General features: G+C 39.3%; 1 non-coding gene across 1 annotated transcript; it reads left to right on the forward strand.

Moving 5' to 3' along the window:
• Window positions 1-23551: 23551 nt before the first annotated feature.
• LOC113883049 lies at window positions 23552-23715 on the forward strand. Its single transcript, XR_003508539.1, has one exon. It is a non-coding gene; the product is annotated as a U1 spliceosomal RNA (small nuclear RNA).
• Window positions 23716-72089: the final 48374 nt, after the last annotated feature.

Below are 72089 nucleotides of genomic sequence, written 5' to 3' on the forward strand. Positions count from 1 at the left end.
TTGTTACACTTCTGACCCAGACATTAAGCTGGGGGCTGACTTTGAGGGATCTGGGATGGCTTTCAGAAGCTTTATGTGTTTATCCACCTCTCCCCATGGAGCTTCACTCAGAAAGAACAGCTGCATCGAATTCCAAAAAATAAACTTCTAAACCATGAAATCACTAGACGCTAGGTGAGTTGGGCCAACATTCTTATTTGAAAGAATTATAAATTCAAGCAGCATCACTTTGGCACTACTCAAATGTGATGTGTATTTTATGGTTCATAATTAAGAGTATGAATGCATTGATGTCACCAGAGACCACACGTTCAATTTTTACTAAATTGGATTCATAGAACTTGGATATTTGAGGGTTGTATTAAAGCTGGGCAATAAAACAAAGAAAATCTTACTTCTTTAAAGTGTAATTTGCTTGAAGAGAGAGCCTCAGAGGACATTGGTTCCTTTTCTGTTTTTGTTTAAAATTTACTAGACCTTGGTGATAGTTTGCAAAAAAAACTGACACAATTCTTCACCCTTCCATGTACCTCCTATGACCTGCACTGTAAAAAAATTTTTTTAGATTTTTTTTATATGGACCATTTTAAAAGTCTTTATTATTTATTGTTACAATACTGCTTCTGTTTTAATGCTTTATACTTCTGGATCTTTTTTTTTTTTTTTTTGCCACAAGGCATGTGGGATCTTAGCTCCCTAACCAGGGATCGAACCCTCACCATCCGCATTGGAAGGTAAAGTTTTAACCACTGGACCACTGGGAAAGTTTCATCACTGTGAACTTTGTAGGGTTCTCCTACTCTGATGCTGCATCTGGCCATGTGATTCCGTTTGGCCAATGGATCTTAGCAAACATAACACAAACAGAAGCTTGAAAAGTGCTTGCATGACTGGGCTTCTCTACTCCTTGCTGCTGTAAGATTTCCTGGAGAATATTCCAAGGTTAGAATAATGAGAGTAACTGTAGTCATTCCAGACTATCTAGGTCTGCCAGCAGCCAGCCAATCTCCAGACACATGAACTAGCCACATCAGGATGAGCACAGTTTGACCCACAGCTGACTGCAGACAAGGAAGCCAACCCAGCCCAGATCAGCTAAGCCCCTCCAACACATAAGCTAAATGAACAGTTGTTGCCTGGGTATAACTGAAGCTTCATAACTGGGTGTTATACAGCATTATTGTGGCATTAGATATATGACACACCCTTCTCATCTTTTAAACAGATTTCAAAGTACCTTAATAGGTTCCACAAGGTTAATATATGATGTAATAAAGACAGAAATATCACAGAAGAATCCAAAGTATCTTAAGTCAGAGGATTCACTTCGAGTGCCTGCTCTGCTACTTACTAGTTTTGTGACACATGGAAAAGTATTTAAATTCTCTGCACCAGCCAACTGGGTAATTGTGAGGATTAAAAGCTATGTTATGCCAAACTTGTATGACCCTGGGCAAATTACTTAATCGCTTAATCTTACTTTTCATTAGTAAAATGAGGTTTAGAATGGTTGTTTTCCCTCTAGAGTAATTGTAAAGGCTTTAAAAAAAAGGGGGGGTGGGGATATAAAGCACTTAACAGAGCTTAGCATTTAGAAAGTGCTCAATATATATTAAAATTTATCATTTTATTATTATTGTTTTACTATTTATTTAACCAGTGAAAATGCTGACTTTGCATTAAAAAAACTAAAATACTTTAACTTTGCACTGTAAGATTTGAGTTTTATGCTGCCAAAATTAATGCTAAGCTGATCAGCCCTGAAAAATATTTTATTTACACAATCCTGTTAAATAATATAACTTTTATATAAATTCTTTTTCATCTCTCTTGTAGCTGTGTAAATCTTTTTAAAATGCAATTTTTTAAAGTTTTTCTGACAAAATTCTCCCCCAAAACAGCATTTCCAATGGTGAAAAATTGTGTATTCATATATTCCCTATATCTGAACACTTTTTGCTATCTCATAGGAAAATAGATCTTTCATGTTAAAAATAAAGTCTGTTATTTTATTGTATCTATCAACTATACTTTTCATTTTGACAACAAAAGCAGGGCATGGTGACTGAAAGATTTCCACTAGAATGCATTTGTTACTCAAGGAGGTCTTCAGGGCCCCAAGTGTAAGAATCTGTCTCCCATGGCCTCCCATTATTAGCACGATGAATTGTTTGACAACAAATTAGCTAACTGTCGCTTTGGAAGCTGAAAAAGTCTCCATAGCATGAATGAACTTTAAAACCTGGTGGTTTAACCCAAGAAAGCAGAGAGGTACACTGTCTTTGTCAGCCAGAGGACCCATATGAAATACCTTGCAGGAAACCTGAGGTGCTGAGACCCCTGTGGGTGAGACCTAGGACAGAAAAGGCCACCCTGAGTATTAGGATGCTGAAGAGGGAAATGGGAGGTGAAATTAAATAATCCTGGTGAATCATTTGAATGAAGGTTTTTCATATTTATTTATCTATTATTTATCTGGCTGCACTGGGTCCCAGTTGCATCATGTGGGATCTTTGTTGCAGGCTCAGTGGTGCCCAGGCTTAGCTGCTCTGAGGTATGTGGGATCTTGGGGCTCCCCAGGTGGTGCGAGAAGTAAAGGAGACATAGAAGACAGGGATTCTTTCCCGGGTCAGGAAGATCCCCTGGAGGAGGGCACAGCAACCCACTGCAGTATTCTTGCCTGGAAAATCCTACAGACAGAGGATCCTGATGGTCTATGGTCCACAGAGTCGCAAAGAGTCAGACACAACTGAATCAACTTAACACACACACACACACACACACACACACGTGGGATCTTAGGTCCCCAACCAGGGATGGAACCCACATCCCCTGCATTAGAAGGCAGATTCCAAAACACTGGACTGCCAGGGAAGTTCCTAATGAAAGTTTTAAAGTCAATATTTCCGAAATTTTTGTGACTTTCTTTTACCCTGTGTAAAACAAAGCAAGTTGTGTGAGGGTTCCTATGAGATGGCAGATTGCTGCTTCAAGTGATAGAATTTGGGCCTCTAGAAAGTCTATGCTGGTAGTGATGTAGGGTGGCAAAGATGAGTGTCCCAAATCAAATGTAACAGAGAAGGAAGAATGAAAAAGTCTACAGAGCTCAGTAGAACCAGAAACAGACAGGAATCCTTTTCAGCCTAGAGGCAGATAAGTGTTATAATAGTCAACAGCTCTAGTATCTGAAGCCGGGCAAAATAAAAACAGTTGGCAATCAAATGCCTGGGGCTAACTGAGCCCTGAAAGACCTATAGAAAGGATTTCTCCATTTTTGTATTCTGGAGATAATGATTAGAAATATTTTAGGATTTTATTTTTTACTAATGTGTGGCAATATGAGGAATAATGTCATTGGGGAGAAATAAATACCCAAGAGAACAACTTTTCTACCTCTGAAAGTGAACTGGAGCTAGGGAGATCCCTCCAGCAAACTGTGCCCCAAGCTCCAAGACCTTCCAAGATGAAAAGCAGGAGAGATAGTTCTAGAGGGCAAGAAGCTGCCTCTGATTTAATGCACACAAACACAAGTGGTCCAGAAGTGAGGACGAGGACAACAGGGCTAATGAGAAAAATTCTGTAAACAACAGAAGAGCAAATTATAAGGAAAGCATCACAACAAGACATATGATTTAAGAAATAAACAGTCACTCTTATAAGTTCTGTTTGGCTTGTGTAATTAAAAGCCTTTATCTGCTACTGCTGATCAGCGACTCCGTAGATCAGAATCACGTTATTCCCACTCCATACCTAAATAGGGATGAGCCATCATCACCTACTCACTTCCTCTAAGACTTGATTTTTTGGTCTGCCTTTAGAGTTCCAAGATGAATGGGTCTAACTTTTCTTAAATGTGATGGGGGGAATCAATTACAATCAAAACATCTAAAAAGAAACAGTAAGAGGTTTTGAATACTAGTCCCAGAGCTGTGAGCAGCCTGAACATGGGCATTTAATTTCTCCTGGGTGAAAGCAAGGAGGCTCAATTAAAGAGATGTTATTTGTTAGTAAGTTTATGACCAGAAACATAGCTCTATAAAAATGCTGCAAGGCAAGAATCAAAAGCAGCACAGAAATTATCACAGGAGTTTCTTTTTATAAAAGTACAGAAAATCCAGAAGTTTTTTCCGTGCCTTCAACAACAAGGTGGCCCTAAAATTTTAACATGGATTTCCATCCATCCATCTGGTTGCCATAGAGCTAAATTAACACTGTCAAACTTATTTTTTTCCAAAAGGGCTATAATGTTTAAAATACCATTTTCCCCACAATCATATATACACTAACATTAGAACTGAACTTATTGATTAGTTAATTAGTTCAATAAACATTTTGGAGCACCTGTTATATGTATTATTTTAGGTGTTGGGGATAGATCACTGAAACCAGACAAATACACAAAAAAGAAAAATCCTAATTCTCATAGAACTGAACAAATACAAATAAGTAATTATTACTTAATAAACAGACGTAAACAAACATATTGGAAGATATAAGTGTTTTGGAGAAAAATAGAGGGTCAAGGGGTCATGAGATATGTGAGGAGAATCCAAACTGCTCAAGGTGAGTTTCACTGACCTTCAAAGAGCCACCTACAACAGGATGAGGGAACAAACCTTCCATGCAAAAGGAACAAGAGGCTGTAATGATGCTGAGTCCATAGAATCACAGAGTCAAACACGACTGAGGCGACTTACCATGCACACATGACAAGCCCACAGCTAACACCATACTCAATGGTGAAAAGCCAAAAGTCTTCCTTTTAAGATCAGTAACAAGATAAGTCAAGTGAAGAGAGGGCTTCAAGGAGAAGGGATTTAGCTGGATCACCTGAGAAATGGCCATCAGATTTAGGGACACGAAGGAGGTAGAGTGTTGAAGGAGTGCTGTTCTCTCATTGCAGAGAGAAAAGCTATCAGCTGAGAGACAGGGAAGGGAAGAGGGGCTGGGGGTTTGTGGAGACAGGAAAATATACAGCTGTTTCCCAGGAAAGACGAAGAGGGAATGGGCAAGTGGTATACAGTGTGGCTCCTGGTTTCAGGATTCCACCTGTGCCAGCAACCAAGAATTTCAAGCAGGGACTTCCCTCATGGTCCAGTGGCTAAGAGTCTGCCTGCCAATTCAGAGGACATGGGTTCAATCCCTGGTCCAGGAAGATTCTACATGCCCTGGGGGCAAGTAAGTCCGTGTGCGCCACAACTGCTGAGACTGAGTGCCATAACTATTGAAGCCCGCACACACCTAGAGCCCATGCTCTGCAAAAAGAGAAGCCATCACAATGAGAAGGCCGCACACAACTAGAGAAAAACCATGTGCAGCAACAAAGACCCAGCACAGCCAAAATAATAAATTAATTAAATTTTTTTAAAGTATTTCAAGTGGGATGAGTCAGCCAAACTATATCTTTTCCTCCAAACACACTGAGCCATGGAAAGTACCCTGGGAGTAAGCAGACAGTGGGATTTAACCAGCATTGAGATGAAAGTGAGGAAACAAGAGAAGAAAGAGGAAATGAGAGAAGGCCAAGGATGTCAAACATCTGCACAAGGGCATGATGACCAGTGCGCACAGAATGGAAGGCGGAAAAGAGAAATGAAGATGAGAAGGGAAGGAAGTCAAGTGAAAATCAATGTGTTTTTAAGCCCCAATGAGATAAAAGGAAAGACTGCTGACATAAGGGCAACAGAAGTGAAAACGAAAACCAGGTGGTAGTTTGAATGTTAGAAGTATGGAGTCATATTTATGGGAAATGCCAAGACCAAGGGTATAAGCATGAGTGTGAGGGGTGGAAGGAAGTTGTTGGGCAAGATCTTAGGAGGAGAGAAAGTCAAAGAAGTCCAGGGGATTGGAGAAACAATTTACATGGATATGGAAATCATGACAGATTGTGCCAAGAGCAAGTGCCATGTTAGGGGGAAGAAAAACACACGAAGTTCTTGAAATTTATTTTTTTTAATGGGTGTCCAACAATTTGTAAAATGACTTAAGGGACTAGATTAATAAGGAGCACACGTCATACTTTTCTTTGAATTGATTTAGGGGAGAAGCTTTGTGTTCATATCCCTCATATTGTTAAGCACTTGACTCTCTCTGTTGCTTTTCTCCATGTGCTCTGGGCAACGTGTTTTATTTTATTGACAAAAATCTCATTTACAGTTCAATTAATGCAGTGGAGAAAACATGGTACATGCCAAGCCAGTCCATTCTTTATAGTCTGCACCATGATTCTGGCAAGCCAAAGCCAATTAATTCATAAGAGAGGGCAAAGGAGAGAAGAGATTTAGTTCATTCTTATTAAGAGCCAGTAATTCCTCCTCCTCATAAGAAAATCCATGGAAATATTGACACCAAAGTTATTGTATCTTAGAGTTCAGACCCTTTTGAAATTTTAGTATTCTTCTAACTTGAGATTTATTAAAAATACCAGCCACAAAACTTAAACTTGTATACATGCATGCAAACACAGATAGGAAGCACAATGAATAAAATATGTCATATTTTATTCTCATCATTGAATAAGTTTTCATTCATATGCTCGTCACTTGCTAATATTTCTTTTCACAGTGACTAGGACAATTTACTGTGCTGTTCTGTTGCTAACCGGTACATATACCTAAATCAGTTGTGCTAAAAGTATAGATGTAAAATAGGGTCCTTGATATCATTCAGCATACAGCATCCTTTGAATATTATTTGATTTTACCCGTATTTCCTTCATTAGAGATTATATCTACTATACACAGTGTGCTATCAATTCTAGTGCAAAATTTCTTGTCAAGAGACTTCTTACAAATAAGATATAGTAATATAACTGATGTGTTTTCTCTCTACTAACAACTGTATAAAATAATTGATTGTTTTGCTTCCCCTCCGTATGAAGGAAAAAGATGAGGTTTGGGATAAACAACCGTTATTTTTATTAATGCATACCCACTTAAAACCAACATAAGCTGTGGATAAATAAATATGCTAAGCTGTATGTCCTTGAATTGTTAAAAATGGTTTGACATTCTATAATAAAATCTTACTTTCAAATATTTCTTTGTGATATAGACAGGATCACATAAATTTTTTAAAGTGACTTAAAAATAAATGGTAGTGTATCAGATTCAGGGTCAAGTTGTAAGACATTTTCTTAATTTATTTTTATTTGTCAGAAAGAAGGGCTATTTAACATCCAGATAAAGTTGCTGATGTGAAAAGCCTATGAAATTATAAAAAGGATATGAGTTGGTCAATAATACCAAAAGAAAAAAATCAGTATTGAATTTTATTATATAAAGCATAACAGTGAAAATTTGAACAAACTTTGCTGCTGCTAAGTCGCTTCAGTTGTGTCTGACTCTCTGCAACCCCATAGACGGCAGCCCACCAGGCTCCCCTGTCCCTGGGATTCTCCAGGCAAGAATACTGGAGTGGGTTGCCACTTCCTTCTCCAATTCATGAAGGTGAAAAGTGAAAGTGAAGTCGCTCAGTCGTGTCCGACTCTGAGCGACTCCATGGACTGCAGCCTACCGGGCTCCTCCATCCATGGGATTTTCCAGGCAAGAGTACTGGAGTGGGGTGCCATCACCTTCTCCGTGAACAGACTTTAGAGGAAACTAAATTGTATTTAACTGTAAAAGGGATTTATAATATTATATGAGATTTAAAGATAATGAGTAAATTAAATAGTAATTGAAAAATAAGAATTATTTATTTTTGCTTAACCCCTCTAATTAGAACAAAGTTAATGGAGGTGATGGAATTCCAGATGAGTTATTTCAAATCCTAATAGACGATGCTGTTAAAGTGCTGCATTCAATATGTCAGCAAACTTGGAAAACACAGCAGAGGCCACAGGACTGGAAAAGGTCAGTTTTCATTCCAATCCCAAAGAAGGGCAATGCCAAAGACTGTTTAAACTACTGCACAATTGTGCTCATTTCACATGTTAACAAGGTAATACTCAAAATCTTTCAATCTAGGCTTCAACAGTATGTGAACCAAGAACTTCCAGATGTACAAGCTGGATTTAGAAAAGGCAGCAGAATCAGAGATCAAATTTCCAACATCCATTGGATCACAGAGAAAGCAAGGGAATTCCAGAAAAATACCTCCTTCTGCTTCATAGAATACACCAAAGCTTTTAAATGTGTGGATCACAACAAAATATGGAAAATTCTTACAGATATAGGAATACTAGATCACCTTACCTGCCTCATCGCCTTAACCTGTATGCAGGTCAAGAAGCAACAGTTAAAATGGGACATGGAGCAATGGACTGGTTCAAAATTGGGAAAGGCGCATCAAGGCTGTATATTGCCACCCTGCTTATTTAACTTATATGCAGGGTACATCACGTGAAATGTCAGGCTGGATGAAGCGCAAGCTGGAATCAAGATTGCAGGGAGAAACAGCAATAACTTCAAATATGCATATGACACCACCCTTATAGCAGAAAGCTAAGAGGAACTGAAGAGCCTCCTGATGAAGGTGAAAGACGAGAATGAAAAAGCTGGCTTAAAACTCAACATTCAAAAAATGAAGATCATGGCATCTGGGCCTCTCACTTCATGGCAAATAGGTGGAGAAAAAATGGAAACACTGACAGACTTTATTTTCTTGGGCTCCAAAATCACTGCAGGTGATGACTGCAGCTATGAAATTAAAAGACACTTGCTCCTTGGAAGAAAAGCTATGACCAACCTAGACAGCATATTAAAAAGCAGAGACAGCAATTACTTTTCCTACAAAGGTCTGTAATGTCAAAGATATGGTTTTTGAAATGGCAACCCACTCCAGTACTCTTGCCTGGAAAATCCCATGGATGGAGAAGCCTGTTAGGCTACAGTCCATGGGGCTGCAAAGAGTCGGACACAACTGAGCAACTTCACTTTCATGTACAGATGGGAGAGTTGGACCATAAAAAGGCTGAGAACCGAAGAATTTATGCTTTTGAACTGTGGTGCTGGAGAAGACTCTTGAGAGTCCCTTGGATGGCAAGGGGATTAAACCAGTCAATCCCAAATGAAATTAGTCCTGAATATTCATTGGAAGGACTGATGCTGAAGCTGAAGCTCCAATACTTTGGCCACCTGCTGCGAAGAGCTGTCTCATTGGAAAAGACCCTGATGCTGGGAAAGATTGAGCACAGGAGAAGAAGGTATACAGGACAACATGGTTGGATGGCATCACTGAGTTAATGGACAAGAATTTGAGTAAGCTCCAGGAAATGGTGAAAGACAGAGAAGCCTGGTGTACTGCAGTCCATGGGGTCACAAAAAGTTGGACCTACACTTAGCATCAATTTAAATACACCTTTTACTATCTTATGACTTAAATAAGACTATATGATTCAATTCCTAATAGATGTAAATCTTCAGGTTTATTTTTTTTTCTGCTGTCCATCATTATTCTATTGTAAAGTACAAAACAACAGATGGGAAACCTATATTCTCAGTAATCTGAGCCATCACAATTTCCTAATCACCCTGTTGGCCTGACTCAGAACTCCATCAAGCCGTGGGCTACTGGATGTTTAATTCATACATATTTGGCAAGGTTTATCTCATCTGCAACTTGAATAATACATTCTCCTATAATTCAAATTTGTGTTACTACTACCAACATAACAATAATGTAAGTGCAACATCTGGTGTATGAAGAGGAAAGGCTCTAAAAAGGAGCACTTGAAAAACAAAAGTATAAAGCCAAACATCTCAACTGTTTCCTGAAATCTGTGCCAGGTCTAACACTGGGTCAAATGCAGCTGCCAACCTCTCCTGCTTTTGAAGTTCCACATGCTTCATCTCTTCTTTCTTTGGGCTACAAAATCCGTTCCATCTTACATCTCCCATAATGGGAGTGAAGCAAAAATGCAGAATCTCTACCACTCTCCAAATCTCACTAACTCTTTGGAGTTCTACAGCAGGGAGTCCACATGGAATGCAGTTCTGTTCAGGACATTGTCAGTTAAACTCATAGGCAACAAAAAATACTGGCCGATTTTATTCAATTCCGCTATCACGTCCCACCATGAGTTGTGAATTATGTAAAGGTAGGAAGTGACTGCTTTCACTTTTCACTTTCAGGCATTGGAGAAGGAAATGGCAACCCACTCCAGTGTTCTTGCCTGGAGAATCCCAGGGATGGGGGAGCCTGGTGGGCTGCTGTCTATGGGGTTGCACAGAGTCAGACATGACTGAAGCGACTTAGCCACAGCACCAGCAGCAGAAAGTGACTGACCATAAAATCGCACCAAAGCCTATACTGATGCTCATTCACTCTCAAAGTGCTGTTCCAACTCTGAGTAAGAGGCTAGGGAAGTATTCTGGTTCTAACAGTGTATCCCCACTGAGTTGTCCCCTTTCTGATGTGAAATGTGGAGTCTTGGATTCCAGGCTATGATAAGAACTGCTAGAAACCAGAGGAAACCTCAAATCAAAAAAGAGGAACCTTCACACAGGCATGGTGAAGTGTGTAAAATGGACAGTCATGTGCTATTAATTTCCTTTTCTTACTTAGAAGTTGAACCCCCAAAAGGTAATAGAGTGCATGGGCCCCCAGAATCAAGACCACATAGACCAGCCTTCGTTGTGAGTCTCTTAAGTTCTAGTCAATGCAGTACATCCAGAACGGGGGTGAAACTTTTAGGAAGTGCTCTGCCGCCAAAGGCAATGGCACCCCACTCCAGTACTTTTGCCTAGAAAATCCCATGGATGGAGGAGCCTTGTAGGCTACAATCCATGGGGTCGCTAGAGTCTGATATGACTGAGCGACTTCACTTTCACTTTTCACTTTCATGCACTGGAGAAGGAAATGGCAACCCACTCCAGCATTCTTGCCTGGAGAATCCCGGGTATGGGGGAGCCTGGTGGGCTGCCGTCTCTGGGGTCGCACAGAGTTGGACACGACTGAAGCGACTTAGTAGCAGCAACAGCTGCTGCCAAAATAAAGATGAAATGGCTCAAGCTGAAAGAGGCATTTTGGACCACAAAATGGAAATCAAAATGGAAGTTGATGAAGAAACCAGGTAGATGAAGGAGTACAGATACATGTATATGTATGGCTGTATCCCTTTCGCTGTCCATCTGAAACTATCACAGCATTTTTAATCAGCTATACTTCAATACAAGATTCCTAAGTGGCTCAGTGGTAAAGAATCCACCTGCCAATGCAGGAGACATGAGAGATGCAGGTTTGATCCCTGGGTCAGGAAGATTCCCTGGAGGAGGGCATGGCAACCCACTCCAGTATTCTAGCCTGGAGAATTCCATGGACAGAGGAGCCTGGCAGGCTACAGTCCATAGGGTCACAAAGAGTCAGACAGGACTGAAGTGACTTAGCAGACACGCAATACACCAATACAAAATAAAAGTTAAAGAAGAAACTAGGTAGAAGAAATCTCGACCTGAATGATCATGGAAGTCCTGGATCTCTTATCCAGACTTTTACATAAGAGAGAAATGATTGTGTCTTATTTCAGCCACTGCTATATATGTTGCTTGTCACAGGCAGATGAAACTAATCATAACTAATACATTAGAGAAGGCTAATTGTCTCATTTTATTAGACGCATTCAGAAACAATTATGAAAAACTCTTTCACAGGTGTTCCTATGAGATGATTTCAACATTATACACATTTCAAGGAGCATAATAACATTGGAGAATGTAATTAATTCAACCCATTTTGCTCCCTCATCCATCTTCTCTGAATCCTACCGTTCCCTTTTAAGCTTCTAATGCAGTGTGGTAATCACTGCAAATGTTCACAGCATTTCTGCTTCACCTTCCAGCCATCTGTGGGCTTGCCCTTCCCTGACCACTTGAATCAGGTGGCTCTATGGCTAGGTTGGCGAATGAAATATGAGCAGAAGTAACACATTTCTCTTCCATGAGAATGCTTTAAGAACCTGTGTGTCTTTCACAATGCCCACTTTCTCCCACAGTAGCGATTATAAGAGTATTTACCAAGATTGTGCCTGTCACTTTGAATCCCTAAATAAATGTTATGATTGCCTTTGGCAACACACAGAAAAGAATGACGCAAAACAAGAATTAACCTTTATTTCACTGAAACACTAATATGGGGGTGGGGATGTTGTTCTTGCAGCAAAAATTAGCTTATCCTGACTGATATATGCAATTCTTTGAGCAGATATTATGATGCAAAAATCATCCTGTGCATGACTGTATTGGAGGAGCAGGCAGAGAACTTAATTTAACACTTTCTTAAAGATTGAACCAACTGAAATGTCCAATTTCTTTCCTAAGGGTTTTCTGTCTCCACTGGACTCTCCAGTACGACCATGCAAACACTTTCAGGTCTCTCTTCCAATATGTGCCTTTTCAAGACCTTGACTCATGAATCTTCTTAGTTTTGTTTCAAAATACCCATGAAGGTAACTCTCTACTACCTCCTGCCACCTACTCAAAGCTCTCATCATTTATATCCAGATCATTCCCAAATCCCCTGCAAGTCTTATCCCCTCCACTCTGCTGAAAATGCTGTATGTAAAAATATCAATGACTTCATACTCACCAAAACTACACGCTTCCTCCTCCTCAACTACTCTGATCCTTGGGCCCCTGATGACATTTCTCCATAGTTTAATGATAAAGCGCCTCTAGAGAGGCTTTTCCTGGTCCTCTTATCTCTCTAACCACTTTTCTCCACCTCCTTCCTGATTGCTTTTTCTAACCTCAGCCACCACCAAGATTCTCCCATCAATCTCCTTTATATTTACTCCTTTTTTAAAAAACCTCTCCAGATGTGCTCATTAACCCAATCATTTATGAACTGATGTCTCAAAATCTGTATCTATAGCCCCCAAATCACTCAGCAATTATTCACAAATTTCACAGAGCTCTAGGTTCTCATAACTAAAGCAGAAATCATTATCTTCTGCCTCAACTGAGGGCTTCTTCTTCTATTTTCTGGGCTTCCCTTGTGGCTCAGCTGGTAAAGAATCCACCTGCAATGAGGGAGACCTGGGTTTTATCCTTGGGTTGGGAAGATCCCCTGGAGAAAGGAATGACTGCTCACTCCAGTATTCTGGCCTGGAGAATTCCATGGACTGTATAGTCCATGGGGTCGCAAAGGGTTGGACCCGACTGAGCAACTTTCACTTTCACGTTCTTCTATTTTCTATCATATCTTAACCTAATGTGCTAAAAACCCCAGTGATTCTGGACTCCTCTTTCTCCCATCTCCAATCAGGTCCTTCAACCTATTTCTTTCTCTGAATTATAACTGGTAATTCTTTTGTTCATTTTTGTTTCATCTCTACTTGCCCTCTGCATAGCCTCCTTACTTATCTCTCTGCCTCTGTTTACTTATGTGAACTCATTTATGAGATCACCTAATTCTCCCTCAATTTTTGGTTATATATTCCCTATAAAAGGAAATGCATACCATTGCATTACAAAACTCTTTAAAACTGACTTTGTAACATTTTTATTTTATGTCCTACACTACCTAACAAAGAGTTGGACACGACTAACTGAATATCACCACCCATCTAATGCTATAATCCTAAACCTCAGATAACTCTATGCTTCAAATTCCTATATAATTCTTAAGGTTCCTCTTTTTTGTTGCATGTCTTTAGTAGCCTTTATGTTTCCATCTCCCTGTCTCATCAACTAGACCATGAACTACTCTCTGTCTCATTAAACTTGGTATTTGCAATATGTGATCGATCTATCTATCCATCTATCTATTCTAAGCAATAAAAAATTCTAAGCTTCTATCATTTTTGTAACAAAACAAAACAAACAACAACAAAAAAAAGCCTGCCATAATTTCTTCCAACTTTTACCACTATTTTTTTTTCTTTCAGTCATGCTCAATGTAAAAACTAGTTTTCACTCTTTATGAAAGTTCATATAATTAAAAAGTAATTATTTCAAGTAGGCAAAATGTATTTTATGATCTTTTATAAAAGAGGAGAGTCAGTGCTGAATTACTTAGAAATGATTTCAGAATAATGTAAAGTAAGAGCTGTAATGAATTTGTCCATACTTTGTATGCTGAGACATTTTTGAGCAAATCTTAAAAAGCAATGCATAGGAATTTAGTCGTGAGACTTTCAGCAAGATTAATGGAAGCAATGCTTCTTAAATCCCCTGACACAGCTCTGAAAACTCCCCAAGTGCTTCAGGGATGTCTTTGTGACTTAAAATTCTGGCTTTAGTTTCAGGTTGAAAATTTCAGGAAGCAATGATTGTGTTTGATATTGACAACCTTGTGGCCTCAATTATATAATAACAGGATATCAGGTTTTGATGATAACCTAGAGGCTATTCTGTTTGATACTTGAATTCTTTTTAAAACACTAGTCAAGTAATCAGGCTATTTCTATTTGAGCAGGAAAATCATTGCCTCCCAAATGTCCATTTCATTTAGACAAACCAGAGACAAAGATGAAAGTAATTTATGATGATGAAATATATAATTTTTAAGACGCTGAAGAAAGAAAAAAATTTTTTTCTTCCAAATACCCAAGCTTCCCAAATACCCCAGTAAAGCTTCTAGTGATAGTTGCAGAACACATGAAAATGATAGTTGCAGGACACAGATTTATTTAGTGTGGGCTCATTAATGTTAGAACAGTCTTGGAAGAGATCTCTCCACAGTTAACTGGCATGGGATAGCTCTTGTTCACAGATATCCTTGTTGTTATTGTTGTTCAGTCGCTAAGTTGTGTCCGACTCTCTGTGATCCCCTGGACTGAAATGCATCAAGCTTCCCTGTCCTTCACTATCTCCTGGAGTTTGCTCAAACTCATGTCCATTGAGTCGGTGATGCCATCCAACCATCTCATCCTCTGCTGTTCTTTTCTCCTCTTGCTCTCAATCTTTCCCAGCGTCAGGGGCTTTTCTGATGAGTTGGCTCTTTGCATCAGGTGGCCAAAGTATTGGAGCTTCAGCTTCAGCATCAGTCCTTCCAATGAATATTCAGGGTTGATTTACTTAAGGATTGACTAGTTTGATCTCCCTGCTGTCCAAGGGTCTGTCAAGAGTCTTCTCTAACACCACAGTTATCAGATATCCTTAAGATAAGACATTTGTAAAAATTTCTCCCCAGATAGCACATCTTCATCTGTTTCTAGTTGGTAGGAATATTCAGGAAATTTAACATAAAAATTCTTTATTTTGAAGAGCCAACATGCTCTGGAGTTTTTTAAAACTAATATTTTCCTTTCAGGGATCTTCCACATAACCAAAATCATTCTTAGATTCAATAGAAAATTCTGCACACTCTATGTGAGTCCCGTCTTGATTTATATCTGCAGAGAGGTCCAGCGATTGTGTAAAACTTAACAACCAGTATTCCAGAATTCCCCATTCTTTTACCTTGGTAGTCAAGAACTGAAATACATTAATGCTTGAAAAAATGTTTCTTTCTAATCATATTTATGGCACCATTTTTCTCTTGTCAAAATCATCTTAAGAAACTTCTGTAACACTAAACTTCCACTAAATGTGCCACCAATTTAAGCCAAAAGCATGTCAACAGCAAACATATTTTAACTTGAACTATAATCTATATCTCCATAGAGATGGCTGTTTCTAATGCAAGATTCTGCCAGAGTGCCAACCTAAGAAAAAGCAAACCAAATCTATTTTAAGTGGAAGAAAAAAGCTAGAGTTCAAAGAATGGCAGCTACAATCTGAGCATTTTATAGTTTGATTCATAAAGTAACTACAGAGTGTGATTTTGAAGTATTATTGCTTCCCTTAGCAATAAGCAGAATCTTTGTATCTTAAAGGCAATCATAATCATAGTCTAAATTATCTTAACCTGAAGTTGTCCTTTACACAAAGGTCATTATCGCTTAGATATCTAAATTTTCAATAAAACCTTCTTGAGAATGAAACAGGAAACTCTCAGATTGAAAGTCTGGGCCTTTGTAGGGAAAACTCACCATGATAATAATGTAGATTAAGAATGTTCTTTTGTTTTAAGAGAAACAAGTTCCAAGTTCTGTTGACCCAATAGGTCAGGCAGAATAACAAATAATGCCACCAGGAACACACAGGAAAGAAGATGATAGAGGAAGTTCTCTGGATTTCTGGAATATTTAGGGCATGAGAGACAAGGAAGACAGATGAAGGAGAAGATAGAATAACCTCTCTAAGACATTTCTCCTGAGGAGTGAATGAAGAAAGGGAAACACATGTGACTATAAGGTATTAAAATAGACCCACAATTGGACTTCAAATGCCTGTGAGGAGAAGTTTGTGTCTAACATCGAAAGAGTGAACAGTGTGAGACACAGAAGATGCCCCACCTTTAGGAACCAAAGTAACCTAGACCTGGAATGCTTTTAGTCACATTCTCTGGAAACAGATTTGACCCAGACTCATAGCAGCCAAAATACATTACAAAATCTTTAACCAGAATAGCTCGTGATGGGATAGTTAAAGCATAGACAGGCATTGTGGGAGAAACTGACATACAGGTACAAGGATGACAAAGGATGCAGTGAAATTAAAGGTAAAAGTCAATGAGATTAGTTTTGTTAATTTACGCCCACCCTACTTGAATACAAAAGAAATAAAATTTTATTTATTCTTCCTTGACATATATATGTCTATTGTTGTTGTTATATAAGTGTTATCATATGTTTTAGTGTTCAGTTGGATGACACACGTGTTTGTCTTGGTGACAAGCTAAGTGAACGTGGGGAAAGTATTTTAGGCAAACCCTCCAAAGAGGGGAGGTGGAGCAACATCATTTGAATATTGGTGACTTAAATGGAAGCTGAACATTGGTACCCCAGATTATGTGGGAAATTTTTTTTTTCAAACATAACTTATAACCTTTGGGCAAATGATTAATTCACCTTCAATGTTGGAATGCTGTGTCTATGTCATTGTGTGCACTTAGATATGTGTATCTGTTTTACCAAGTGACCACTCTAAAGAAATTTGTAGAACAAAACATGAGCAAGTTATTATTTGTCCATAACCTCAACACACTGTTGTAGCCTTTACGAGCTACCTAGTTTTAGCAAAACCAAAGCACAGAGGTTCAGAGAAACTTCTAACATGTATAATTATCTTTGTCTGAGATTATTATACTTGTAATTATATAATTGAGATCACAGGGCCATGGTGGAGGGGAATTCCATCTAAGTTCAGTTCAGTTCAGTCGCTCAGTCGTGTCCGACTCTTTGCCATCCCATGAATCGCAGCACACCAGGCCTCCCTGTCCATCACCAACTCCTGGAGTTCACTGGGACTCACGTAAATCGAGTCAGTGATGCCATCCAGCCATCTCATCCTCTGTCGTCCCCTTCTCCTCCTGCCCCCAATCCCTCCCAGCATCAGAGTCTTTTCCAATGAGTCAACTCTTCGCATGAGGTGGCCAAAGTACTGGAGTTTCAGCTTCAGCATCATTCCTTCCAAAGAAATCCCAGGGCTGATCTCCTTCAGAATGGACTGGTTGGATCTCCTTGCAGCAAACACCCTCTTCCAACAACACAAGAGAAGACTCTACACATGGACATCACCAGATGGTCAACACTGAAATTAGATTGATATGTTCTTTGCAGCCAAAGATGGAGAAGCTCTGTACAGTCAACAAAAACAAGACCAGGAGCTGACTGTGGCTCAGATCATGAACTCCTTATTACCAAATTCAGATTTAAATTGACGAAAGGAGGGAAAACCAATAGACCATTCAGGTATGACCTAAATCAAATCCCTTATGATTCCATCTAAAACTTATCCCAAATCACTCTTCTGTGTGCAAGCTTTCTCTAGCCACTCTTCACAATCCAGCCGGAAGGTTGTCTAATTTAGTCTAGATTGTAGTGTTCTCAAGTAAAAATAAAGTTCTTTAAACCACAGCAATGGAGGAAAAATTCTTCCTAATTTATACAAGCACCAGAATTTTAAACTTTACAGTTGATCAGGTTAGGTATCAATAATAAATAGTACCTAGAGTGGGTCTCTAGGAGAAGGCAATGGCACCCCACTCCAGTACTCTTACCTGGAAAATCCCATGGACGGAGGAGCCTGCTAGGCTGTAGTCCATAGGGTCGCTAAGAATCGGAAACGACTGAGCGACTTCACTTTCACTTTTCACTTTCATGCATTGGAGAAGGAAATGGCAACCCACCCCAGTGTGCTTGCCTGGAGAATCCCAGGAATGGCGGAGCCTGGTGGGCTGCCGTCTATGGGGTCGCACAGAGTCAGACACGACTGCAGTGACTTAGCAGTAGCAGCAGAGTGGATCTTCAAATTGTGTTCTGAGTATTGCAAAACAAAAGTTTCACTCTCACACTCTTTTGAGAACCATATGCATTTTTATGCCTACTTACACAAAGTGAACTGTATGGTTTTTATAACAACTTCTAGCTCCTCTTGCTAAAAATAGAAAGTAAAATGTTCCATCATGTGGTTACATTCTAAACCACCTGGATGTTCTTCTTTCTTCATTAGTTCTGGTCTTCTTCCTTAGGGTCCAGTCTTCTCTGAAATACAGACTTTGCTTGTCACTAACTGTAGGCTTCATGGGAGTTGATTGTAAATGCAGGAATCAATGCATATGACTTGCACCTCTTAGTTGCTTTCCTGTGTGTTTCTTTGCTCTGTTGGCTACTATTATTTTCCATTGTTTTCAATGAGAAGGGAAATATTTCTGTCCATAGAGTCACTTTAAACTTGATGGGGGAAATGAAAATGAACTCCTTTGTAAGGCTATCATACTCTTTATATAACATATCCCTGGCAGGGGTAGGTATCACTTTTCTTAAAGAGAATACAATGAGGTGACTCATCTTTATCTAAAGAATATTGTGAGATGGAAAGTACAGCAGATGCCAATTCTTTTCCTCCAATTCTTTTCCTTCTTCACATGTGCCTATGGGAATTTCATTCACACAGATACACATGCAGTCTGATTCTTGTGGGAGCTTGCATACCTTCTGTGACTTCATGCTATGGTGACAGTTCATTGATTCAGAGATGAACACCAGATCCCAGATGGTCCTGTATGAGTACTTAACTGGAAATTTCACAACAGGGACTGAAGAACTCAAATTTAGCTTATATGATAAAAAGGAAGGGAGTTGGTCATAGGCTGGTGCCATTGACTAAAGAAGTAGAGTAAAAGAATTTGTGATGAAAAGGAAAGAATGAGTCAAACAAAACACAGTAAGGCAAGGGTATTAGAATAATGTTTGATTGTTTTAAATATCTAGCCGCATTCCTCTCCCCAGGTTTGGCAACACTTGGGTTTTCCTATCCCCCCTATTTTGAACTGGTTGAATGTTACTAGCAAACAAAACAGCCCGAAATGAAACACTAGCATATAGCTCATGTGACCTTAAAAGGTAGGATGGATGTCTTACTTTCAGGAAAATGGTACCCACTAGTGTATTAGATTCTAACTATCTGGACCTCCTTCTCCTTAACTCAGGCGATGCAGCTGACTTTAATGAACAGGATACCATGAGCCTCTGTCACCCCCAGGAGCTTAACTGTACTGTTCACCAAGAGCCAGATGGTTCATGGTCCTATTACATTCAGTGCTTCACTCTCAGGATGATAGTGCTTAACATGGACTAATTTATAGTTCTTAGCAAGGTAGCCTGAGCCAAGCAGCTAAGCGAATTCTCTAAAAGAGCCTCCAGATAAGCCTGATATAAGATAGACTGATATAATAAATTTCAGGTAAAAGGTATACGTGAAAGACACTGAGTAGCAAAAGCAAGTTTTACTAATAAACACAGGATAATATTTTTAACCTCTTAATACCAAATATTATGTAGATAACACTGGCTTGGCCTTTTCTAAATTTTCTCTCCTTACAGTTGCTTCTGGTTGCCTAGCTACTAGTTACAGGGTTCTCTGCAGTGCTACCCTATAAAATTTTCTACTCTGAGAGGTTTAAGGTGGATCTGTGCTTTATAAGGCAGGGCCCACAGCAAAATCCACTCAATCCCAAGACTTAAGTTAATGAAAATCAATTTAGAATACATGCCAAGAGGGGTAGGATTGACTTACACATCAAAGAAAGTGCTTACATGATGTGACTCTAGGCGGCCCTCTTCAACCCCCTTCCTCACCCATTGATTCATAAAGAAATTCCATCATTCTCTTAAAAAGTTAATCCATTATGAATGAAAATCCCCAACAAAAGGCAATGTATCACACTATTTTCTATAATGCACACCTTGATGGAAATGAACAATCTGAACATTTATTGAGGAGTGAAGGGAGGGGAACCATGTATTTCCCAGACCTGTGGGTTGATAAAACAGTACCAAACAGGGAGACTGAATTTGCCAAAAGTAAATTCTTTAAATTGATGACTTTTACTTATTTTCCACCTTACTGGAAGGGCTTAAATGACATTTGTGAATGTTTTATAGACATGAATGGAGATCATCTACAAAATTATATTTGCTTTAAATACTCTGCCAAAAGTTTCAAGAAACTGATATCTAGGTGACAACAGTGACTGAATTACTGGTCACTGTAGACCAAAAACCATTTTTAACGTAGGTACGATTTAATGAACATATATTCTAATAAATGTTACAAAATGATGCTGCTCTTGATCATCTTAATCACATACACATAAAATTATTGCTAAACTATTAAAGTGCAACCTCCTTCAAAGGGGAACCATGTAACAGTTGATTTCTATTTTTCTGACGTGACTAGAACAGAAGCTGGGAAACATGAGAAATACTTAAACACTCCAACTCGTCAAAATTATTTAAAACAAGATAGTAAAAAATCTAAAAACTCTAGGTTCAATGAGGTTATTTTATATTTAGTCTTCTTAATCATAATCTTAGATTTTCTTTTCCCTAATTATGAGACATGGGACATTATGCCACCCACTGGAAATATAACCTTTTTTGAATGTTATAATATTTTGTGAAAGTCAAATAGTTAATATGTATGCTTTCATCTTGACCCTAACACACAGAATACTAGGGAAGATTTTCTTGACCTTAGATACAGCTATAAACCCTTTGAACACAGAACATGCATTAATCACTCACAAAATACATGTTCTCAGAAATATAGTTTTGAAAATACTGGTTTAAATTTCTCCACATTTTTTCACCAAGAAATGCATCCAGCTATCTCAACACTTTCCTGCCTACTGTTCAAGGCTTAATTTTCTTAACTGGAACAAAAATGATCATAACCTCCCTCCTCCCTTCTCACAATGGCTGTGCTTGCAACATGGAGAAAGATTTTCTTCTGGCTTTCTGTTCGGGAGTGATACCTCTCAATAAAGAGCTTACCAAAAACCTAAGTAAATGTTTTAACACTTCAATGTTGAGATAGATGACTTTATTAAGGGTTATAATTTAAAAACCCACTTTTAATTTTTGAAACTGTTATGTTTCAAAACATATTATGATAATTCCTAATCTGAGTCTCTCACAATCTCACAAGGACTCCGCCATCAGGGCTGCCTATATTCAAGCCCCTCACTCTCACTCTTTTAGAATAACCTCACTTCCAAATATTTGTTGGAAGTCTTTTATGAGTCCAGAAATATTTTCTGTACTTGAAGATATACAAGGAGGAAGGCAAGGTAGAAGATAAGAAGGAGGTAGGCACGAAGAGTCAGACACGACTGAGCCACTTCACTTTCACTTCTCACTTTCATGCACTGGAGAAGGAAATGGCAACCCACTCCAGTGTTCTTGCCTGGAGAATCCCAGGGACAGGGGAGCCTGGTGGGCTGCTGTCTAACAGAGTTGGACATGACTGAAGTGACTTAGCAGCAGCAGCAGGCAATTCCCTGCCCCCGTGTTTTTTTTTTTTTTTTTTAATTTTATTTTATTTTTAAACTTTACAATATTGTATTAGTTTTGCCAAATACCGAAATGAATCCGCCACAGGTATACCTGTGTTCCCCATCCTGAACCCTCCTCCCTCCTCCCTCCCCATACCATCCCTCTGGGTCATCCCAGTGCACCAGCCCCAAGCATCCAGTATCGTACATCGAACCTGGACTGGCAACTCGTTTCATACCTGATATTATACATGTTTCAATGCCATTCTCCCAAATCTCCCCACCCTCTCCCTCTCCCACAGAGTCCATAAGACTGATCTATACATCAGTGTCTCTTTTGCCGTCTTGTACACAGGTTATTGTTACCATCTTTCTAAATTCCATATATATGTGTTAGTATTCTGTATTGGTGTTTTTCTTTCCGGCTTACTTCACTCTGTATAATAGGCTCCAGTTTCATCCACCTCATTAGAACTGATTCAAATGTATTCTTTTTAATGGCTAAGTAATACTCCATTGTGTATATGTACCACAGCTTTCTTATCCATTCATCTGCTGATGGGCATCTAGGTTGCTTCCATGTCCTGGCTATTATAAACAGTGCTGTGATGAACATTGGGGCACACGTGTCTCTTTCCCTTCTGGTTTCCTCAGTGTGTATGCCCAGCAGTGGGATTGCTGGATCATAAGGCAGTTCTAATAAGGGCTTCCCTAATGGCTAAGATGGTAAAGAATCTGCCTGCCAATGCAGGAGACACAGGTTCTGTCCCTGATTGGGGATGATCCCCTGGAAAAGGAAAGGGCAACCCATTCCAATATTCTTGCCTGGAAAATCCCATGGACAGAGGAGCCTAGTGGGCTACAGTCCATGGGATAGCAAAAGAGTTGGGCATGACTTAGTGACTAAAGAACAGTAAAAGTATCTTATAATACACTAACGAATAGACAATTAGCAAAGAAATAAACGTTCTAAACTAAATTTTCCATCTCCAAATCTATTACCAGTGAAACCTTGCCTCTGATGGTTACACGCTGTCACTGGGCCTCTGTTATTTTGGGATCTGATGACTTCCTTTGCTGTCGGCGAGCCCAGTTCTGTAAGATTGTCCCCTCCTCTCAGTCCTGGCTTATAGATGACAGCTGCCCCTTCTTGATGATGCAGGTGGCCCTTGGACTAATGCATTCCAGTGATTCTGGCAGACAGTGTCCTCTGCCTTTGAACATGACCATCTGGAGAGATTCCCGGCCTCACTTATGTGAGTTTTTTAAGCCTTCTTCTACCATTTTCGGCAGCAGTTCTGGCATTTTTATTGCATTTAGAAAGGGCCAATGCTCTCTTCAAAATTTCAAGAGTTAGAGCAGCGTCATGTCAGTTCCACGGCCTTTGCAGGTAATTAAATCTTCTAGTATGGGAGAATGCTTTGTATCAACAAACTCTTCTTTATCTGGCCTTCAGTAATGGTTCTCTTGTTTCAGTACTCTCATAATCCAGTCTGAGAGATACCATCAGATCCCTGCCCGGGGGTTTTGGCTAGGACTTTCAGCTGTTTATTTCCTCCCTTTTCAGGCTCAGCACCACTTCTCTCTAGCCAGTTCATTCTATGACTTCACTCTAGTGACCTAAAGGAGAGAGGAAGGGTTATATTCTAAAGGTCGGGGTGGGAATCTGTCCCATTTTGTGAAGCAGAGGCTTTTCATCATCTTCAATCAAGTAGAAATAGGAGGCATGAACCACTACTATAAGCACAGATGGTTCACAAAAAGCTTGAATTATCATGTTTTCCAGTATATACTTACCTGGCAGGGGAGGTACGATGATCAAGAAGGTGGTTCTCCCAGGGAGAGGCTTAGTCATTGCACTGCAGGTGTGTTGACCTCTGGGATTTCCGCAAATGTGGGAAACTTGATGGCATAACTTCTGGTAGTGGGGGACTGCATTCAAGTTCTTTTTATTTTTTTTTTTTTAAGGGCTTCCCTGATAGCTCAGTTGGTAAAGAATCCACCTGCAATATAGGAGACCCCAGTTTGATTCTTTAGTTGGGAAGATCCGCTAAAGAAGGGATAGGCTACCCACTCCAGTATTCTTGGGCTTCCCTGGTGGCTCAGCTTGTAAAGAATCCGCCTGCAGTGCTGGAGACCTGGGTTTGATCCCTGGGTTGGGAAGATCCCCTAGAGAAGGGAAAGGTTACCCACTCCAGTATTCTGGCCTGGAGAATTCCATGGACTGTACAGGCCATGGGGTGCAGAGTCGGACATGATTGAGCAACTTTAACTTTCACTTTCCAGTATATCAGTCCAGACTTTATTGTTGTTCAGCTGCTAAATTGTAACTGACTCTCTGTGACCCCATGGATTGTAGCACGCCAGGCTCCTCTTTCCTCCACTATCTCCCAGAGTTTGCTCAAATTCATGTTCATCATCTTTTCTCTTTGGTGACTGAGACATCAGTTACTGGAGCCATGTCCCCTGCTAAGTCTGTCTGCTGAGGAGAGAATGGACGCCCCAGAGAGAGGAGCAGAGAAGAAAGAGGAAAAGTAGACTTTACACATTTCCCTCTCTGGATTTATTTGTCTCTAACACCAACATGGAACTCTTTTCTAAGTGGGTCATACATTGTACTTTTTCTATTACTCTGATTCAAGTTGGATGTGTGTCCCTTGCAGCAAACATATTCAACCTGGACATATATTTAAAGTAAACCCATTTCAAGCAGTGGGACAGTTCCAGAGCATATTCTTGAATATTTAAGAAGAATGTCCTTGAAAGGTCGGCTAAGTCATTCCTTTGCCTTCAAGCAGAATGACACAAACTATCCAAGAACGCATGTGGATTTTTAATAAATGCCATCTGTTGGTGACATATGCCTGTGGGATTTGTATGTATAAATTATAATATGAGACACTCAAAAAAAAAAAAGACAACTATACATTTCTCTTTCTCTGCAAAGTGATGAGTCATGTTAAACAGTGCCTACTTTGTTTCTCTTTCTGAAAGGGCATCACCAATTACTTTAGTGAATGATGTAAAACAACGCTGAAAGTATCTTAATGAGACAATGTCAAAATTCCTGCTTTTTAAAAATATATTCAACTATCAAAAAATTTTCAGTTTTACAAAGTTTGTCAAATTTACAAACTTTGTCAAAGTTTGTCAAATTTTCAGTTTGACAAAGACTTGTTTTCTGCCATTATCAGTGCCTTATGGAAGAAGAAACAAAAGTTTACGAAAAACACTGTCTTCCCAGAACAGTATGACCTCATTTCTGACATTATCAAAGATGCTTCCAGAAAACACTTCACACGCCAGAGCAATGTTGACGTTTTTTCCATGAGAGCCAGGATCAGTGATCAACGCTCAACAAATAAGAAAGGATTTTCTAAAAGGTAAAGAGAAAGGTTTGTTTAAGATCTCAAAAGAGAACCACCAATAACAGAGGGAAAAGGATGAAATCACATCAAACTATAACACGTGAAGTAATTTACTATTCCATTGTTGGTAATACCACAGGAAATTGTAAGTGTCTTAACCATATTTCAAATTAGACTGAGTCTATCTTAAGGATTGCATATCCAGACACAAATAAATGCCTATTTCAGGCTTCATTCTGCGAGGAGGGCATATATGGAGACTAGTCATTCCACAAGTTGAAACAGACCAAGAAATCAGTGGAATCAGCCCCGTTCAAATCCTTTCTATAATGCACGATGTTGCCTGAGAGAGAGCTCTTTGGGATTTTATACATTTAAAAAAAAAAAAGAGGGGAGGGGTTAAATGAAACTTAATGTCCTCTTTCTGTATAATACATAATTTATGTAGCAAATTTTAAAATACGTCTGTTTCAAATTAAGTGTAGGCTTGTATATGTATAGTTGTCTGTTTGCATATTGTGTATGTTTGTCTCCCTGAGACTGTCTCACTATTTTCAAAAAATATCACAGTGGGAAGAGTGTTATAGACTATTTTTCTCAGAATTCTCCAGATCAGAAAGGCACTGTGGCACTTCAGCTGTAACAGACACAAGCCACTGAAATGACTTAGTAAAAATAAAATGTGATATCCAAATCAAATAAGAAAACTCATTTCTTTGTGCCATTTACATCTTTCTATATAATAAAAGGAATCATATTTTCTTCACTAGTCTTAATTCAATAAGCAATTGTCTCCTACTTCTGGTCAAAAGTGAAGCCAAGTTATTTCACAGTCAATAGTTCTAAGAAATAACATTTTACATTTTCTTTTTCTATAAAATATATGTCATTTGTTAAAAAATTAAATAAAAATGATATTTTGTATACTTCAAATTTTCCGCTATTACATGTACTACATTACGATGCGAACAATTTATGAGGAATTTTAATTTAAATGTACCTTTACCTATATTTTCCAAAGTGAATTTCATAGAATTCTAGTCACAGGAAATACTTTGCAGAGTTTTCATGAAAAACACATTTGGAAAATGCTCTTATGTTCTTACTCCCAGCCCCACTGGTTGAATGTTACTAGCAAACAAAACAGCCTGAAATAAAACACTAGAGTCTAGCTCATGTGATCTTAAAAGGTAGGATGATGTATATCTTGCTTTCAGGAAAATGGTACCCACTAGTGTATTAGATTCTAAATATCTGGACCTCCTTCTCCTTAACTCAGAAGATGCAGCTGACTTCAATGAACAGGGTGCCATGAGCCTCTGTCACCCCCAGGAGCTTAACTGCACTTTCCACCAAGATGCAGATGTTTCATGGTCTTAGTACATCCAGTGCTCCACTATCAGCTTGACAGATATTGAAATCCCTAAGATCTGCACTCTCATGCACACATTTATATAACTCCATATAATCCAAGATTCCCCAAATTTATGTTACCATAGAGCACTCTAAGTAAATAAGCATTAATCGCTCAGTTGTGTCCAACTCTTGTGACCCCCATGGACTGAAGCCTGCCAGGCACCTCTGTCCATGGAGTTCTCCAGGCAAGAATACTGTAATGAGTAGCCATTCCCTTTTCTAGGGGATCTTCCTGACCCAGGGATCAAACCCAGGTCTTCCACATTGCAGGCAGATTTTTTACTGTCTGAATCACTAAGAGAAATACCATAGACTACCTTGAGGGAAACACCATTTCTATTAACTTTTATTTATTTTCTTTAATATATTGTTTTGGCCATGCCACAGAGCATGTGAAATCTTAGTTCCCCAAATGGGGACTGAACCCATGCTCCCTATACTGGAAGCACAGAGTCCTAACCACTGGTTCACTGGGGAACTCCCTCTATTGACTTAACTTTGAAATGGACAAGTCTACTATTCATAGAAATAAACTGCATGGAAAAGTGATAAAACAAACAAACAACCAGAAAGACCCTTCACTTTACATAAATGATTGTGTGAACACTCCGTCCTCCCTGGAGAAACCCTTGGCCAAGGATGCCTGGGGACGTGACCCTCCTCATCTTGCAGTTCCCCCTCACGCCTGTGGCCCACACTGCTCCCCATGCCCCACCATGGTTACTTCTGTGTATCAGCCCTAGTATGCCAACTGCAAAGAAGTCTCAAACTTGAAATTTCTCATTGCCCTGAATTCAGTCTGTCTTGGACCTACGTACCTGTGCTCAGTCACTCAGTTATGTCCAACTCTTTGCAACCCCATGGACTGTCGCCCATCAGGCTCCTCTGTCTATGGAAATCTGCCAGGCAAGAATACTGGAGTGGGTTGTCATTTCCTACTCCAGGGGATCTTCCCAGCCAGGGATCGAACCCACCTCTCTTGCGGCCTCCTGCGCTGGCAGATGGAAACTTTACCACTGCACCACCTGGGAAGTCCCATCTTGGAGGTACATTTTCATTAATTTAAGTTAATACCAATAAGAGGAGAACAAAAAGGAATCAGAGAGAACACAGGCTGTGTTTTAGGCAAGACGTTCAGTGTAGGATCTGCCCTGATGAAAGAGGCAGCTTTTATGTACTCAGAGGTCTTTGTGATTGAGAAGACAAAAATGTAAGTTGAATTTTCTTCTTGTTCCAAACAGACCTTAAATGTACATTTTATATTTTTCTTAGCATTTTTCTAAAGCATTTCCTGGCTCTGTCTGGACCTGCTGATAGTCTTCTCAGATATCACAGGTGTATGCCACACTCGTATCTTCATCCCATGTTCTTCTAACTAACATTCAAATACAAAGTTTTCAAATACCTGATCATCTGAGAGCAAACGAGACAGCCAAAAGACCTCATCAAATACTGCACCTTTGCCTTCTCATCAAGTCGTTTGTGACAACATCCCTCTCCTGATTACTTCTAACTGGATCATTTCATCTTCACTAACTTCTGCAATTTTGAATGCTCACCCATCAAACTTTTTTCTTAAACCTTTGGTTTTTCAGCAATGCAAAATCCAAATAAGTGAGAAAATAAATACTACTAAAGAAATAAAATCATCATCATAGTCTCAAAAGACATTATTAAAGGAGAAATGTCCCATAACAGAACCCAGAAGCTTCAAAGTTAATTTCCAGGTTCTACATTACTTCGCTCCTTTATATTTTCATAAGTTCTTCCAACAGATAGAACAATAAAGAGAGATAAAGCCATGAGTCAATAAATAATGATTACAAAAAAATTACTTCACTATGCTCTAACAGGTAAATAAATTATATCTTGGAAGTGGTTTGATTTGATTGGCTCAGATCTTCAGTGCTTTGCTAAAAAAAAAGAAAACACAGAATATTTTAGGTTCAAGACTTCTAAGGGATCAAGAGACTATGGACAGTTTCCTAATCAGAAGCAACATACATAATCCAAGCCAGTCGGCTCATGACTGTCTGGTCAGCTGGTTGCCTGGATAAGAGAATCCTCACAAAAGAAAAACAAAACAGCTATAATAAACATCTCACTGAGGAAATGTCATTTTCATACATATTTGCAGAGATTTTATTCATTCAAATTAGATGCTTCCAAAATGTTTCTGTTGATTCAAACCCAATGGAATTTGTACATGCAAATTCCTTCTCCTAGTTAAGTCATTTACGCTTCTTTCTTTGAAAAAGGTTAAATGCAGCTTCCTTCAAGAACATACTCATGACCTTCTCTCTACCTTCAGGAAGAGTTAAGGGCGTCTTCTTCTTGGGGAGCTCTCACTGACTTGCCCATGTTTCCCACCCAACTATGGAATATGAATGTTTACCTACCCAGTGGCTCAGCGGTAAAGAATTTGCCTGTAATGCAAGAGATGTGGGTTCGATCCATGGGTTGGGAAGATCCCCTGGAGGAGGGCATGGAAACACTCCAGTATTCTTTCATGGAGAATCCCAAGGACAGAGGAGCCTGGTGGGCTACAGTCTACAGGTTGCAAAGCGTAGGACACGACTGAAGCAACTGAGCACATGTACTCTACACATAATTTTTGAAATGCCATTTAAAAATAGCATCCTCATGAACCCAATGACATACATAACTATTTGTATTTTGTCCCCAGAAGACAGTGCTTTCCTGAATGGCAGAACTAGGGATTTCCCTCTATGTTTTCATTTCATAAGAAGTTTTCTCCACAGAATTGAGACAAAGATCTTTACACTGAGATTCAAAATCAACAAAAGAAGGAAAAGAATATATCTTTTTAGTTTGTAAAATCATATCAACCAACTCTGAGTCTTCATATACATATCTGGTGGTCTGAAAATTAGCCCTATTAATGGAGAAGGAAATGGCAACCCACTCCAGTGTTCTTGCCTGGAGAATCCCAGGGATGGGGGAGCCTGATGGGCTGCCGTCTATGGGGTCACATAGAGTCGGACACGACTGAAGCGACTTAGCAGCAGCAGTAGCAATAGTCCGTTATGGGAGTAGGCTCCAAAATCACTGCAGATGGTGACTGCAGCCATGAAATTAAAAGACACTTACTCCTTGGAAGGAAAGTTATGACCAACCTAGACAGCATATTAAAAAGCAGAGACATTACTTTGCCAACAAAGGTCCATCTCGTCAAGGCTATGATTTTTCCAGTAGTCATGTATGGTTGTGAGAATTGAACTATAAAGAAAGCTGAGTACCAAAGAATTGATGCTTTTGAACTATGGTGTTGAAGAAGACTCTTGAGAGTCCCTTGAACAGCAGGGAGATCCAACCAGTACATCCTAAACGAGATCAGTCCTGAGTGTTGATTTGAAGGACGATGTTGAAGCTGAAACTCTAATACTTTGGCCACCTGATGCAAAGATCTGGCTCATTTGAAAAGACCCTGATGCTGGGAAAGATTGAGGATGGAAGGAAAAGGAGATGACAGAGGATGAGATGGCTGAATGGCATCACTGACTCAATGGAGATGAGTTTGAGTAGACTCCAGGAGTTGGTGATGGACAGGGAGGCCTGGCATGCTGTGGTCCATGGGGTCGCAAAGAGTCTGACATAAGTGAGCGACTGAACTGAACTGATGGGAGAAGGCATTTCTCCAGTTCTCTAAGATCATGCAAGAAGAGTCCCAGGGGTTTTAGACAGACCAAAACAGTCAGGTATGTCCTGCTTTCCAATCTACTTAGAACACAGTTGATACCATCTGAGCTTACAGAGAAGCCCTCTGTTCCCCTGCTAAGCCTGGACACAGAAAACCTTTATGAACAGTCTCGAGGTCTCAATGGTTTAATGTTCAGGCCATCAGCATCCCTGTGTCAAAAATCATAAGCTCTTTGTACTCTTAGAATGCTGTATGAGAGCCCATTCCAGGTACCCCACATGCGTGCACGCAGGCATACTAAGTCCCTTTAGTTGTGTCCGACTCTTTGCAACCCTGTGGACTGTAACTGCCAGGTTCCTCTTTCCATGGGATTCTCCAGGCAAGAACACTGGAGTGGGTTCCCATGTCCTCCTCCAGGGGATCTTCCTGACGCAGGGATCAAACCCTCATCTCTTACATCTCCTACATTGGCAGGCGGGTTCTTTACCACTCGTGCCACCTGGGAAATCCATAGGTACCCCACATGTCCTCCTAATTGTCCACCTAGCATCTAGGGTTTCTTTTTGTTTGCTTGTTCATTTTTGTGTTTTTGGCCACAGTGTGCAGCATGTAGGATCTCTATTCCCTGACCAGGTGTCAGAACTATACTCCCTGCAGTGGTAGCACAGAATCCTAACCACTGGACCACTAGGGGCCTTCTGATATGGCACTAGTGGTAAAGAACTCGCCTACCAATGCAGGAGACTTGAGAGACACAGGTTTGATCCCAGTGTCAGGAAGATTCCCTGGAGAAGGAAATGGCAACACACTCCAGTATTCTTGACTGGAGAATGCCATGGACAGTTAGACTGGCGGGCTACAGCCCATAGAGTCGGACACAACTGAAGTGACTTTAGCATGATGCATGGACTGCCAGGGAAGTCTCTCACCTCAGTTCAGTTCAGTTGCTCAGTCCTGTCTGACTCTTTGTGACCCCATGGACTGCAGCATGCCAGGCTTCCCTGTCCATCACCAACTCCCAGAGCTAGCACAAACTCATGTCCATCGAGTCAGTGATGCCATACAACCATCTAGTCCTCAGGTGTCCCCTTCTCCTCCCACCTTCAGTCTTTCCCAGCATCAAGGTCTTTTCCAGTGAGTCAGTTCTTTGCATCAGGTGGCCAAAGTATAGGAGTTTAAGCTTCAGCATCAGTTCTTCCAATGAATATTCAGACTGATTTCCTTTAGGATAGACTGGTTGGATCTCCTTGCAGAAAAAAAGGACTCTCAAGAATCTTGTCCAACACCACAGTTTAAAAGCATCAATTCTTTGGCACTCAGCTTTCTTTATAGTCCAACTCTCACATCCATACACGGCTACTGGAAAAACATAGCTTTGACTAGACGGACCTTTGTTGGCACAGTAATGTCTGCTTCTTAATATGCTGTCTAGGTGGGTCAGGGCTTCCTTTGTGGCTCAGTTGGTAAAGAATCTGCCTGTAATGAGGGAGACCTGAGTTCGATCCCTGGGTTGGGAAGATCCCCTGGAGAAGGGAAAAGCTACCCACTGCAGTATTCTGGCCTAGAGAACTCCATGGACTATATAGTCCATGGGATCGTGAAGAGTTGGACACAACTGAGCTACTTTCACTTTAGGTTGGTCACAGCTTTTCTTCCAAGGAGCAAGCATCTTTTAATTTCATGGCTGCAGTCACCATCTGCAGTGATTTTGGAGCCCCAAAAAATAAGGTCTCACTGTTTACATTGTTTCCCATCTATTTGCCACGAAGTGATTGGACCAAATGCCATGATTTTAATTTTCTGAATGTTGAGTTTTAAGCCAATTTTTTCACTCTCCTCTTTCACTTTCATCAAGGGGATCTTTATTTCTTCTTCACTTTCTGCCATAAAGGTGGTGTCAACTGCATCTGAGGTTATTGATATTCCTCCCAGCAATCTTGATTCCAGTTTGTGCTTCATCCAGCCCGGCATTTCACATAATGTACTCTGCATATAAGTTAAATAAGCAGGGTGACAATATGCAGCCTTGACATATTCCTTTCGCAATTTGGAACCAGTCTGTTGTTCCATATCCAGTTCTAACTGTTGCTTCTTGACCTGCATACAGATTTCTCAGGAGGCAGGTCAGGTGGTCTAGTAGCCATCTCTTTAAGAATTTTCCACAGTTTGTTGTTATCCACACAGTAAGGCTTTGGCGTAGTCAATAAAGCAGATGTTTTTCTGGAAATCTCTTGCTTTTTCAATGATCCAATGGATGTTGGCAATTTGATCTCTGGTTCCTCTGCGTTTTCTAAAACCAGCTTGAATATCTGGAAGTTCACGGTTCATGTGCTGTTGAAGCCTATCTTGGAGAATTTTGAGCATTACTTTGCTAGCGTGTGAGATGAGTATAATTGTGCAATAGATTGAACATTCTTTGGCTTTGCCTTTTGGATTGGAATGAAAAACTGACCTTTTCCAGTCCTGTGGCCACTGCTGAGTTTTCCAAATTTGCTGGCATATTGAGTGCAGCACTTTCATAGCATCATCTTTTAGGATTTGAAATAACTCAACTGGAATTCCATCACCTCCACTAGCTTTTGTAACTCTTGTAAGTCTCCACTAGGTTTTGTAAGTCTTCTATTTCCTGTGATTCGAGTTCCAGATTTACCCCCAAAACCCTTCTCACTGTAGCTTGGCTTCCTCTGTAGTTCTGCTGATGAGGATAAAATGTGACAGGCATGCCTGAGTGCTGATTCCAACCTGCATGACGGTTCATTTTTTATGGTGAAGTAATAAGTTGGCATTCCGGTTCTGTAATAAGTTGGCATTTCACTAGGGAAGTCTCTCCCTTCCCTCTTTTTCCCTTCAGCCTAGATCTCCCTTGTCTCTCCTCAAGGTGAACTTTCCCCTGGGGAGAGGAAGTAGCGTAAGGACAGTTTACCTGATACAACGCTGGCTGCTCTTTCCCGATGTGTAAGTGGCAGAGGAGAGGTTAACCACAAATAGTTTCTTTTTATTTTCTATTAGCTCACTTGTTAAGCATCCTTCAGAGGAAACGACTAGTCAGTCATGTCAGCAAAAACAAAAACAAGGGCTCACTGAGGCAAGCGCTGGAAGCACTAATTCAAAAACACACCGGAGAAGAGGCAACCTTAGCTGAGCGTCTTCAGGTGTTGTAGCTCCTCTGCGGCGCTGACACATTTGTGAAGAGTCACCGTGTTAGGTCAGCATTCAAAGACTTCTATTTCCTGTGAATGAATTCCAGATTTACCCCCAAAACCTTTCTCACTGTAGCCTGGGTTTCTCTGTAGTTCTGCTGATGAGGATAAAATGTGACAGGCATGCCTGAGTGCTGATTCCAGCTGCATGACCGTTGTTTTCTTACAGTGGAGTAATAAGTTGGCATTCCAGTTTTGTAAATTAGTCTCAGGAGCTTTGATAATGTGCACCTTCAGCTAGAGAAATGGATTCCCTATGTACGGCTGACAATACGTGGGAGGTGGAAGACCAGATCGGGGTCATGCTACCACAGAACCCTTGGGAGACCACTGGGAAGCTGTCCCCACAGGCTCTCCCAGAGTCCTCAGAGGTTCTTGCTTCATCTCTTTTTCAGTCTGAACCTATACAGGAGCTCTGTACCTTGAATTGTTGAATGATTAACCCTTTTCCACCCTGGTGGCTCAGCAGTAAAGAATCTACCTGCAATGCAGGAGAAACAGGAGATATGGGTTCAATCCCTGGGTCACAAAGTTCCCCTGGAGAAGGAAATGGCAACCCACTTCAGCATCCTCGCCTTGAAAATCCCATGGACAGGGAACCTTGTTGCTGTTATTAAGTCACTTCAGTCATATTCAACTCTTTGCAACCCCATGGATTGTAGCTCACCAGGCTCCTCTGTCCAAGGGATTTCCTAGGCAAGAATACTGGAGTGGGTTGCCATTCCCTTCTCCAGGAGAACTTCTCAACCCAGGGGTCAAACCAGCACCGCCTGCAGTGGGAGGCAGGTCCTTTACCACTGAGCCACCTGGGAAGCCCACAGAGGAACCTGGCAGGCCACAGTTCGTGGGGTCCCAAAAGAGTCGGATACAACTAAACAACAACAACAGCACTGTTTAGGTTACAAAACAAGTCCTCAAGCATTATCTTATTTTTTAAAAAAGCCTGCATTTGCTCAACTGCAGTTCAATGCAAGATCTCTGCGATGATCTCTGAAATTTTATTTTTTTTAATATTTATTTATTTATTTATTTGGTTGTGCTGGGTCTTAATTGTAGCATACGGTATCTTAGACCTTCGTTGTGGCCTGCAGGCTCTAGTTCCCTGATCAGGGATCAAACCTTGGGCCCCCTGCATTGGAAGTGCAGAGTCTTAGCTATTGGACCACCAAGGAACTTTCAAGCATTATCCTTTTTGATTCTTGACAATATTAAGGGGGCATATGAAAGTTTATATATCCATTTTATAGATGAAACAACTGTGCCATAGTGTTTTGTTGATTTGTGGTCACAATGCAAGCAATCAACCAAGCCACCACACACTCAAAAATGTGACTGCGGATATTTTTAACCTGGACATATCACTAATGCCTTGTTACCAAAAAGGTGCCACTCAAAACACATGTAAATAAATAGTAATACAATAACTAACAGTTATGCAGCTTTTACTAAGTGAAAGGTACTAGGCTAGGCAATTTACATACATTAATCTGTCCAGTCCTTATGAAGTTAGTAGGAATTATTATTCTCAATGGACAAGTGATAGAAAATAGACAAGTGAGAAAATAGAGAAATTATGCAGGTTGTTCAAGGTCATATGGTTAGGAAGTAGGAAAGCCAGAAATTAAACCTGAACACCCAAAGCCTATGGTTTTACCCTATGTTATACTAGAAATCTATGAAAACCCTTGCCTGGCTAGACACCATAAAGCTTGAATTCTTCTTCCAGCTTGATTTGTCATGTGCAAAAGGCGTCTTTTCCACTTGGTTTAGTAGCCAAGTTTGAGATTTGGTTTCTATGCTCACAACTCATCATGCTTGTGCTAGGAAATCTGTCACTTCCTCCAACTCCACCACATGTGCCAATTTATACTTTCTAAGATAAGGACAATCCCAAGAATTGACACCTAAACTCCCAATTCTAGATTTCCTTATTCTGATTCAAACTGCTTCTGAGAAATCCCAGTTATGACAGACAACATGAGATGAAATTTTATGCTATTGAAAGACAATTCTATCAGAATATCAAGCACTGAATAATGCCCCACCTTCACATTTCTCAGATTTCAGATCTACTTATTAGATGTCATGCTGTATTTCAATTGAAATAGGTATCTCGTGTAATGGAAACTTTTGTGATATATTTTAGAATATTCTCTCCCTCAGGCCACCCACCACAATCATCCACATTACTCTTTCATTCAATAAATATTTATTATTTAAATTTATTTATAGATATTTATATTTATTGAACCACTAATTCAATAAATATTTATTGAACCACAAGTTTAGCTGATTCCTTTGAGAAACAAGGGAAAGGCATAGTCATTGTTGTCAACCTCTTACTACTTAAAATGAGTATTAAAAGCATTATTAATTGTGGGGCTTCCCTGGTGGCTCAGCAGCAAAGAATTCACCTGCAATGTAGGAGATATAGGAGACATGGGTTCGATCTCTGGGTTGGGAAGTTCCCCTAGGGAAGGGCATGGCAACCCACTCCAGTATTCTTGCCTGGAAAATTCCATGGACAAAGGAGCTTGGTGGGGTACAGTCTGTGGGGTCATGAAGAGTTGGACACAACTAAGCAATGGAGCACATTATTAATTGCAGAAGGTTAAGGGAATGGCAACCCACTCCGATATTCTTGCCTGGAGAAAATCCCATGGACAGAGGAGCCTGGAGGGCTACAATCCATGGGATCACAAGAGTCAAACACGACTTAGCAACTAAACACCCATGAATTTAAAAACTATAGACATTTAGAGGAGGGATTGCGCTGTGTAAAGAAAGCTGCATTTAAGTTAGAGTACCAAGGAAAGACGCTATTCCAGGTTAAGCAAAAATCAAGATCAAAAGATGGGCTAAGACAAAGCAGAACATTCAACTAGCTTGGTTGGAGCAGTGGATGGGTTGAAAGATGCAGCAAGGAATCATCCGGAAGCCACTGCACCTTGAATGTACAGCCCTGCATTTTACTCGGCATTGCACAGTGGAAGGGAATGGCATTCTTTTTGTTACATAGCAAGTGATTAAAAAAGAAACGCTGGAGTCAGACAGATTTCCAGCTTCACCAGAGTATTTCAGTGACTCTGAGAAAGTCACATAACCATTCTAAATCTGTGTTTCCTCATGTGTGAAATGATAATAGATATAAAAACTATATGTCAAGAGGTGATGATTAAATAAAGCAATGATTACAAAAGGAGACTTGACATTGAGGTTGGTGATACTAGGTGCTAGGAAATGTTGTTATTTAGTCACCAAATTGTGTTTGACTCTTTTGCAATCCCATGGACTGTAGCCTGCCAGCATCCTCTGTCTGTGGGATTTTCCAGGCAAGAATGCTGGAGTGGGTTGTCAGTTCCTTCTCCAGACTAGGAGACAATATTAGTGTTAAATCAGTAAATAGTCAAAGACTTTTACATTTCTTATAACTGACTCTGTGCGCACTGGAACAATTTCTAACTTGTTTTTGCCCCTTCGCTTGTGACAAAAGGGCTTCCATGTCTGTTCAGTTGAGCGTCTATGAACACTTCTGTCCCTTCAGCTCCCTTCCTATTTCTGTGATTGCACTGGCCTTACTGGCAAACACGCCACACTGGTATTTTATATTACTCTTCTATTTAGGTAAAAACTAAGGGACTTTTTATAAATACTATATCTGCCATGGCCAGCCTCCTGAATCCTGTCCTCGTGTGATTATTTTTTTTCCTAAATGTAGAAATTTACACCATCAACGTTCATTTAATTTTATTAATTTCAATCAAACTTTTCCTTACAGAACTCTTCCTAAAAGTACTAATATTATCTAATATTTTAACTATATATCACCTGAACATTTGATAAGCATTGGAAAAAACAGTGAGAGTGTTAGTCATCCAGTCATGTCCGACTCTTTGTGACCCCATGGAATACTGCCTGCCAGGCTCCTCTGTCCATGGGATTCTCCAGGCAAGAATATTGGAGGGGGTAACCCAAGGAATCTTTCCGACTCAGGGCTCAAACAGATCAATCCCTGAGTCTCCTGTATTGCAGGCGGATTCTTTACCGTCTGAGCTACTAGAGAAGCATTGAACTTATCACTAAAAACAGGTTAAAGCAAAAAAAAAAGACTTCTGAACTAGACGGCTTTATGGGTCCCCTCTGTTTTATTAACCCATTAATCAGCACTATTAGGCTATAATCATTCAATTGGCTAGACTTTTCTTAATGTTTGCATATCTTTTTTGTTCAAAAGGCTATCTGGGCACTGGGATCATATACGCCACCCAACTAGGATGTAATTTACCTGCCCCATTATCTATAATAAAAAGGTAAACAGATGTTGTTTCCGTGACTTGTTCTTTGTTAACATGAGCTGCGTTTCTGTGATCACTGTTTTCTTATCTAAACATTTCTCAAATATTTGTTTCATATCCATGCTTTTCACAAAGTTCCCAATGTACACACAGAAGAAGCCTTGCTCACCAGGAAGGATCTGACCAAATGTCCTTACGGGAGCTTTTCCAGGGAAGTCAGTATGGATTCTTGAATTTATAAATTACTGTGTGGGGAGGTAGCATGGAGTTGGCTCAGGAGACAGTGCAAGGCTTTTAGCTATATCTATTTAGCACAATATGAAAAATGTTAATCTATAAAACCCTTTATGAAGCAGACTGAGTAACTTAGGTATTATTTGTTTTATTTTTAAGGCATATTTGCAGGTATTCTGCAAGGAAGAGAACATATTCTAAGACCTTAATTTTTATGTGCAACCATCATATATGCAAAGGGAGAATACTACAATCATTTCTGTTTTAGAGGTCATTTCATTCAAAGACAACAGCTGGAAATTCTGCTATTTTAAAAAGACTTTAACAATGAACAATATACTTAAAACAAAAAACAAAAAAAAACACACCAAATGCAAAGACTTTATTTTACCCAGCAACCAAAAGGAGTTGCTCTATCAAAAGGAGTCAAAAGAGACTTCTTTTGACCCTGACCACGGGTTCCATTTGTACTTCATTGTCCCAAATCTCTTGTCCTAAAAAGTCTTCACAGAGCGAACACCTTTGGTAGCTTGTTCTGTCACCTCTATTGCACTTTGTCCCATAAATTGGGTCAATATACTTCCTATTCTCAGCCTTTTCTTCTGACTCCACAGGATGCTGGCATCACTCCAAACCTGCTGGGTCCCAATCCTGGTTTTATAGATATTAAAAAAAAAATCAATGAGAGAAAAAAAAAAATGTTTCTCGATAGCTCAGCTGACATAGCCACAGGCAGGACCTGGCTGGTGCAAGTCGGTATCATTCACATGACCAGGCAGACAGAGACTTTGTTATTTCACAGCACACCTTGCCATCCACGTCTCTCAATTGTTGCAATCAGTGCTAGTGCTTCAGGGCGAAAATACATAAATAACAAATGTGGGCTAGCGCAGGTTCTGGCTGATGCTGGGAATATATACACAACAGCAGTACAGCCTGCCGGGGTCTACATCGACTAATCAATTCTTGATTTTTTTTTTTTTTTCGCCTTCTCTTTCTTTTTTTGTTTATACTTTGTCAGCTAATAGATTGTGACCCATGAAATTACTTCTTTGAAAAGGAACTTGCTCTAGGTAATACTTTTCTCTCTGAAAAGAAAATCTACTGACTATGGCATCATTGGGTGAGAGCCCCTAGCATGGGTTACTGCAAGGCGAGAGACAAAAGGGTAGGGTTATCTACAAAGTAAGAAGGAGAGACTCCTTACTTTGAAGTAGGTGGACTCTTAAAAGGATGTTAGAGGCTACCTTCCCATGCAGTACCCTAGGGAGGCTATAATGCATCCAAAGAGCCTCATTCAGAATGGAAAAAATAAAAATACGAACCTATCCAACTTGGCAAGAAAAACATAAATGGTTTTGAATAATTGAAAGCAAGCAGACTTTACCATATTGCAGCCAAAACTCAAAACAGCATGCTGGCTCCTGCTACATAGAAAAGCGATCTAGGGCATTATCTCCTATGTCATTCTTTCTCCTTTCCTAAGAAACTCTAGCAAGAGGATTTGTGTTTTAAAGATCAATGCCAGATATGAGCACCATGAAGAATGAGTAGGCATATCTTAAAGTGTTGAAGAGGCAGGTTTTGATGAGAAAATAAACCTATTCATAATTTGAAATCCTGTCTTTCCTCCGTTTGTGCCAAGTAACAGGCTTTGTCATCCATTACAGAAGCACAGGATGTTTAAATGTTAAAGGACTAAGAGGAAAAGGAGGTTGCTAGAGGCAATTCCGTTTTTATAATCTGTTGTAAAAGTAAGAAGAGCATCATTTTAATAACAGAATGAAATACCTGTTTTCACCAAAAACAGCAGAGTTTTATGGCTTTGTTTCTCTATGCTAACCTCTCCCAAATCAGTTCTTATTTCCTACCACTGCACTGCAGCACAATCCAGACTTTGTATCAAATATAACATATATTTTCCTCGTGCATGATGTCCAAATTAGAGTCACAATTTGACAGCAGTTTAAGTCATGCAACCAAGTAGGTTTCCTTTCTAAACGGAAATTTTGTCAGCTTCGTAAGGTAAGAAGAAAACTATAAAAACAATTGGTGAAGAAATAACAAGAGCTGATGGATTGTCACTAGGACACAGATTGTTTGGAACAAAAGGTTAATTCCATCAACAGAAAAATTGCAATCAGAGCAGAAATGGCTGTAATCATACAGAATTAGGTAGTAGGGACAACACATACTGGAAAGCAATAGGACACTGAATAGAAGTGGAACAACTTCTTCTAGCAGATAAAAACTTGTTATTGAGTAAGACCAGAGAAGAGAATGTATGACCAATAAATTCCAATTTGATTAAGAAAGTTATAAGCCTCTGGGGAAGAGAAAGAAGATGGCTCTTTACTGATTGTGGAAGGGGTGCTTGTTGATTGCGTAGCCTCTGAGCCTGTCAAGTGCTCCAGGCTAAACAAAACACTTCATCACACCTCCTTTTTCTCTCTTACGTGTCAAAGCGCCATCCACTTCCACTTTCTGTAGGTGCTTCCTCTACAAAGAGTGACATGGCTCATGTTGAAAGCTAAGCAGATGGAATCTAGGTATAGAAAAGTCCATCATGAGTGGAAATAAACCAGGTGTTCTCTTTGATTAATCACTTGTTTCATCTATTTACTGAAATGGAGTCACCTCTCAACACTTCCCCTAGAGCAGGAGGGTGCCCACTGGCCTGGGCCCAACACTATCTAACAATGCAACTAGGGTCACTCCCTACAGTGGAAGCAAAGTGTCCCAGTGCAAGGTGGGGCCACATCTAAATCACTGAAGATGACAGTTCAAACCTTACAGGCCTACCACACAATTGCACCCTAAGGATATGGCTGTTCCATAGGTTGATAAAGTTCAGCTAGCATCTATAATTCGGAGAAGGCAATGGCACCCCACTCCAGTACTCTTGCCTAGAAAATCCCATGGACAGAGGAGCCTGGAAGGCTGCAGTCCATGGGGTCGCTGAGGGTCGGACACGACTGAGCGACTTCACTTTCACTTTTTACTTTTATGCATTGGAGAAGGAAGTGGCAACGCACTCCAGTCTTCTTGCCTGGAGAATCCCAGGGACAGGGGAGCCTGGTGGGCTGCCATCTATGGGGTCGCACAGGGTTGGACACGACTGAAGTGACTTAGCAGCATCTATAATTAGCTCCATCACATCTAATTTTCACCTTCATTCCATGAGTAGAAGCCATCCAAGACTGAAGTCCAGAAAGGATAAAGATTATAAGGAAATTCATATTTATTGTGGCTTATTTTTACAGTTTCAAAAGTTGAATTTACACAATTAATGGATCTAAAGGAGTTATCTTATTTGTTTTATAGGATTCTTAAAATTTGATGAGTTGGTTTCCTTTTTATATAAATAATGCCAAGTGAAAAAAAAGTGAAAGAAAAGAATATTTAATATGAATTTACAGCTTTTTTTTTTCGGCTGGACATAGCAGAAAAGTCACAATCTATAAAAAACAAATTTTACTGTAGATTTTAGTTGTTGTTAATCTCATTATTCTCTTTAAAATCAACTAATTTCATTAAGAATTTAGAAGGTCTATTAAATGCGGTCATTCTACTTCAGACTAGATCAGTTGGTTTCATAATATGGTATTTGGAAAAATACCTTTTAATTAACTAACTAATTAACTGGTCACTCCATGAAGCCTCAGGATTTCTGCTACTTACATAATTTTCTATGAACTCATTTTTCTTATTCTAAAGCTTCAGTTCAGTTCAGTTGCTCAGTCGTGTCAGACTCTTTGTGACCCCATGGACAGCAGCATGCCAGGCCTCCCCGTCCATCACCAACTCCCGGAGTGATGCCATCCAAGTATCTCATCCTCTGTTGTCCCCTTTTCCTCCCGCCTTCAATCTTTCCCAGCATCAGGGTCTTTTCAGTGAATCAGTTCTTCACATCAGGTGGCCAAAGTATTGGAGTTTCAGCTTCAACATCAGTCCTTCCAATGAGTAATCAGGACTGATTTCCTTTAGGATGGACTGGTTGGATCTCCTTGTAGTCCAAGGGACTCTCAAGAGTCTTCTCCAGCACCACAGTTCAAAAGCATCAATTCTTTGGCACTCAGCTTTCTTTACAGTCCAACTCTCACATACATACATGACTACTGAAAAAACCATAGCTTTGACTAGATGGACCTTTGTTGGCAAAGTAATGTCTCTGCTTTTTAATATGTTATCTAGTTTGGTCATAACTTTGCCTCCAAGGAGCAAGTGTCTTTTAATTTCATGGCTGCAGTCACAATCTGCAGTAATTTGGGAGCCCAAAAAAGATAAAGTCTGTCACTGTTTCCATTGTTTCCCCATCTATCTGCCATGAAGTGAATGCCATGATCTTAGTTTTCTGAATGCTGAGTTTTAAGCCAACTTTTTCACTCTCCTCTTTCACTTTCATCAAGAGGCTCTTTAGTTCTTCTAAAGCTTAAGCCCTTCCAATTTCACCTAGAAGTAGTGAACCACAATTATAATATTTGACGAGGTAAATGGATTGACATTTCCATTTTTTACCAATATTTCCATCAAAGGTAGTATACTGGTGTCAGGGATGATTAAAACACAGATATTATCTTTCCCACTGTCATTCCTCTGTGATTATTTGATTTGACGTGAGCTGTAAACCAGATAACAATGGATCTAAGATCAATATCAGTTTGTGTCTCAAATGTGCGTTATGCGGTATATTTGTGTGACCCATCTAGGAACCTGAAGAGAAAAAAAAGTGAGAATTCTGTGTGAATTCAGATGTACAGACAAGATGGACTGAGATGTGCAAAAGATTTATTGGGAGAGAGAGAATATGATGCAGGTCCGACACGTGCGAAAGGAGAAAGATAACAGAAGGTGATCGGATAGAAAGAGTTTCCAACTGTGACAGCATTTCAAAAGTTTCAGCAAGGTTGATGAGAACTCCTCAAGTCAAAGTTACTCATAAAAGCAGTCCTATATCTCATAGGAAGGGGCTGCCATAGTAACTTCATTCTGCTCAGTCATTGGCTTGGAGCAGCCCACCAGGAAGTACAGTCTCAAGGCAAACATCATGAGGGAGCCAAGGGGCAGCTGCTAGTGCTGTCAGTCAATTATGCTCTGAGATTATGCAATGAGATTTGATGGGTATATTTTCATGGCCACCATAGTTAGTGTAACTTTGAAACATTTCATTTTAGCTCAAATAAGAGACTGGCTAAATCACTGACTTCAATCCATTTAAAACATAAGTAATACCAAGGATGTATAATGGAGATTCATTTCTTTCATAAACTTTTAATAAGCACATACAATAAACAGTTACTAAGCCAGTTGCCATGGATAGAAAAGTTATTAAAACACAAGACCAGCCTCAAGGAACCTGCACATACAGTTTTACATGACAGAAAACAAGCAACAGATGTGCATGCATGCTAAAAACAAATAAGATATATCCTATCATAACATGGGAATCTTTTAACATACTTAGGACACATTCACCCAATGAAACATTTAATAAAACACGTGAGTAAGAAGAAAAGAAAACAGTTATGTCAGCCATTTTCTAAAACCAGGCAGTAAAGCAAATGATACCACATAGAAAAATTAGTAGATTCATTTTTAAACTTAGAGCATTTCTATTAAAATAACTTAACATTCTGCAAATGATACCAAAATTTTTTATAGTTAATGAGTTATTTTCTGTTAATTAGATCTGCTTATAACAAATATGTGATCTCAGCTTTCTTTTTCCCTTAATTTCAGCCATGTTTCTGAAAAGCTAGAAATTCCATGATTTCAAATGATAATACCTCACACTTGTAAGAAGAAGGATTATAAAAAAATTATTCATAAAGATGAAAGTCACCCCAAGAATTATTTATTGAATATTAACTCTTTGCCAGATACTTCTTAAGATATTAGCGATATAGCAGTGAAGAAAACAGGTAAAATTCCTACCTTCATGAAGCTTACATTCCTGTTGGGGGTGACAATAGAGGACACAATAAACAAGATAAATAAACTTTAACATGATAGGAATATCCCTGCTCAGGAGAAAAAGAAAGCAGAAAAAGGGAGGGTAGAAATTTAGAGGTGCAAAGATGTAAGTACTAGAATTTTACATAGATGGACCAAGAATGAAAACTTTACTGAATTACAGTAATAATAATGAATTATAAAATGTTTATTCATTTTTTCCAACAAGCATTTTTGGTAGGTACCAGGTGATGTGAACCCAGAAATAAATAAGTCAGTATCACCTTCACATTGACCATTAAGTAGAGACAGAATATCAACAATCAGCAATTACTTTCCAAAAAAAGCTAATACATGAGCTAAAAATAAAATATCAAAGTTCTTTATTTTCATATTTCTAAATAAACTGGTGATGACAATGTTGATATATTTCACCTTATAAACAAAAGCTGAAGCCTTCTGATATCAAATAAACCAGTAATTGGCAAAGTGATGATGCCAGCAGTATACTTTTTAAAATATTTCCCCAAAACTTTCCTAAATAATAAATCAGGAGTATTAATGAAAACAAACAAAACTTTGGAGAATATCCTCTAAATGACGAGGTACAAGGGATTCTCATGAATTTCAGGATAGGCATGACTGAGGCCCTTGCACCAACAGCTGTGTGCCCTGGACAGCATAATAATCGTGTGGTTGGAGAACTGAAGAGTGAAAGAGTGAGACCCACTTATACCACAAGCCATGGGAGCCAAATCTTACTCCAAAATAATCACAACCAAAATGAGACAACCCTACAGAAGCAGCGACTAACGGATCTGGGAAAAACCTAAATGTCCTTACACGATACAAGATTCACAGAGAACAAATACAGCTTATGAACATGAGCAGACCAAACACAGCTTTGTCAAGGTAAGCCCTTGAGAAATATGGGACAAACACTCGTTTTCAGAAGTGAAAATGCTTCCTCTCAAGGAACACTATTGGAAATACATGCTAAAGTAAGTGCAAGAGGAATCTTGAGGATAAAAAAGAGAGTGAAGCTTCAGAAAGAGGGTGGGGGCAACCCAAAGGAGGAAGCTGGTCCTGAAAAGCAGTATAAAAAGGCAAAATTATGAGACTAAATCTGACAGGCATACATAGCTCAGGGTTGAAGGATGCCGCTGAAGACAGAAAATACTTCTGATGAGCACACACCTATAAAAGACAGAAAAGCAGCTACAAAAAGCACCCCCCTTTTTTTCTTCTTAAACTATTTCACATAACAACCAATAAAAAATTCTCAACCCAAGCAGCTCTTCACAAGAATATCTTCCCAACAGCCTATGAAAATCCAAAACACTGAAATATGGGTGGGGGAAGCTTACAGGCTATATAGTCTTTCAATCTGAAAAACAAATAGACATGACAACAAATGTTCACACAAAAATGACCCTTCATGGCGGAGGATTTTAAAAGGCAAATTGTAAGGAACTCAAAGTTGAATGACAGAGGAATATTACCTTAATATTAGGCAGTAATTTTAAATTAAATGCACAAACTTGGGAAAATAGATCACAGCTTTCAGTTCAGTTCAGTTCAGTCGCTCAGTCGTGTCCGACTCTTTGCGACCCCATGAATCGCAGCACGCCAGGCCTCCCTGTCTATCACCAACTCCCGGAGTTCACTCAAACTCACATCTGTCTATCGAGTCGGTAATGCCATCCAGCCATCTCATCCTCTGTCGTCCCCTTCTCCTCCTGCCCCCAATCCCTCACAGCATCAGAGTCTTTTCCAATGAGTCAACTCTTCGCATGAGGTAGCCAAAGTACTGGAGTTTCAGCTTTAGCATCATTCCTTCCAAAGAAATCCCAGGGCTGATCTCCTTCAGAATGGACTGGTTGGATCTCCTTGCAGTCCAAGGGACCCTCAAGGGTTTTCTCCAAAACCACAGTTCAAAAGCATCAATTCTTCGGCGCTCAGCCTTCTTCACATTCCAACTCTCACATCCATACATGATCACAGGAAAAACCATAGCCTTACTAGACGGACCTTTGTTGGCAAAGTAAATGTCTCTGCTTTTCAATATGCTATCTAGGTTGGTCATAACTTTCCTTCCAAGGAGTAAGCGTCTTTTAATTTCATGGCTGCAGTCACCATCTGCAGTGATTTTGGAGCCCCCAAAAATAAAGTCTGACACTGTTTCTACTGTTTCCCCATCTATTTCCCGTGAAGTGATGGGACCAGATGCCATGATCTTTGTTTTCTCAATGTTGAGCTGTAAGCCAACATTTTCACTCTCCTCTTTCACTTTCATCAAGAGGCTTTTGAGTTCCTCTTCACTGTCTGCCATAAGGGTGGTATCATCTGCATATCTGAGGTTATTGATATTTCTCCAGGCAATCTTGATTCCAGCTTGTGCTTCTTCCAGCCCAGCGTTTCTCATGATGTACTCTGCATATAAGTTAAATAAGCAGGGTGACAATATACAGCTTTGACGTACTCCTTTTCCTATTTGGAACCAGTCTGTTGTTCCATGTCCAGTTGCTTCCTGACCTGCATACAGATTTCTCAAGAGGCAGGTCAGGTGGTCTGATATTCCCATCTCTTTCAGAATTTTCCACAGTTTATTGTGATCCACAGTCAAAGGCTTTGGTATGGTCAATAAAGCAGAAGTCGATGTTTTTCTGGAACTCTCTTGCTTTTTCCATGATCCAGCGGATGTTGGCAATTTGATCTCTGGTTCCTCTGCCTTTTCTAAAACCAGCTTGAACATCTGGAAGTTCATGGTTCACGTATTGCTGAAGCCTGGCTTGGAGAATTTTGAGCATTACTTTACTAGCGTGTGAGATGAGTGCAATTGTGCGGTAGTTTGAGCTTTCTTTGGCATTGCCTTTCTTTGGGATTGGAATGAAAACTGACCTTTTCCAGTCCTGTGGCCACTGCTGAGTTTTCCAACTTTGCTGGCATATTGAGTGCAGCACTTTCACAGCATCATCTTTCCGGATTTGAAATAGCTCAACTGGAATTCCATCACCTCCACTAGCTTTGTTCTTAGTGATGCCTTCTAAGGCCCACTTGACTTCACATTCCAGGATGTCTGGCTCTAGGTCAGTGATCACATCATCATGATTATCTGGGTCATGAAGATCTTTTTTGTACAGTTCTTCTGTGTATTCTTGCCACCTCTTCTTAATATCTTCTGCTTCTGTTAGGTCCATACCATTTCTGTCCTTTATCGAGCCCATCTTTGCATGAAATGTTCCCTTTGTATCTCTAATTTTCTTGAAGAGATCTCTAGTCTTTCCCATTCTGTTGTTTTCCTCTATTTCTTTGCATTGATCACTGAGGAAGGCTTTCTTATGTCTCCTTGCTATTCTTTGGAACTCTGCATTCAGATGTTTATATCTTTCCTTTTCTCCTTTGCTTTTCGCTTCTCTTCTTTTCACAGCTATTTGTAAGGCCTCCCCAGACAGCTTTAGGCTCTTTCAAATTTTCATGAGACAGTTGTAAAATGTTTATTCTGCTAACCAATTTTATTAATATATAATATTCCACAGTTCTCTATTACATAAACAAAATATCCATTGGGGTGTCCCTGAGAGTGTCTCTGTGCCCTTCCTCAAAATATAAATCATCTCCACTCATTCTTTTTCAAAAATTTGTATTTTTACTTAAGTAATAAACTATATTCTCTTTGCTAAAAACACAACAGGCCAGGACAATACCCAGCATATGAAGCATAACATAAAGCCTCATTTGCCACCACACCAGCCCCTATTCCTTTTCTTAGAGGAAATCAGAGGGTGAATCCTTCTATTCTACTTTCCTAAAATTCATATAAACGCAAAATACACACATGCAGATGTATGTTTGCATGTTACATGAGAATGGTACATATGAGACCTATCTGTATACTCATATATATATATGTATACATGTATACACAACAATATGTATATATGACACACTCACACACATAAGACAGGCAAATATATTTACACCAATCCAATGATATCTTCATGTAAAACTTCTGTACATTTTCAAAGACTTCACTAATTTATATCCCATCAACAGTGTTTGCTCACTTTCTGGCCACACATAGTTCTCATCAATTATTTCAAATTTGTCAACTTTATGAAAGAAAAGTGTCTTCAGTATTTTAATTTGCATTTAGAAGGATATTCAGTTTCCTATGTTTATCATCCATTTGTGTACCTTCAACAATAAATTGCCTGTCCATATCCATTATTCATCTTCCTATTTGTTTATCTTTTACTTTAAATCCATAGTAGCCCTTTATATTTATACTAATTTACCCATTATCTATTAATGTGGTGCCAACATTTTTTCCTTTTTTTAATTTTTGAGATATTTTTAATAGAAGTTTTAAATTTTATATCAAAAAACTGCCATTTTTAAGGCTTCTGTGTTTTGTGGTTTTTAATGAAGAAATTTTATTATTATGTTAAAAAAATAATTGAATTATCTTCTCTTATTTTTTTCTTGTTTATGTACATTATCTTTTCAACTCCTGCATACAGTTTCTAGGGAAATACCTATTTTTTTCTGGATTTTTCCACTTGTTGCCACACAGTTTATCCAATATTGTTAGATAGTGATTCAATCACATCAATATTGATAAATAAAACCATTCCAGTTTCTAATTTTAAAAAGGATTTATTCCATGTTTCACCAGATCAGGTTTGCCAACGTTAAATGTATTTTATCGATTTTTTTTTTAAAGCATCAGATTTTAGTTTCAAGGGTAAAATAACTAAAAACAGTTCAGGGGCTGGCCCTGCGCAGTGGAGTAAAAGCCGGGCCGCAGCGCCTTTTCCCGGAAGCAGACCGGGGGGAAGCGGCGCCAGGAAGGAGATGGTCCCCAGGATCCTGAATTTAAGTCTGGACCAGAGTTACCGCATGGGGGAGGTCTAGGGCCTTTCCGCAATGGCTCACCAGATCAGGTGCCTCTCTGGCTGAAGATCACTCGAAACCACGAAAAGTCGAGTGGACGGACGCAGAAAAGCTGGAGAAGATGAGGGATCACGAACGAAAGGAAGAAACATTGCCCCCTGGCCTAGCTCTTACTCCCAGAAACTTACCAAACCCCTGCTAAATTAGCCTTCAGACACCATGCAGATGGCACATAAGATCCAGGACACTCACGTAGCAAACTCCGGGCAGCACGAGCCAGGCTGGATAACTTGACCTTGATGGAGGGCGACACCCGTGGGCTGTCTTCCCACCAGCGCGCCATCCCAGCGACAAACTCCGCACACACCTGCAGCCTTCTGAAACAACCCCTTCTCGAGACTTCGAGGGAGAGGCTGGCCTGTCCAGGCCGGTGTCTGGGGCAGGAGGCTCCCAGGTGGTGTGTGAGCTCTCAGGACCGGAAACGGAGACTCACACTTCTGGAGTTCTCCAGCTGCTATGGAACGTCTGAAAAAAGAGCCGTGACTCAAGGAGAAGCTTTACAGCGTTGTTGGAAAGCAGCCGATAGCAGCCGGCTTGTGCTTAGTCCTCGACACCTTCTGTAATTCCACACTTGCCCCTAGGAGCCGACTGACCTTTTATGCGGAAAGAAAAACGCTTTGGCAGACCAAGGGATTTCCCCAGCAGAGCCTCTGGTCTCCTGGCAACTGTCATGGGCAGGTGAGTGTTCCCACTTCGGAACTGCCTTACGCAAGTGAATGTTAGATGAAGTCACTTGTTGCTTCCACAAGCAGCCAGAGTAGTGATGTTGCCAAGACCATTTTTGGGTTTTTTTTTTTTTTTCTGCTTAATCCTGATCTTGAGATAAATTTAGAATCGCCTACACAGGATAATCACAAAGAGAAGAGTAGATGAGTGGCTGGTGATGGTTGACCCGTGTTTATCATCTAAGCCCTGATACCCAGTGAAGCTATAATTTTTTTTAAAAGTTCAGAAATACTTTAAATTTTGTCATTAATTTTATTACTGATTTCATTCTATTTTCTTTAGTTTTATTATTTTCCTAGCATCTGAATTCATGTTAATTTCTTCTTTATATTCAGTTTTTCTTATTTTTAAACATATATATGTTTTTATTTAAATGGTATATTTAAAACTTTATCTTTCTTCTGAATAGATTTTGAGCTATTTTGATATGAAAATGATCCTGCCAGTGGCATCTGTGTTTTGATATTTGCACACAGTCTGAGAGTTGCCTATTAATAGAAAATGTCAAAGTATTTAAATATATTTTCATGATTAATATGTCTGGTCTTCTTTAATCTAGTTTTATACTTTAGATTTATTGCACTTCCTTTATATTATGCTTTATTTAATTTTTCCTTTTTATTTTAAAGGTAAACATCCTGGTTTTGCTTTATAACTATTAAGCTTACATTTTAGAAATATTAGACTTCAAATGTCTTTATTTATGAATATTAATGATTTGAGGGCCTATCCTAACCTCCTCTATGGAGAAGGAGAAAATTACCATTTTATTCCACTTTTACCTTTCTATTCTTTAAAATTTTTGTTATAATCTCTATTTAAACCTTGATTATCATTTTTAAGCTATCTTATTACTAGAACTTTGATATAATTTTGCAGTTTTCCATCATTTTTTCTGAACATCACAAATTCTTTGTTAAATGTTAACTTAATTGTGTGCCACTTGACTTAAACAGGACTTTAAATTCCTAATAGTTGTTTTCAGAATAGAATGACTGCTGGCTTTTTAGTCTTTCCCTTTACTTTTCCCAATATAAATGGAAACTTGATTGGGTTCAGATCTCTTACATCACAACCTGTTCTTTTAAAATCCCTCATAACAAACCTTTCAACCTGGTGTGTCAAGAACGGGTTTAGGGATCCACTCAGCCTGAAGGTGGCTGAGCGAACACCTAGGCAGTTGGGACACCATGCTAGTCACCCGACTGCAAACGGCCCTGAACACTGAGCAGGTGACATTTCATTCTTCTGATGCCATGTTGCAAAAATGTTGGAAAACTCTATTGTAGGTCTTGAACTGTTGCTTTCTTTATAGTTTTGGAGAAGTTTGAAACCCAAGTAGTTTTTCTTTCATTCTATTTAAGTTTTTTCTTCATCCTAGATGCTTGTGGTATCTTTTTAATGGTTAAGTGCCCCAACTTTATCAACGTGTGCTTATATTCAGTCCCTTTTAGTTTGAATCTGACACCTTATGGGCCATTTGAGTTTACATAGTAAGTTTATTCTTCAGTTTGAGTGTTTTCTCTCATAATAGTTTTACATATTTCTCTTAGGTCATTTATTCTAATTCTTCTTTGGAAACAAACAAGTTTCCATATTTTTTGATCTTCTGTGCTTATCATTTTTCCATTTATCATTTGCACCTCTTTTTGCTTTCCCCTGCCTAAAATGCACCACCTTAAGTTAATCTTTTAGATAATTCTTGATCTTCTGCCACGTCCGTCCTATTCTTTACTTTGTCGACAGTAGGTAAAACATTTATTTGCACTTTTTAATTTTATGACATTTTTATTTATTGTACTTAATCTTTACATTGATTTATTTCTCTTGGTCCACACATTTTTTATCCCTATCATCTTATGTCATATCTTTTTTATATTGCCATAGATAAATGCAATATTTTATAAAACTTGCTTGGTTTTGAAGTTTTATATTGACTAAACTATAACAAAATATGTATTTATTATGTATGTGTTATTTATTTTTTCTTTTTGTTACCAAATCTCTTCATAGGCATAAAGTGACTTTATTTTGTTTTTCCTTCATATTTGCCAGAATGGTGATATTTCTAAACAGGCATCTATTTTTTTGCAAAACTGAGAACTATATGATTTGTGGAACTTTCATTCTTTGATTGAACACCAACAGTTTCCTCTCATTTGATCGAAAGTTGGACAATTAGTTGATTGGTTGTTTTCTCAGTTATCTGAAAGCCTGAGGAATACAGACAAAGAATTATGGCCAGTGGGAAAACTGTCTTTCAGTGTTTCTATAAATAGAAAAGATAAAAATCTCTTATACTGCACATCAGATCCAACATCTTAGTGTTATTACCAACTGCCTCAAGAAAGAATTTCTGTGTTTCTAAAAAGGAAAAATAAAAGAAGAAACCCGTCAAAACTTGCTTACCCTCTATCTCTACCCTCCACCTAAGCTCAGGCCTTCTGGCATATATATATATATATATATATGCTCAATTCCATCTGGTTGCCATCAATCTCACCACAGAAGAGCCCTGAAGGTTTGTCAGTTGCCTTTTCCTTTCCAAAGTAAAAACTTTAGAGCACATATTTCAGTTTGTATAGAACTTAATTCCATGTTTTGGGGTTTTTTTTTTTTCCCCTACTCAGGTAAACTGCTCCTCAGACTGATATGAGGGATACCTTTAGAATAAAGGTCAAACCTTGTTTTCTGTCTCCATTGTACCCAAACATTACTCAACAGATAACTGTTGAGTATCTGTTTGCTTACTTACTCTCATGACTGATAGGTTGATCAGAGAAGCTTCTATTACTACCAGCAGCCTGGTGTATGGGATGCCCATTTCAAATGTAGATGCATACTGCTGATTTTAAGGAGTCCTGAAGCTTATAACCTGTGTTGATTATATTTCAAAACACTAGTAAAAGAAAGAACATGGAACTCATATCTCAGTACACATCCCTATGCTTTGTTCTGTCTGATCTGCTATATTTCACTTTATCTCCTTCAAGGCGATAAGATAAGTAACCAGTAAGGAATCTGTAGATACAGTTGTAACATTACTTTAAAAAGAAAGCTAACCGACATACATCACAGCAGGATCCTCTACGACCCACCTCCCAGAATATTGGAAATGAAAGCAAAAATAAACAAATGGGATCTAATTAAAATTAAAAGCTTCTGCACAACAAAAGAAACTATAAGCAAGGTGAAAAGACAGCCTTCAGAATGGGAGAAAATAAAAGCAAATGAAGCAACTGACAAACAACTAATCTCAAAAATATACAAGCGACTCCTGCAGCTCAATTCCAGAAAAATAAACGACCCAATGAAAAAATGGGCCAAAGAACTAAATAGACATTTCTCCAAAGAAGACATACAGATGGCTAACAAACACATGAAAACATGCTCAACATCACTTATTATCAGAGAAATGCAAATCAAAACCACAATGAGGTACCATTTCATGCCAGTCAGAATGGCTGTGATCCAAAAGTCTACAAGGAATAAATGCTGGAGAGGGTGTGGAGAAAAGGGAACCCTCTTGCACTGTTGGTGGGAATGCAAACTAGTACAGCCACGATGGAGAACAGTGTGGAGATTCCTTAAAAAACTGGAAATAGAACTGCCATACGACCCAGCAATCCCACTGCTGGGCATACACACCAAGGAAACCAAAATTGAAAGAGACACATGTACCCCAATGTTCATCACAGCACTGTTTATAATAGCCAGGACATGGAAGCAGCCTAGATGTCCATCAGCAGATGAATGGATAAGAAAGCTGTGGTACATATACACAATGGAGTATTACTCAGCCATTAAAAAGAATACATTTGAATCAGTTCTAATGAGGTGGATGAAACTGGAGCCTATTATACAGAGTGAGGTAAGCCAGAAAGAAAAACACCAGTACAGTATACTAACGCATATGTATGGAATTTAGAAAGATGGTAACGACAACCCTGTATGCAAGACAGCAAAAGAGACACAGATGTATAGAACAGTCTTTTGGACTCTGTGGGAGAGGGAGGGGGGGATGATTTGGGAGAATGGCATTAAAACATGTACAATATCATATAAGAAATGAATCGCCAGTCCAGGTTTGATGCAGGATACAGGAAGCTTGGGGCTGGTGGCTGGTGCACTGGGATGACCCAGAGGGATGATATGGGGACAGAGGTGGGAGCGGGGTTCAGGATGGGGAACACGTGTACACCCGTGGCAGATGCATGTTGATGTACGGCAAAACCAGTACAATAAAGAAATTTAATTAAAAAATAATAATAATAAAAATAAAAAGAAAGCTAAGTATGGGTACTAGGTCAGAGGTAAGCTCTGTTCAGAGCCAGGACCTTTCCTGGTGGGCTATTTATTTGGTCAATGAAAATCTAGTCCAGTGCTGGCTTATATAACTTTGGGCAGTGATGCATATGTTTCATATCTATAAATATGATACAGTAGCCATTGGCCACACGTGGCTGTTGAGCCCTTGGAATGTGCCAGAATGACTGAGAAACTGTATTTTAAATTTTATTTTAATTAGCCACATGTATTGACCAGCAAACCCCTGGGCAAATCCTTGACTTGTCTTTAGTCAACTTGCCTCTCATAAAATCCAGTCCTCCAGCAATCCCCAATTTATGTCAAGGAGACTTGAAGCAAGTTATTAACTTTCTCACAGTTTTGTGGTTTTTGTTTGGTTTTGGTTTTTTGTTTGTTTGTTTAGATAGGTAGATCACTCTAGATTTTAAAAGACCAAGTGAGTTAGGTCTGGAAGGTTGAAGGAAGGAAGTGTCAACCTCTTTCCTTCAGGAATTCTGGGTCTTGTCTCCCAGCTACACCACAATTTATGGTCAAATATGAGTTAGTAGGCTGATTTGAGGACACTGTAAGTTTGACAAAGACTTTAGGAAGAAACTGGGCTCTTTTACCTTCACATTGTCTTTTATTCTCTCAAGTCCCTTCCATTCGTGGAAAAATTCTAGAGTCAGCCATCAGGTGATCTCGGTAGTCGTCATCATCCCTTCCCCAAAACTAGCAATATCTGCTCTCATAAAAACAAACAGCTAAACCTCAAGCTGTTTGTTAAATGTGTGAGTTTTGCAGTTGCAGATATTCAATTTCTAATCTCATTGTGTCTCTAAAATACTGCATTTTCACTCCTACTTATATTCTACTTTTAAGTTAAAAATTGTTCTACCTAATGACCTATTTTATGCAAAGCATGTGGTTAAAATTAAAGTAATACTGTTCATTCTACATACAAAATATTTTTCATCTGGGGAAAAACATTGATTATTCCCAGAGAACGCTGCTGTGCAGTAACTATTACTTTACCATTTTGCAGATGAAGAGGGAGAAGAGGAAATGAATAGTGACTAAAAAGGAGAATGACTGTATGTGGAGCCCTAGCTGGAATCAAAGTTGGACTTTTAAGGTCTGTGATTTTTCATTTCAACCTCAGACCTGTCCTCACTGTATTTAAAATTATAACTATAATTCACTCTCAATTAACTGTGAGTATATTTTATATAACAAACAGGCTTCCAAAAGAAGAAAAGAAGAAGGAAGGGAGGAGAAGGAAAGAAGGAAAGGAGGGAGGAAGAAGGAAAGAAAGAAACTTATAAGACATTATTAATAGCCACATTGTGCTATTAATTCCATCAAATATTTTGACTTGTTCAATGGGAGGAACTCAGAAATAAATATGTATGGAACAAGGGGTATTGCTACTTCCTCCATCCTGGTTTAGTCACCTGGAAAATACCATGAAACCACACATCACTTGGTTTATAAATCATCCACACACAGAGATTAGCCTCTGCTCTCAAATCTATTGCCTGTATCACCTGCCTTATCACTATAAAGATAACTATACCTAATGGTGTGTGGATGGATGTGTGTGTGTGTGTGTGTGCGCACGCGCGTGTGTGTAACTATTTCAGGAATCTTTACATTCATAAAAAAGAGAGGAAGTTGTTTCTCTTTTGAGAACCATCTTTGAAGAAGTTATTCCAGAGGAGAGTCACAGATACAAATATCCTGTCCATACAATTTCAGCTACCCCAACGCCTTTTCTTCTTAAACACATTTTCTTCTTTAATATGTCTCGGAAATCCCTTCTCTCTGTTATCATACCTAAAATTCTGCCAAATGGAATTACATTTTAGTTAACAGTAATTCTCTTTTAAAACCCAAATATCTTTGAGAATATTATAGATCTGTCCCTCCACTGACACCCCAACGAGCTTTGTTAAGGAAATTAATTTGTGAGGGCTTCAGAAGAACAATTATGTGCACTACAGCAAGCATGGATAGGCATGCAAAATGTAGACTAGCAGTCCTCATACTTTTTAAAAAACATTTTATTTTATATTGGAGCATAGCCAATTAACAATGTTGTGATAGTTCAGGTGGACAACAAAAGACTCAGTCATAAATATACATATGTGCACTCTCCCCCAAACCCCTCCCATCCAGGCTGCCACAAAACATTGAGCAGAATTCCCCATGCTGTACAGTAGGTCTTTGTTGGTTATCCATTTGAAATATAGCAGAATGTACATATTGATCCCAAACTCCCTAACTGTCCCCCCACCTTTCCACAGGTGACCATAAGTTCATCCTCTAAGTCTGTGAGTCTGGTTCTGGTTTGTAAATCGGTTCATTTGTACCACTTCTTTTTAGAGTCCACATAGAAGGGATATCATATTTCTCTTTCTCTGTCTGACTGACTTCACTCAGTCTGACAATCTCTAGGTCCATCCACGTTGCTGGAAATGGCATTATTTTTCATACTTCAGAATGTGTAACATCAAATTCTAGACTTGGGGAAAATGTAGAATTTTTGGCTCCAACTCAGAGATTAAGTTTGAGGTGTGTACAGGGATTTGCATTCAAACAAGTGTCTCTGTGCGATGCTAATGCGTGTTATTTGGGTCTAGGAAATGGTATGCCCTGCAGGTGTGCACACTACACGGTGCTCTGCGCTTCTCCCATTTTCATAAGGGTTTAGGTGATTTGAATATACAGACCATAGGGGAACCTGAGAAAAGGGCTGAAATGGAGGGAGAGATGAATATTTGAAAATGACTTCAGTGTCGTTTCAAAATTTCATCAAAGGTTGGCTTTGCAACCAGGAGAGCAGCAACCTCCCAGTTTTCTTCCTCCTCTTCTTTCTTCTCCTGCTCCACTCCTACAAAACTCACCACTGTCGCAGTCTAGAGTCTGTCTTGCACAGACTGATAGTCTATAGAATAAATATTTTTTTCTGTTACCTTGGGAACCTGTTGATCATTTTAACATTATTTCAATAAGTAAATTTGTAAAGTATAAGCAATCCAACACACCCTTTCCTAAAAAATAGAAACTTAAATGTATACTAAAAAGGAAATCAGATGGACAAAATGCCAAGAAGAAAAATAAAGCAATTCTACTTTGTTAAGAACCAGCATGTAAATCGATTACTTGAGTGCTCAGTCACTCAAGTCATGTCTCACTCTCTGCACCCCCACCAGGCTCTTCTGTCCATGGGATTCTCCAGGCAAGAATACTGGAGTGGGTTGCCTCCTCCAGAGAATCTTCCCGACCCAGGGATAGAAACCACATCTCCTGTGTCTCCTGCATTGGCAGGTACATTTTTTACCACTGAGCCACCCAGAAAGCCCCCCAAAACTGATTATATTGCCTATCAAAAAAATTGCAGTTATTAGGAGTGTATGAGAAGATTATTGCCACTCTCTGGAGTTTCCGAAGTCTTTGTAGCTATTCCGTAGAATATTTCAATTAAAGTGCTCTAAATTTTTTAAATGTAATATAAATTCACAATCAGATAAGTACAAGAGAATATTCTGAGGCCGTTTAGCAATGATTTTGGACTATTCATCTGCTGCTTTCCATTAGGACAGTCAAACTGTTACATCTTTATTCTTTTGTTATATAAAATATGGAACTCAGGCTTGTAGTTATCACCCAGGAATTTGTTAGGAATGAAGAATTACAGTCCCCACCTCAGATCAACTGAATTCATACCTACATTTCAGCAAGATTTTTAGTGACTTATATGCACATCAACATTTGAGAAGCCCTGTGTTATTTCACAGAATGACTTAACCTCTGAAGGAACTCAGAGCCTGTGTGTATGGATACTCTCCAATGTTGGTGATATTGATTATCTTGAGTCTGGGTCTGAAATATTCAGACATTATGACTTTAGAATTGATTTTTAGAAATAAATCCATTTTTATGAATGCAGACTTCTACCAAAAAAATTAAATTATTGACATTTTAATTCCTACTAAGGAGTCTAAACAAGGAGAATTTCCTCAATTTGGTAGTTGACCAGTAGGGAGAGATAATGGCAGTCCCCGTTTTCTTTGCAAATATTATTTATCTATTTGGCTGTGCCAGGTCTTAGCTGCGGCGCTTGGGATCTTTTATTGTGGTGCACAGGCTTCTCTCTAGTTGTGGTACCTGAGCTCCGGAGCGTGGACCAGCAGTAGCGGTGCTCAGGCTTAGATGCCTCACCCATGTGGGATCTTGGTCCCCAGACCAGGGATCGAACCTGCTTTCCCTGCGTTGGAAGGCAGATTCTTAATCACTGGGCTGCCAGGGAAGTCCCTCAGAGTCTCTTTCAATATAGCGTAGGACCAAGTATCTTACTAATTAGGCTTTTTAAATTACATGTTGCTGCTGCTGCTGCTAAGTCGCTTCAGTCGTGTCCGACTCTGTGTGACCCCAGAGACGGCAGCCCACCAGGCTTCCCCATCCCTGGGATTCTCCAGGCAAGAACACTGGAGTGAGTAAATTACATGTTAAGAAACACACAATACTGTAAAATAAATGCATTTTCCACCCTTACCCATCTACCTGATGGCTGGGCACTTTCAATCAAAATGTAGAAGAGAAAACTGTTACCTTGAGAATCCATAAAGTCCTCTACATGTCTTTGGTTATAGAATCCAGAAAGAAAGAAAATGTAGTCGCTAAGTCATGTCCGACTTTTTGCGACCCTTTTTGTAGCCCCGGCAGGCTCCTCTGTCGATGGAATTCTCCAGGCAAGAATACTGGAATGAGTAGGCATTCCCCTCTCCAGGGCATCTTCCCAACCCAGGGATCAAACTCAGGTCTCCCGCATTGCAGACATATTTTTTTACCGTCTGAGCCACCGGGGAAGCCCCAGAAGCAAAATTAAATTCCTTACTTCATGACTCTTCACCTCAAACATCTTAAATCCTCAATAAAAGACATCAACAAAGTTTGAAAATGCACACAGTAAAATGGAAGGAAAAAAGAGATGAATAAAAGTGACATTTCAAAATTCATAAGTGACATTTTAAAATTTGTCTTTTTAGTTTATAAACTATTTATTTTTGCATTAGCTCCTAGAAAGCAGCCTCCAGATCCTGAAGTCTATATAGTTGGCTTTGCTGGTGAATTAATCCTATTATCAGCTGTGTTAAGTAATTATTGTACCCTGGGTCAAGGACAGAGTTTCTATCCTTTGAGGACTCTTTCCCGTACATAATTCCTGAACAGTTACTGCAGCCCATACCCAAGCCAATTAGCCTGGAAATATATGCATAAATGTTAAAAGCAAGTTGCAACAGAATAGGTAGATGAACACAAAGTCATCAGCATAGTCAAATAATTCAAAGCACATCCCTTTAATGAAATCATGATGCATGGGATGAAAAAGCTTTTTATTCACCATAATAAAACACTAAACAATTTTGATGACCTAATTTTTGCTCACTTAAATTATCTTTAACTTTGATTTCTTGATTTCTTATTGCTAACTTAGCATCATTTCAATTTATGATGGTCTTTATGACAATTTTTCTCATTTTTACAAAGTTTCATCCATTTCAACACTCCCTTTTCCAACATTTTGATGTTTTGTGATCAAGGGCTTTCCTGGTGGCTCAGTCGTAAAGATCCACCTGCCAATACAGGAGATAAGGGTTTGATCCCTGGGTCAGGAAGATGCCCTGGAGAAGGAAATGGAAAACTGCTCCAGTATTCTTGCCTGAGAAATCCCATGGACAGAGGAGTCTGGCGGGCTATAGTCCATAGAGTCACAAAGAGTTGGACATGACTGAGCACCCATACAGGCACTAATCAATTACAGTATTGTAGGTAATCAGCTGTTCAAGGACAGAGCTTGGCCGTATCATTAGCATGGAAATGCTGCTACATCTCTTTGACAGAAAAAAGTCACAATTTAATTAAAATTAATTAATCTTAAATGAGTATGTATACTCTCTTATATGAATAGAATAAAGGGAGACCAATATTTGTGATTTAGCTTATATAATTCAAAATCTTCATTTGTGCTGTTTATCATTACATATATTTGCTGTTACTAATAAATAGAGGGTACAGGCAGCTAGACACAAAATTTAAACAGAAATAGAGCTTGAATTTATATGATTTTGCCTTTATTAGCAGTTGGTAGCTTACCTACCTCTTTAAATACACAAGCAGGCCTATACAGCCATCAGTGTCTATCATGTAGCTTAATGCTATCAAAGTACTCCACCGATAATGAAACTCAAGGCTCAAAGGACAGTAAGAATATTATTCCATATAATGTATTATGCATCAATAGTTTTAGCTGGGCAAATCCTACCAGCCTCTCAGGCCACCACAACAGAGCTAATGCTAATGAAAAGAATATTAACTGATTCAAGAAATGGGAAAGTAGAAAGAAGAAAGGGAGACCAAAGGGAGTAAAAATATAGCAGTAAAAACACAGACTCTTCTTTCTGGCCTTTTTTTTTTTCTTCTAGTCATCTTTGTCTGTCTACCTTTTGTTCCACAAATCTACTCTGTGAATTCTCTGCTATTATCCCTCACTCTCTGTTATGCAAGCCTTCTTTTGCCTCCACTCTTCTCTCTGTTATTCTGTTTTGTTGTTTGTCATCAAGTTCAATTCAAGGTCAAAGTTAAATACATACTTGTTGCCACTCAGCTCCAGATATTTACTTATCAAATGAACACTTCTAATTCAAACCAATTAGTTTACACACCAATTCAAACACACCAATAACCAAGTGTGTTATTATGATCACACACTAATTGTAACCCTAATTAATATGTGTATGCCACGGTCCATGACATTACCTCCACCTGAGAAATATCTTGTATTTTTTTTCTGCATAGAAAAACTGCTCTGTCACAAACAGCAAATTTTATAGAAAATTTTCTGAAGTCCCTTTGCCCTATAATAGTGCCTGTTGTCATTTTCAAGAAAGATAAATTGGATCTATTACCAGGAAATAGTTGCTATTGCCAGTTTTTTTTAACACCAAAACTGTACCCTGATCTTTAAAATCCCTTTCTATTGATCTCTCTCATATCAGGTTGTATTAGAAAGACGTATTTTACACAGTTTAAGATCCTTTCTCATCATTGCATAAGAAATGAAACAGACAGTTTCTACTGATGTTTACTCAGAGATATGTGCTTCATTTCTGGGGTTGTTGTTTTGTTGTTGTTCAGTCACTAAGTTGTGTCCGACTCTGCAACCGCATGGACTGCACCCCTGTCCTTCACTATCTCCCAGAGTTTGCTCAGATTCATGTCCATTGAGCTATCTAACCATTTCATCTTCTGCCTCCCTCTTCTCTTTTTGCCTTCAATCTTTCCCAACATCGGGGTCTTTTCCAATGAGTCAGCTCTTCATATCAGCTGGCCAAAGTATTAGAGCTTGAGCTTCAGCATCAGTCCTTCCAATGAATATTCAGGGTTGATTTCCTTTGGGGTTGACTGGTTTGATCTCCTTGCAGTCCAAGGGGCTCTCAAGAGTCTTCTCCAGAACCACAATTTGAAGGTGTTAATTCTTCAGCACTCAGCCTTCTTTATAGTCCGACTCTCACATCCATACATGACTACTGAAAAACCATAGTTTCATTTCTTGGGCACTGTATGAAAGAATAGCACACCCTTAATATCAGGCAGATTACATAAATTTGCATGAGTATTTTGAGAAGATGACTTAACAAAATGTTTGAAGTAACACAGAGAGTTTTCTCAACTTCATTATTTTCCAAACAACAAGAGTTACCAGCACTGCAAAACTTTCTCCATTGAGCTTAAATATCTACATACTCAAGTGTTTTAACATGTGGATTTTTAAATTCTAAAGAAAGATTTGCCCCCGAATAACTTAATTAAACTAACCCAGAATTTCCTGGTGGTGCAGTCATTAAGAATTTGCCTGCTAATGCAGGGGGCATGAATTCTATCCCTGTTCTGGGAAGATCCCATGTGCACAGAACAAGTAAGCCTGTGAATCTCAGCTACTGAGCCTGTGCTTTAAAGTCCTGGGACCACGAATACTGAGCTGTTGTACTGCAACTGTTGAAGCCTGTGTACTCTAAAGCCTGTGCTGCACAAGAGAAGCCCCAGCACCGCAACGAAGAGTAGCCCCTGCTCACGTCCACTAAAGAACGCCAGAGCAAAGCAAGGAAGACCTAGTGCAGCCAAAATAAAAATAAATAATTCCCTGGTGGCTCAGCTGGTAAAGAACTTGCCTGCCAGCGCAGGAGATTTGTTACAAAAGACGCGGGTTCAGTCTCTTGGTCAGGAAGATCTCTTGGAGAAGGAAATGACAACCCACTCCAATATTCTTACCTGGAAAATCTCATAGACAAAGGATCCTGGTGGGCTATAATCCATGAGTGACTGTCCGACTCTTTAAACCAGAACTCTTAAATCACAGCCATGTATTCTGAGGGTCCCTTTTTGCATCCCACCTCTTTGAATTACAGTCTCTACTCAGATTGAATTTCATCTTCATGCACATGTCACAGTAGGTGTGTGTGCGTGGCTGCTCATCGTTTTTATAGTTGCTGCTCACATAAAGATAGTTCCACTTATGAAAAATGGTGCAGGAGAATATCAGTTCAAAATTTGGAGAACATCGAACTTTAAAATGTGCAACAAGAATGCTATGGAAATTTTGTAATGTAAATTTGGTGGGTGGTATGGAGGAGTGTTATTGTATTATGTTTTATCTTTGGAAAAAGCCTTAACATTTTAGTCAAAGTGACCCCTAATGAAACAATACCACATGATAGATAGACAATAGATGGTAGATAAATATTTAGATAGATAGATAGATGATACATAGGACAGATGTGTGTGTATATATATGTACACAGAATTTGAATATGTATGAATTTAAATGTGAATGGAGAAGAAATTGAGAAGACAAGCTTCTTACTCCTTCAGCTCCCTGGCTAAAGATCTCACTTGCCTTCCTAACACTCTGACTCCTAATAGCATCTTGCCCACCTTCCCCTACCCCTCTGTCCCCTCTGATCCAAGAAATTGAATGTTGCAACCCAATAATATGCTTCAAGCAGTCTCTGTCACACAAGTAACATTACTATGATCATGAAAAAAAAAGAGTCATCAATAATATAACTATTACCTCCCTTCTGTTACTGCCTTTCAAAGGCATTTACACTTTTTATCATTAAAAAAAAAAAGTATTTGACCTCACCTATTTTTTTTAGAGAGAGTACAATTCAATACACAGTTGAAAAACTTTTGCAAGCTAGACCTGAAATTATACATTGAGTTGAAATTATGTTTGAAATAGGTTCCTTTATATAGTGTAGAACAAATGGTTTCCAGATGAGAGTCAAAACTCAAAAATAGAGCCTAGAATTCAGAACTGTTCCATTGGATTATGGAATCTGTAGGCTAAGGCAAAGTGAAGGCTCAGAATCTGCCAAAAGCCTATATTTTTGGTCTCTTGGCTCCTTGGAGAATGTTTATCATGGATGCTATAGAATTTCTGTCAATTCCTAAAACAACCATAGTCTACTTTTGGAGACCTAAATAAATAGGAAACACAGCTTTTTTTTCATGGAGCATAGCATCAAGTTCAAAAGGGAAGTTTGGGGCTAAATCCATTCATTGGAACACTACAGGGCAGATCTAGGCAAATCATCTGTATTGTCTCTGTGTTCTTATTCCTTTTCATTTTTTGGACATTTTTTTTGTATTACCAGATGCAGTGTCTCCTGCCTTAGGAAAAGGAAATATAAAAAGAGCACATGTGCTTCATTCTTTCACAGAATGCTTTTCTCTTTTGAAACCAAAAAATATTCAGAATCATAAAGTAATTTGAGATTTACATTTTTTTTTTATGACAAATCCATCCCTCTTTAGCACCGTAAATGCCTGCTGCAGCTTACTGATATAGTAACAATGTAACAGAAAAGAGAAAAACCAGAATTTTGATCTGGGAGAATTGGGGTTGAATTCTAATTCCAGTGCTTACTAAGTAAGATCTCCCTCAGTTTCATTTTTCTCCTCTGTAAAATGGGAGTAATACCTAGCTTTCAGGGATGTTGGGAGGATGAGATAGTATGTATAAGTTGATAACACAGTTTTTGACACTTAATAGATGGTCAGTGCTTCATTACATTGCTGATATTCTAGGAAAAAGTAGAATTCACATGCCTGGCCTCAGATTTAGTCAACAGTACCTCCTTGTTTATGTCCAAGAGCATCACAGGTAAGACTTGTCACAGTTAGTTAGCTCTGTTCTCCCTCTAAGAAGAAGCCAGGTTACACTGTGGGTTTAGGTGTGGATTGGAACTTGGTGGTCACAGTTCTGAAATAAATGGGAACTCTGTATGCGGGTCGAGAAGCAACAACCAAAACTTTACATGGAACAACTGACTGGTTCAAAATTGGGAAAGAAGTATGACAAAGCTGTATATTGTCACCCTGCTTATTGAACTTATATGTAGAATACATCATGTGAAATGCCAGGCTGGATGAAGCACAAGCTGGAATCATGATTCCTGGAAGAAATATCAACTTCAGATATGCAGATGACACCACTCTTATGGCAGAAGGCTAAAAGGAACTAAAGAGCCTCTTGATTAGGGTAAAAGAGGAGAGTGAAGAAGCTGGCTTAAAACTCGGCATTCAGAAAACTAAGATCACAGCATCAGGTCCCATCACTTCATGGCAAATAGATTAGGGAAAGTGGAAGCAGGGACAGATTTTATTTTCTTGGGCTCCAAAATCACTATGGATGGTGACTGCAGCCATGAAATTAAAAGACACATGCTCCTTGGGAGGAAAACTATGACAAGCCTAGACAGCATATTAAAAAGCAGAGACATCACTTTGCTGACAAAGGTCCCTCTAGTTAAAGCTATGGTTTTTCCAGTAGTCATGTATGGATGTGAGAGTTGGACCTAAAGAAGGATGGGCACTGAAGAATTGATGTTTTCAAACTATGGTACTGAAGAAGACTCTTAAGAATCCCTTGGACAACAAGGAGATCAAACCGGTCAAGGATCAAACCAGTCAATCCTAAAGGAAATCAGCCCTGAATATTCACTGGAAGGATTGATGCTGAAACTGAAACTGTGATACTTTGGCCATCTGATGGGAAAGTGGACTCATTAGAAAAGACCTTGATGCTGGGAAAAACTGAAGGCAAAAGGAGAAGGGGGTGGCGGCAGAAGAGATGATTAGGTAGCATCTCCAATGCAATGGACATGAGTGTGAGCAAACTCCGGGAGATAATGGAGGACAGAGGAACCTGGTGTACTACAGTCCCTGGGGCCCTGTGGTGTCACAAGCATAGAACACAGCTTAGCTACTGAACAACAACAAACTACTATCAACATGAAAAGTGACTCCTCCTCTTTTCCACTTTCTCCAATGGTTTCTTGTATGCAGCATTCATTTAACAGCTCTTATCATAATTTGTGTTTAAAGAGGCACCAATAAATTGTAGATAAATATGTAAATGTAGCTCAAAGTTGTTTGAAGAAAACTACTCAAAACTTACTAAGAAATAAATCTCTGACAAATCTGTGTCCCTTTTCCCATATTTCTCCTGTCTTCTTCCTTGTCCCTCTCTTATCACTGGAAGTCCCAATTCTATCCATTTGTGAAGCTCAGCTCTTCCTTGAAAGACAATTCCTGTCTCCTTCATATTAGCTCAGTTGGTAAAGAATGCAGGAGGCCCTGGTTTGATTCCTGGGCCGGGAAGATCCGCTGGAGAAGGGAAAGACTACCCACTCCAGTATACTGGCCTGGAGAATTCCATGGACTGTATAGAAGATCCGCTGGAGAAGTCTGCCCACTCCAGTATTCTTGGGCTTCCCTTATGGCTCAGTTGGTAAAGAATCTGCCTGCAATATGGGAGACCTAGGTTTGGTCCCTGGGTTGGGAAGATCCCCTGGAGATGAGAAAGGCTACCCATTCCAGAGTACTGGCCTGGAGAATTCCATGGACTGTATAGTCCGTGGGGTCACAAATAGTTGGATATAACTGAGCAACTTTCACTTATAACTATCACTGTAATATAATGACATGTATTTTTACTGTAATTATTCTTTACAAGCAAGTACAATGTTGTTGCTTCTGTACTGACACATGCCAGAAACCTGGGGATTGCTTTCATCTAGTTTATTTCATCTTCTTGCAAGTCATCCTGAGGCCACGTTGGGCTGCCATGCACTGACTGTTACCTCTGTCGCTTCCTTAATCCATGACCTTGCACGGCCTGCCACTCCTCACTTGACCCACCATAAAGCCTCCAAATCTTCCTGCCTCTAGTCCTGCACCTCGGCAGTTTTTCTCCCCACCATTAATAAACTGTTTTGTTTAAAGCACAGATCTCCCCATAGAACCAACTTGGTAAATCTTTTTTTCCTTTGTTGGCTTAGTGAAATTCCAAGTCTGGGACATGACTGCCTGTTCTCTCCAGAGAAGATAGGTTTGCACAGGGGCCAGAGTTTGGGTTTTAGAGTTGCCAACTCCTTGGCTTGCAGCCCTTACCAGCCGTGTGTCTCTTATACTGATCCAAATTCTTTAGCTTTGGTTTCTCTCTGTAAAATTAGGATTATGTGAAGCATTAAATACACTGATGAATTTACAGTGACTAGCAGAGGGCTTCCCACATAGAAATCGCTTGACAAGTGGTTATCACTAGTTTTTAAATATTTATTTATTTGTCTGCATCAGATCTTAGTTGCAGCATGCACGGTCTTAGTTGTGGCATATGGGATCTAGTTCCCTGACCAGGCCCCCTCCTTTTGAGAGTGAGGCCTCTTAGCCACTGGACCACCAGGGAAGTCCCTATCGCTATTCTTAATGTTGTGACCTACCCTCATTGTCAACTTCTCCCTGTCCACCTCCACCCATCGGAGATTTCCTGATGGGTTAACACACTCGCAGACCTCTTCACCTTAGAACGTATAAAACTTCTGCCTTGAGGATTCTCCATCACCGCTCACTTTATTATTAACAATTATAACATTTGCAATACAAAGCTTATATGAATCAGTGCGCACAAACTTGGGCATGCAAGAAATAAGACATTTTAATATAACTAGAATTAATTTTCTTTTGTGACCTCCATTTTTCTAAGGAATGAAAACTTACTGTCAATCAATGCCTGAATCCACCTCCCTTTTACCTTCTCCTCAGGGCTGTGTTGGGGCTTCCCAGGTGGCTCAGTGGTAAAGAATCTGTCTGCCAATGCAGGAGACATGGGTTTGATCCCTGGATCAGGAAGGTCACCTGGAGAAGGAAATGGCAACCCACTCCAGCATTCTTGGCTGGAAAAATTCCATGGACAGAGGAGCGTGGCGGGCTACAGTCCATGGGGTTACAAAGAGTCGGACATGACTGAGCTCACACGCACACAGGGCTGTTCAGTTCTGAGACATTCACATTGTACCAGAGTGCTGGGAAGGGGCAGTTGTTCAGTGGTCTTTATCAGCCTGTGCTTGAATCCCTGGTTATTGTACTGTCTTCATCTAGCCCTTGGTCATCGATCAGGCAATCCTTGGAACTCCGTGCTACTTCCATGCTATTTCGTGGTCACTGGAGTATTTATTCGGCTCCTTCTGCCTCCCTGTGAAACTGTGAGGCACTCTGGTATTTCTGCCTAGATCCCTCAGCTAGTGATTTCTTCTCTGGGATCCTGTCATGTCTGCATGAAGAAGCTTCATCAAAGCTTCTGCCCACCCTCTCCTGCCAAGACTTAACCATACAAATATTCTATCCTTTTTTTTTTAATTTATTTGTAATTGGAGGATCGCTTTACAATGTTGTGTTGGTTCCTGCCATACAACAACATGAATCAGCCTTAAGTATACATGTTTTACTGCAAATGTCTTACTTTCACTGGCCTAAGTGCCTTAAGAAGTAAGAAAAAAAAATTTTTGTTTCTGACATCAATGACAATCCCTAAAATAGAGCATGATGACTGAATGAACAGATAAATGAATAAATATCTTTTCTCCCCTGATCAGGATTAAATTCTTTAAAGAACCATCCTTTCACAGATACATAAGCTAATTTATGATATCATCCTTTTTTTCCTGATTAAATATGTGTTGTTTAATCATGACATTTCATAAGTAGTACCCTAGCATTTGTCAAATTGAAACAGTCTTGAGTTGATAGTGTGAATTTTAGTCATAGCAAGATAAAAGGAAAAAAGGAGTTTGTGGAAGTGTGATAAAACATATACTGTATCTGTTTGGAGGCAGACATATCTATGAAGTTTCCTAACTCGTCAACTACAATTTGCTTGAGTTGAACACAAAAGTTAACATGAATTTAGCAGGAAATCCCTACACATGCTGCTGCTGCTGCTGCTAAGTCGCGTCAGTCGTGTCCGACTCTGTGTGACCCCATAGACGGCAGCCCACCAGGCTCCCCCATCCCTGGGATTCTCCAGGCAAGAACACTGGAGTGGGTTGCCATTGCCTTCTCCGCCCTACACATGACCACATCTAAAATTCATGTACAACCTAACATATTTTTTGGCCAGAATAAACATTTCTTGTTTTGAACAAAGCAAATGTATATTGATAAATTGGAGCTGACTATTACTTAGCTGTCACAGGCAGAGGGACAAGCCAGCCATGCAGTCAGTGCACTGCACAAAGACCCTTGATCCATAGTGGGGCAGAGATGGCTTTTCTTGCTAAACTTAAACCTTGACATGGGGCTATGTGTCCCTGAAGAAAGGGTACTTTTAAAATTCAAATAAAGGTGTAATTAATAGACCCAGAAGGAGTTGACCCAAAGGAAGCACCTTTTTGAATTTACCGAAAGGTCTCTCTGGGTCAACAGCAGCCTTGACCTCAAGCTCACTTCAAATTCAATATATTCAAATAAGCTGTCCATCCTATGCCTCTCTCTTTTTAATTATACAGTCATCATCCTTAACTTGTTTGTTCAAAAGCAAGGTATTAGTTTTGACTCTACTGGCCCCTTTAGCCCCTCAGTCAATCACCAGTTTTGGTGCTTTTTGTGAACTGAGGTGAAATTTAAATAAATAAATAAATAGTGTACCAGGGAATATAGTATAGAAAGTTGAGAAAAAGTCAAAAAACAAAAAACACAATGTGAAATGAAGACCAGGTTCTCAAAAAGCAAAGCATTTAGTTTGGGACATAATATATAAAGATATGGAATGATAAGCACAAAAATAAGCATCATAATGCCCATGTCCCTGACTCTAGCCCTCTCATTGTCTTGCCATCCTACTTAGTAACCTCCAGCCCCACCAGCCCCCTTCCCCTATTGCCACCACTATAGTAATTGATGTTTTCTAAATCTTGTGCAAAGAGTCTACATGGACATTTTTAGAAAAGCTTATTCTCAATACTGAAAAACATACAAGCCGAGTGCAAGCAAAGTGTGTAGTATGCAAAGGAATTTTAAGGACAAGTCCTCCCAAATATCTTGTTCACATGCTTCCAGAAACAATTTTTAAAATGTATACAGCCTTCTCATATTTTTAAGTTGACATCTAAAACTTTGCTATGTATCTTCAAATAGTTGCAAAGGATGTAATCTCTAGTAAATTGTATATATTTATTTACTTGTTTAAGAAAAAAAAATCTAGCTTATTTAAATATATATCCAATGGGAAATTATTGTAGCAATTTCATACCCTCCAATATCCATTCAAAAAGTACATGACCCAGAAACTTACACAACATTCTAAAGCAACTATCCTCCAATTTAAAAAGAAATTTTAAAAAAGTACATGACCAAACTGTTGTTTACACCATTTTTTTCTCCTTAACTTCATATTTCCATTCCATTTCAATGTAGAAATTTAACTTTATGTAATATATTTTTATGCACGAAGTTTTGTATTGGTAACCCATCCATATATTTCTGTTTTCTAGGACAATTAAGATTCTAAATATTTTAATTAATATTTTGATAATTGGTGTATAATTTATCAAACCAACATAAATGCATCTGATATTTTGATCGATTATTAGTAAGCATACAATGTAAAATATTACCAGTGAAGGAGATGAAACTTTTTAATGATTATCTTAGTATCTCTGAACACTTATTAATTATTGATAGAAAAAGACAGTTCTGTATCAATTCTATTCTTTTTACTTATTTGCAGAAGTTAGCATTCAGTAGCCTTGTTGAATCAAATAAGTAGTTGAGAATAGAAATCCTTCTTTTTTCCTGTAGGAACATCACTCAATTATTTAAACTGCCTCCAAGTTTTATGTAAAAAAATCACACCCTATCAAAATCAAAATTAATAATCAAGTGTCCACCTGGGTAGGTTCTTTACATTTTAGTGAAAGAAATACATTGGAAGCTACTTGTCTTGTAAAAGATTTCTTACCAGGCCCTTCATTAGCGGTGCTCACTTTCTTAACATCAACAACAATATTTCAGATTGTCTCCTTGTTTGACATGCAGGACATTTATTCATCCCAGAGCAGTACACCAGAATGAGATCCCAGATTGGGAAGAGGAAACCTGTTCTTTTTTAAAGTAGGAGAAAGGGTCATGGTGAGAATCTTCATGACACCTCAACCACAGATAAATTTTCAGAAAAGTAAAAATGGAAGTTGAGGATTTAGAAGCTAATTTCCATAGAACTATGCCCTTGAAAGGTCTCCATGGAACCTCCAGGATACAAGTACCCCATTTTGAAGACTGCTACCCCTGCCTCTGCCTTTCCCATCAGATTAGGTGGCCTAAAGTGAAGGTGTTAGTCTCTCAGTCCTGTCTGACTCTCTGCTGCCCTATGATTATAGCCCACCAGGTTCCTCTGTCCATGGAATTCTCCAGCCAAGCATACAAGAGTGGGTTGCCATACCTTCTCCAGGGGATCTTCCCAATCCAGAGATTGAATCTGGGTCTCCTACATTGCGGGCAGATTCTATACCATCTGAACCACAACAATTCTTCTAAAAATAAAATATCACCAACCACTTTCAGTTCAGTTCAGTTCAGTCACTCAGTCGTGTCTGACTCTTTGCAACCCCATGAATCGCAGCATGCCAGGCCTCCCTGTCCATCACCAACTCCAGGAGTTCACCCAAACTCTTGTCCATCGAGTCGGTGATGCCATTCAGCCATCTCATCCTCTGTCGTCCCCTTCTCCTCTTGCCCCCAATCCCTCTCAGCATCAGAGTCTTTTCCAATGAGTCAACTGTTCGCATGAGGTGGCCAAAGTATTGGAGTTTCAGCTTCATCAGTCCTTCCAATGAACACCCAGGACTGACCTCCTTTAGGATAGACTGGTTGGATCTCCTTTGCAGTCCAAGGGACTCTCAAGAGTCTTCTCCAACACCACAGTTCAAAAGCATCAATTCTTCAGCGCTCAGCTTTCTTCACAGTCCAACTCTCACATCCATACATGACCACTGGAAAACCATAGCCTTGAGTAGACAGACCTTTGTTGGCAAAGTAATGTCTCTGCTTTTGAATATGCTATCTAGGTTGGTCATAACTTTCCTTCCAAGGAGTAAGCATCTTTTAATTTCATGGCTGCAGTTACCATATGCAGTGATTTTGGAGCCCAGAAAAATAAAGTCTGACACTGTTTCCACTGTTTCCCCATCTATTTCCCGTAAGTGATGGGACCAGACACCATGATCTTTGTTTTCTGAATGTTTAGTCTCAGTAACTCCCAATACGCCTCTAGTGCTTAACATATAAACACATAGACCCATGAATCAATCTAAATGTGAGCCTTGACCCTTCCCCTTGACCTCCTTCTTGGGAATCTAGAATAAGCACCCTCTGCTCTGGTCACCTGGCTATCCTCCCCACTGTACACACAGTGTTACTCACTTTCAGATCAAGTCTTTGTTCCTGTGACTTCCTCAGCTTGGACAGCCTCATCATCTGTCTTCCTTCCTCTTGTTGTCACCATCTCAAATCCCTTCCTCCAGGAAATTTCCCCTTCCCACTGCAGGCTCAACTGATCAATTAGTGCTGGTGAACTTATATACAAAACATGGCTGTAAATATTGGGAATACTTCTTTTGAGAAGAGGGAAATTAACAAAAAATAATAGTTGAATTGCTTAAATAGATGATCTGTTGCTTGTTACTCTTTCATAATTATTAATTTTGCATTTCCAGTCAGGTGGTGGTAGGACAATGTTATGTATCTCATACTAACAAACTAGGAGCCCAGAAAAGGGAAGCAAAGAAGGGTTTGATGTGACCCAGACACAACCACCGACCATAAAATA

Source organism: Bos indicus x Bos taurus, chromosome 24 (genome assembly GCF_003369695.1).
Source record: "Bos indicus x Bos taurus breed Angus x Brahman F1 hybrid chromosome 24, Bos_hybrid_MaternalHap_v2.0, whole genome shotgun sequence".
NCBI classification, from domain to species: Eukaryota; Metazoa; Chordata; class Mammalia; order Artiodactyla; family Bovidae; genus Bos; species Bos indicus x Bos taurus.